General features: G+C 33.1%; 1 protein-coding gene, 1 long non-coding RNA gene and 1 pseudogene across 2 annotated transcripts in view; 2 read left to right on the plus strand and 1 right to left on the minus strand.

Moving 5' to 3' along the window:
- Positions 1-618, plus strand: part of LOC149385325 (uncharacterized) — a 1123-nt gene extending 505 nt beyond the window's left edge. The window contains exons 2-3 of the long non-coding RNA XR_016301448.1: positions 125-223; positions 369-618. This is a non-coding gene — a long non-coding RNA (uncharacterized LOC149385325). The remainder of the gene's footprint in view (positions 1-124; positions 224-368) is intronic.
- Positions 619-10253: 9635 nt separating this feature from the next.
- LOC149385326 (DELTA-urthionin-Uf1a-like) lies at positions 10254-59816 on the minus strand. Its single transcript, XM_089626759.1, has 4 exons — positions 59647-59816; positions 10836-10973; positions 10674-10751; positions 10254-10576 (listed from the first exon to the last, which is right to left on the minus strand). The coding sequence occupies exons 1-4, from the start codon at positions 59735-59737 to the stop codon at positions 10479-10481; spliced, it is 405 nt and encodes a 134-aa protein (XP_089482885.1). The 5' UTR covers positions 59738-59816; the 3' UTR covers positions 10254-10478.
- A 7010-nt stretch (positions 59817-66826) lies between these two features.
- LOC149385327 (uncharacterized) lies at positions 66827-69185 on the plus strand (annotated as a pseudogene).
- The last annotated feature ends 2904 nt before the right edge of the window (positions 69186-72089 follow it).

The raw sequence follows: 72089 nt of genomic DNA on the forward strand, positions 1-72089 counted from the left end.
ATGATATTATCTTATAGTCTTTATATGTAAGTTTTTTATATTTAATTTTAGTTAATTTAGCTATCTGCAGCTAATATTTTTGTTTCTCAGCCTTTTATTAACTTTTTTTTTTGTCTCAGTTCAGCCGCTATTATTCATCTTTGTCCGAGAGGGATTTTTACAAAAGGGATGTGGAAGAGAGGATGGCGCTCTTGATGCATATCCGATAATTTGATCTCTATAAGTATTCATTTTTTGTCTTTGTTGTATTTTCTGAAAATGCTTTTAATGTTTTGGTTTGACACTTTGTAATTTTCAACCCTACGAAGACCTGAATGGTATACCCAGAATCGACAAGTCATTTAATGAACTGCTTTTTTTCTTCGCAGGTCATTAACTGAGAGTTTAAGTCGAGTATTTTATTTTAGATTATTCCGCTTAAGTTGAGCTCGCTGCACAATGAAGGAGCGGTGGACCTTCAACATTCGAACTAGGGCATGTAATTTTAAGTACTAAAATATTTTTTGTCATTAGAAAAATTTCTTGTCCATATAGTTTGTAGAATTGCAAGACATTCATGATGTATAGTTACAGTTATCATGATTTTATACTAATGAGATCAAGTAACTTGTGTTTTGATTTTTTAAACCTTATTTAAATGCAAATAAAATTGTGTATTTTAAAATAAAAAAAAATATTAGTAATCAAAGTAGTGATAAATAACTAGATACGTAAACACTTCATAAAACTAAATTAGTCCTATGGTATGACTACAATAAAAATTGGTGGTCTATAATTATATATAAATTTTTTGAATAAAATAAAACTACTATCTAAAGCTATAGTCTTCAGAACAAAAACCGTAGTCGTAGTTTAAATACTACACCTGAAGGTTGTAGTTGATAACGTTTTTGTGGTAGTGCCACGACAAATATGCGTATGTGTTGTAGGTCAACAACCTAGAACTAAATAATTAGTATGAACCAACGGCGACGATGGCAAAGTGTTGGGTTGTGATTTCCACTCACAAATTAAAGACTTCTGCTAAGCATTATATTTATAATTCTCAGACCATTATCTTGTCACAATAATTTTGGTCAACCGAAATAAAACTTCTATGGAAACTAGGAAATGTAGTGGTATGGGTTTATATTTATTTGAAATCTTTTATTTATACATAAGTAGATCTCATAACTAAAACAAAATGAGTATTATACATATGTAGCACATAACAAAAAACTTTAATTTGTAAATTTACATCATGAACTTTTAAATTCATAATGGCTAGTTTTAGGGTTCTACAAAAATAAAACGTGAAAAAAGTAACAAAGGCTGATTTAGAGCTTTATCAAGGAAAATTGACAGAAATAATACTATTTGTTTGATAATTACTAAAAATCAACCAAAACTCAAATATTGATACATCTAATACCAAATTGGTCAAGAACTGGTTGATTCAGTGACACATTTTATCAGGATTTGGTTGATTCTGTGACATATTTGGTACTAAATGTGTCAGTATTTTAATTTTGATTGATTTTTGATAAGTCACAAACAATTTGTATTATTGCTGTCAATTTCCTTTTTATATAAAACAAAAAGTGTTTTGAAACGATTCTGCGAGCTGTTTGGAATTTATTTATAATATATTATGAAATGAATTTTGAAGGTCTATAAACAAGACATTATATTTTTAAAAAAATCAGAGTGAAAACAAGTCTTTTTTAAAACCTCCATCAGATCTATTTTTAATACATACCGATATATTAAAAGTCTACTAACAAAGCCTTTTTTTTCTATGATGAATCAATACGTGGCCTAATTCACTCAAAAATCTCCTAAAGGCTAGGAATATTCATAAATCCTCTATCATCAAATATTCAAATACTATACATATATATACATGACGATACTAAGTACCATCTACAAAATCTTTATATATTAACTGTTATTAAGTCATGACTGCCCAAATAGAAAGAATTAAGTTACCATAATGTGTATATGGACTTTTATGCAGAAACATACGATCACGGAAATTTTCATATATATATGTATGTATATATATATATATAGCTTCTAATAATTGAATTTTTTTTTTTGTGGGATTTCACAATAACTAAAAAAATCGGTGATTACTAGCACGAAACCAAAATTCTCCTTTACAAGGATTACCAAACAGCATTAAGTTTGACTGCGTAAAATGTCTAAGTGTGTGTAAATATATATATATATATATATATATATATATATATATATATATATGGTTTAGTCCTTGAATTAAAGAAGAAAAGTTTTTTTTATTAAGATGATGATATGTATGTGCATCTTTAATTCAAGGACTAAACCATATATATATATATATATATATATACATATATATATATACTTCATAAAAATTAAATCTTCAAACATTAATTTTTTATCATCACTCCATTAAAATTAAAAGATTATATTCACTTAACCACAAAAGTTTTAATTTTTCTCGTTTTGTTAAATTTTAAAATTTCACACTAGTGGCCTAATTGACCTTATAAATTATAAGGCTCGTTTATGTTTATATATATATATATATATATATATATATATATATATGTGTGTGTGTGTGTATTTATAATATATACTATATATTATAAAATAAAGTAAAAAAAAAAAGCTAGAAGAGGGACCGCCCTATTTGCCCTGCGCCTTGGGCCCTTTATTAGGTTATTAATTAATATGCATGTCTGTTCATGATAAATAAATAAATAAAATATTTTTTTTAAAGAAAAAAATAGGATAATTGGCCTTTCCTTGGACCAGGTCTCAAATAATTGGCCCACCTCAGTATGCAACTCTTCCCACACCTTAAAAGACCTATCGACACAGTTATTTATATAAATAAAAAACAGACTAATATACAGAAATCAAACATAATTTAATAACTGGACGTCTTACTGCAACAAAGATACAAATATCCCACACACACATTATCATCAGTTAGTCTGATCAAGTACTACGTACCCATGAACAAACATAAAAAGAGAACAAAAAAAGAATCTCCGAAACCAAGCGCTCGATAGATTGTAATTGTTTTACTTTTATGAAACTCAAGATAATGAATACTGTTAAATCATTTCATTTTATGTGGACCATTCTATTCCGTGGAAATGAAGCTAGCTGGCATATAACGATTTATACACTAGCTAAATACATGCATCCATACATATATATATATATATATATATACATATATATATATATATATATATATATTTATATTGTCACGACCGGCGAACGTCATCACTCGCTCCCGAGCCGCGACGGAAATAATCCGAATCATGAAACAACTCGCGAACGTCATCAACTCGCTCACGAGCCCAAAGGCCAACCCCGAGATAGTACGCAATATAAATGTAACAACGCGAAACTTTAATATATAATAAGTAAATATATTACATACTTTAAAATGCGGAAATATTAAACATACGATAATTAAACATGTAACATTTTAGTGGTTATACAAAAACCTCGGGAAATTTTTCGCGTTTAAAGTTTAGGACTTAAGAGTCTTATAACGACTCTTATTTATACACAAGCTCCCGACTTTAAGTATATATACAAGGGATAGTTTGAGGAGCGTAGTTAATCAGAGTTTTACACAATACTAATATATAGTAATTTGATCCCGAGTGAGTTCCCAGTAGCCCATAGGTCAAGAGATATACGCCCGGTTTCGATCTTCATTTCCGTTGCTCACATTGCCGTCTTACCCTTATCTACATTACCAATGGTCATAAAGCTATGAGTCGATTGACTCAGTAAGCGGGAGTCTAACCTATGAAAGTAAAACATCTAATGCAGAGCCATGTGACGTACAAACAATCACATAAGAATGCGGGATGCAAATGCCACTAATTCTATAGCATGCATAATGTGTGATCACATCCTAGCTAACACGTGTCACTCCGCAAGGTTATACATCTCTCAGTCATAACCTCCGGAATGACAAGAGACCAACTTCAGACTTCGAGTAGTAGTCTTTTGTTGGCCTAAGAGTTTTCGTTTTGTCTGGGATCCACTAGTGGTACCATTTTCTTTTTATTATAAGGTCAGCGCATACTGGGCTCTGACGGCAATGAGCTCGCGACTCGCCCTTGACCCATTCCGCCATACGGTGCTTGCATCAGCTACCGTCGAGTCTCCAGTCTCGCAATGAGCTCGCGAATCGCGACCTTCACCCATTGCGTAAAGAGTACTCAGCGCACGGACTTTTAAGTCCGCTTCTTACAAGTAATTGACTTGCACCGACAACGTTTTTAATCTTTGGGTACTCTAGCGTATAGAGTACACAACTAAGCATATACAGGAGAGTGTCTCGGGTTAAATCCCGAAAGAATTATGGTTTCCCTTTCATGCTCGTTAAGTGTTTTAGATTGAAGACTCAGGACGTGACTCCTGGTACTTCTACCCTCGGCTCGAATCCGAGAGTCCAATCTGCTCTCCTGTCACCTCAGATCTAGCCAAACTCTATGGTTAGCAGAGGGATCTAACTACAACAAAGTAGCAACATGGCTAGTTCAAGTTAGCGTTTGAACCTATGGGTAAAAACCCAACTAAAATTTTCCTAAAAGAGTGACAGAAGCCTTAATCTTCAGTGTTTGTGTCTTTTAAGGCTTTTCCTACTCTTTATTATTATTAACACGTAAATACACGTAAACACGATTATTCCCTTGGTAAGTAGTTGACTTATGTCTCCACGCTTACCTGGAATAGCTCGACAGAAATTTCGACGACTTCTGACGATGTCTTGATTTTCACGCTCTCCGTGATACTTGACACTTGTCGAAACGTCAAAAGAACTAGCATCCGAGGTTGGAAGTCCGTTACTTATTGGATTCGAGATTACTTGGAAAGATAGGGTTCGTTGTCGAGATTAGGTTTGACTCGGTTCGGTATTCGAGAATTTAATTTATTATTCTCCGATTTTTCGAAATTTAAACTTATTCAAGAATCGTATACTTTCGTATCGAGAATGATACGGAATAAAATTCAATAATAATTGTGAGTCTTAAATAAGTTAATTAATCCAAAATTAAAATAACCGAGAATTCCAAAATGAATAATTAAATTAAATTCTCAAACATTATTAAATAAATAACCATAAATTATTTATTTAAAAAAATGAAATACATGGCAATAACCAACTAAGAGTATTTAAACGCTATAAGCGATTAAAAAAACTCACGAGTTAATCGAGCTTTACTTCGATAACTCTTTTTCTTGAAATCTTCAAAACCCGGCTTCGTCGTCTTCGACTCGTCCGGTTCCCGCTCGTCCGTTCAAAACACTTCAAAACGTGAGATTAAGCTTCCTTGGCGAGTCACCACGCCTTCCCCGGCGTTTTCTCTTGCTCCGGCGTCGCCGTGGCTCTCGGCTACCTCGTCCTTCTTCTCAGGTGGCGCGCGCGGACGAGAAACTTGGCTGGAGAAGATGGCGCTTGACGAGAAGAGAGGTAGAAGATGGCGGTGATGGTGAAGCTTGAAGATGGCCGAGTTTTGCTGGTTGAATTTTTTTTTCTCTCAGGTGTGGGCTCGCGTGGAACAGGGGAAGGAAGAGAGAAAGAATAAGAAAAAAAGAAAAGAGAAGAGGGAGAGAGAGGGTGTTGGCCGAGAAAGAGAGAAAAAAGAAAGGGGAAAGTGAGTGGATAAGAGTTACACGTAGCAACGCTTCATTGAGCCACATGTCTCCTGAAACAACCCCTCTTAAATTATTTTCTTTCACTCTCGTCCCTCGCTTTGTTGCACTTCAGTCATTTCCAAATAAATCCTCTCAAACTCGTCCTTAATTAATAAAAAAAAATAATCTTGAAAAATAACCGAGAATTTCTCATTAATTCTCGTTATTTTAAATATATTTAAGGGATCTCGGAATTTATTTTCACTCTTGAGATTTTAAATCTCCGAGTATGTTCCGAATAATTTTATTCGGAAAATAATATCGAGTTTACTCGAATATCGTTATTCCGAAATTTCATCGACCTTAAATATATTTATGATTATTATTTTTTTTCCAAGATATTTAAAATTTAAGGACGTCTCATCTGCAACAAGAATTTGATTCAAAATAAAACTTGCTTATTTTATTCAAATTCACAAGTCGAGCGTTACAAAAGTTCGTATATTACATATATATATATATATATATATATATATTCTTTTCATTATTTAACATTAGAGTTAAAAATGATCTGTAAACGCTTAAATGACTGTTCAACATATATACATATTTTATGTATAAATCATATATATATATATATATATATATATATATATATATATATATATATATATATATATAAGGTAATCTAACAACGGATGCGGCCAACGTTTGGTAAATTTACTAATTTAATAATTTACAAAACTAAACTGTTAGAAAATATCGGAAATACTCTTATATAACATAAATAATAAAAATCAAATAACAGAAATGAACCCAAAAAAACTTGATATCGCAACTAATTGGACTACAAGAGCGGAAAGAAATATTATGGAATAAATCAAGTTAACGTGTATTAAAGCTGCATCAAAACGTCGGCTACATGTTTATGTATAGACGATTTTAATAAAGGTTAATGTAGTAATTTATTAAATGATTAATAAAGTCACGTCATCATTTGTGTTTACATTTGAAATGGAATCAAATTAACGTGGATTAAAGCTGCATCTAAACGTCGGCTACATGTTTATGTATAGCCGATTTTAATAAAGGTTAACGTAGTAATTTGTTAAATGATTAATAAAGTCACGTCATCATTTGTGTTTACATTTGAAATGTTGGTTAGATTGCAATACTAACGTTTCAAGTGGATTAATCTGTGTAATTTAGACTAAGGCGGGGCTAGTCTGCCAAGAAAAAAAGTTTAGGGGAAACTGATTTGTAATTTTATAAGCTAAAAAAAAATGCACCGTGCTGATGAACATAGGAGAAAAGTTTGTTGTCTTCATCTTTAGTCCAAATCCCTTTCCTCAATCCATCATTAGAAGTACATGATGTCTTTCCCATAGCTTTGTATGGAAAGAGCATATACTGAGAAACAGATCTGAAATAGAAACTCTCCAACTATGGTTATGCTGGTGTAGGATACATAAATGTGTGCGCAAGTGGAAACACTGGACCACTAAACTAACCTGTTAAAATTATTGGTGACAAAATTTGGCTTTACTGCATTGATTCCTATTATTTATCCTTTCCTTAATTTGCTTACCTTGAGAAATACCTACTGTTCATTTTTGTTCATAAAAATTTACTTTTCATTCTAACAACCCATCCATCGTTCAAAAATTGGAGATTACGTGAGTTAATCGCGTTTTTGGATTAGCACTAAGAATCGTCCGTTGTTCGATCTAAGGCCGCACCCTATGACCGCACATAAGTTGGGTTAGGTGAAGTTTTTCTCTTCTCATCGTGTTTGTTATGCCGTCGTTTTAACAATGTAAAAACGACACCCCGGGAGTAAAAAACGACGTCCCTCAAAGTAAAATCCCGAAACTTGACTCGCAAAACAAAAGGGTAAATTTTATATATACATATTTACATACATAAATACAAATATATATATATATACACACATTAGAAAAGACATATGTATGCATAACATATATATATATATATATATATATATGTATCTATAATATATATAAAAATACATACGTAGATAATATTCATGCATGCATAACACATGTATACTCAAAAAGGGGTATTCAAGAAATTAAATGCAAAAGTGGACATATACGGAATAAACAACTCAAACAAACACCACTAAAAGAACCTCCGAGAAGCTCTAACCATCGGCATGGCTCAACGTGGGCAACCATCGGCGTCCTAAAGCCTTTGGCATAGCAAGACTATCGGCGAATAGAAGAATCATTGAACTATCGGCGGCCATACTATCGGCGAAGTTCAAGACCAAACTATCGGCGTCCTAAAATCTTCGGCAAAGTAAGATTATCGGCGAAGACAAGAATATTTAAACTATCGGCGAAGACAAGAATCTTTAAATCATCGGTGATCTTCATGACTGAGACTATCGACATAAAACCATCGGCGTTAGACCATCGGCAAAGTTCAAGATCAAACTATCGGCGAGCCTACAAGACCTTCGGCATGAACTCGGACTATCGGCACGCGAGACCTTCGGCGAGATAAACCTCTACTTTGGTCTAAATTGTCTTCCATGCCCATTCACACTCCAAAATGAAAAGCTATAAATACCCATCTACCATTCATTCACAAGTAAGTTTTCTCAAACTTAGAAAACCTCTACTTCACTCCCGATCCACTATATTTTCCTCTCTCGACACTCGAGACGAGATAAGCCCCCCCACCTCGACTAATGTTGAGCGTCGGAGCGCGCGCCAGGAGAAACCCCCCCGCGTCCCTCTAGTTCACGTTTCTTGTCTTTTCAGGCGAAGAACACGAAGAACGCGAAGAGTCCGAAGATTGCGAAGAACACAAAGGACTCGAAGGAATCGACGAACACAAAGAACGTGAAAAACTCGGCGAATCTAAAAATCGCGAAGAACCCGAAGAACACTAGGAACTCGACGGACTCGAAGGACTCGTTGAACCCGAAGAACGCGAAGGCGAACTAATCACAAAGTGACGAGAAACCGGAAACCTCTTTCCGACGAGGCAAAGACTACGAGATGAGAAGATTTCACCACACCCAACCTACGTGCGGTCATAGGGTCCGGCCCTAGACCGAACCACGGACGGTTCTAAGTGTTGACCCAAAAACAGCGTTAACAGTGTTCGTTTTCTTCGGATCTTTGGGTCTCCGGATCTTTTGAGTTTCCCCCAGGTCCTTGGTTTTGACACTTTGTAATTTTCAGCCCTATGAAGACCTAAATGGTATACCCTTAATCGACAAGTAATTTAACGAATTGCCTTTTTCTTCGCAGGTCATTATATAACTGAGAGTTTAAGTCGAGTATTTTTTTTTCTTTTTCAGATTATTCCGCTTAAGTTGAGCTCGCTGCACAATGAAAGAGCGGTGGACCTTCAACGTTCAAACTAGGCATATAATTTTAAGTACTTACATATATTTTGTCGTTAGAAAAATATCTTTTCCACATAGTTTGTAGAATTGCAAGACATTCTTGATGTATAGTTACAGTTATCATGATTTTATACTAATGAGATCAAGTAACTTGTATTTTGATTTTTTAAATCTTATTTAAATGGAAATAAAATTGTGTATTTTAAAATTAACAAAATATATTATTAATCAAAGTAATGATAAATAACTAGATACGTAAACACTTCATAAAACTAAAGTAGTCGTATACTACAATAAAATTGGTATTCTATAATAATATATAAATTATTTGAATAAAATAAAACTACTGTCTGTAATCACTACATGTATAAATTGTAGTAAAATGTTTTCACTACAATTTTTTTGTTTATAAAAACTACGACAAAAAACTGAATTCTTATGTATAGTGAAAAAACTCCGATATGATACATGTCAGAACAAAAACCGTAGTCATAGTTTAAATACTACACCTGAAGGCTGTAGTTGATAAACATTTTTTGTTGTAGTGCCACGACAAATATGCGTATGCGTTGTAGGTATACAACCTGGGACTAAATGATTAGTATGAATCAATGGTGACGATGGCAAAATGTTGGGTTGTGATTTTCACTCACAGAATAAAAACTTTTGCTAAGCATTGTATTTATAATGCTCAAACCATTATTTTGTCACAATAAGAACCTTGTTTTTTTGTTCTCTAGGAGTCCTTCCGGTATAGAGAATCAAATGGAATGTGTCTAAAGGAATTTTTTTAGGTCTTGTTATTTTGTTTGAATTTATTAAATATTAGTGTTTCCCGTACCTCAGGTCTAATATTTTTTTTCAATAATTTTTTTATAAAATTAGTTTTTAATTCTTATTTATAATATTATCGAAAATAATTTTGGTCAACCGAAATAAAACTTCCATGGAAACTAGGAAATGTAGTGGTATGGGTTTATATATATTTTAACTCTTTTATTTATTGATAACATCTCACGAAACCTGGGTGTTACCATAGTTGTGCTCATGACGTCGTGTATTGTTTTAATCTAGTCCACACTCTTTATAATGGGATAAGAGAACCACGTCTTAACATATTGATCCCAGCAAACTGTTATTAAGTTTCGTAATCCCAACACCACCTCGTAACTGTATGCGAGAAAAAAAAATGGTAGGATGTGTGAAATATATAGTAAACAAAAAGTCGAGAAGAATATTTAAAAAGACGCATTACTCTTTATTCAGATATCAAGTTGAAGGACATACAATCTAGGATCGATAACCTTCTACGGCACAAACACAAGCAGCTAGCACGAGCGTGTAGCATATTACTTTTGTCATACATAGATGACATTTATTGAAAGCAAAGAAAAGGAAAAGTACATTTATTTAGATGCTTCACTTTTACATGGCATCTCCGTCTCCGTGGATATATGCTTGTTTAGGCAATTTCAGATGCAGAAATAGAGTTCTTGGTGCAGAGAGCAGAGCAGGCGTTGTTACATTTCTCAATAGCTCCATTGATAACCTCAGTTGCGTCTAGTCAGCGAAACAATTTTCATATAATTAGAATAACAAAAAAAAAAAGTGAATAGAATACGAACTTTTAAACTAGGAAAAAGGGTTGGGGCTTTACCAGAGTCTTGGAGAGTGGTCATGGCACCGCACACGGAGAATCCACAGCCCAACTTGCAGTATTCATTGACAGCGTCACCTTGAGCCAAAGCACATGAAAATGAAACCTCTTGCAGAAACTTAATTTAGTAATTAAAGAAGCGAAATGAGAAGTTTTTTTTACCAGTGTTTTCGAGAGTGCTCCTCTGCCAACCAGAGGGACATGTTGAAGTAGTAACGTGTCTGCATCCACTCAGTGATGCACATCGGCTTTGGGAGCCTCCTGCCAAACGACAAGTGTTATAGATATTTCTGGCAGTGGTGGATTGTGACGACCCGACTTTTCGGACCGTCATTCTTATCTTAATTCTCTTACTTAGAAAACAAATAGTGGATAATTTTTTTTTTTTTTACATCGTTTCATATATTTATAAAGTTTGGACTTTAAAATAAAAAAAAACTTTGAAAATAATCAACACTTGAAATCTTACAAAACATTTGATGAAAATAAGAGAAATACTTAATTCGAAATTCCAAACTAAAGTAGATGGTTGGAATATTCAACGGAAACTAAACCATAAAAATTCAACTTCAATTTTTCAAAACTAATTAAACTTGGAAAATAGCTTAAGCATAAAAATCTCAAACCGAGTGTTTATAAAATTTCGTAGCGGAAGTCTTTTAAATAAGCAAGCGGAACCGTAACCCAACCCCTTAACCATCGAACGCCGCTGATCCACCCTCCTCACTTATTCATTTGTTGCTTACCTACAATACGGACGAAAACACATAATATGAGCTAACGCTCAGCGAGAATAATTATAACTCACAAAAAGATGAGTAATGCAATGCATGACCGATTAATTAGTGTTTTAGTTCTAACAGTGTCATGGTCTTTCGTATCATAATTCTTATCATATTTTATTCGGGGTGCCCCTAGAGTAGTCGTACCAATTTCAGTGTACACTTTGGAAACGAACTACGGGGCTGCAACCTCCCATAGTTCGCACCATCTAATAAACATATCATATGAGAAAACTCCCTTTAGGAGCCCGTAGGTCGGCTCGAGAGAATTCTCTTAATACCTCCGTAGCTCGAGGCGGTACGACTCTCTTACTTATCTTATCACTTGATTATTTGCATTACATACAAAGATGACATATGACATAAACAAACATGAAACATGCTAATAAATAGAACATGTTATGCCAAAATTATACTAAACTCATACATAAACTCATCATAATCAAACATGACATAATAATCACAAATCACTCAATAACATATACACGCACATAAGAAAAATCACACAGTCATTCATATAACACATATTAACCAAATCAGATCACACACTCATCGTAATTAATTTTAAGCAAATCCGTATTGTAGTGAGATTATTCTCACCTTGTTTCGGAAACGTGCGACTTTAAACTATCGAACGATTGGAAAAAGTACTTTGCTCGGGACCTAAACGAAAGAATGAAATTTAGGTCCTAATAATCAATTCTGAACATCTCCAGGTTTCTGGAAAAACACAAAGACGATACTCAATAGTAAAAAGACGAAAATGCCCTTCGCCCGAAGATTTCGGCAAGAAAAATAATTTCCGATAAAAATTCTGGAAAAATTCCAGAGAATAGGAAATAAAATTTTAAACATTTTCTTCTTCTGTGAAAGTTCCAAAATCGGAATCCAACATGAAGAAATATAATTAAAACTTATATTGTCTAAAAATTGGGTTTCAGAGAAAACGGGACAGATCTGCGCACTTGTTAAAATAAATACTAACAAAAATACTTCCGTTAATTTAAACCTCATAAATATTTTTCTATGTAACAACAACATATATAGGTGTCTTGTATACAAAATTCCAGCCAAAATACGATTTGCAAGTATTTTAAAAAATATAAAACCTCGCTGTTTGAAACAGGAATAAAACTTCGCGCAAAACGTTTAATTTATTTTTATAAATTAAATCGTTAATCCAAAAATTACATGATTTTTAAGACATACTAAAAACATCTTGAATATTCTGATATAAAATTCCAAATCACCATTCCTCTGTTAGCTATTTTATTTTAAATCAAAACCTTGCTGTTTGAAACCGAAACTAAAATTATGTGCGCTGATCATAATTGAATTTTAGAAACAAAACGGTTTCTCCAAAAATTATGAAATTTGAAATATGTATTACAAACATCTTGAATATTTTGGTATAAAAAATTCAAATCAAAATTCGTTTTGTAGCTATTTTATTAAAATCAAAACACGCTGTTTGGATCATAAAAAAAAGGTTCTACGTACCGATGGTAAAAGATTTTTAGAATAAAAATGGTTATTCCAAAATTCCTGAAATTTAAAACACATACTGAAAACATCTTAAATATTCATGTATAAAATATTCAGATCGAAATTCTAAACGTAGCTTTTAAAAAAAGAACAAATGTAACCATTTACGTTACTTCTCAAAAACCTTTGCAAAACAAGAAGTATTGAGTATTGTTCGTAAGAAAAAATGTAACAATCAATGTTATCATGTAAAATATGTCACATAGGGAAGAAAATACCTCTGAATAATTTAATCGTATAGGATGCTCCTTGATCTTTGTAGGAACATCTCAGAGAAAATACTACTAGGTAAATTATGATTTTTTTTTTTTTGAAAAGGATGAAAAGAAAGAGAGAATGTTGAAGCGTGTGTGAGGAGAAAAAACAAGCCTTGAATACAATCCTAACGTGCATAGCAATACCAATTGGCACGAAGAACGATTTGATTTGACTATTGCATAATCATGCCATTATTAGCCATCATTACATACATATTTCTTCTTTCCTTTTGAAAACCTTACGCTGACATAGCAAAATACACCATTATGTAACCAAATCTATATATAAAAGGTAAGAGTGATGTATGTGCATATATGTATATAAACGTGAATATATATATATATATATATATATATATATTCCACTAATAAAAGGTAAACTTGATAAAAGATAAACGTGATATACATATATATATATATATATATATATATATACTTGTAAAGTAAGTAATCGGAAAGTATTTGTACTATAAATTTATACATTGCACTAATATGTTATTTTGATGATATATATATATATATATATATATATATATATATAAAGTAAATCGGCACGTATACATATGCATAAAATATTAACCGAACATAATAGCTTGAAAAAAATAAAATCACATATATATACGTACATATTTATAGCCTTTTAGATGATTCCTGATAAAATTAATTGGGTTTAAATTGTCCTAAAGAGAAATTATCTCCGGAACCTAAAATTGAAGTCAGCATAACAATTAGAAAAAAAAAAAGAAAACATACATATTACCAAGCCATATAACTGAAATAAGGGTTCCTCGCACAAGCAAATTCTAATTATCTTTTTTTTTTTAAGGCTAAGATTCGGAGTTTCACAATCTCCCCTACTTATTGGAATTTTCGTCCCGAAAATTAATATAAGGGTTCAGATAGAACATAAAGATTCTTACTTGACAACTCTAAGCTTCTAGGAATAGGTCGGGATATCGTGATCTCATATCATCCTCGCCTTCCCAAGTTGCTTCTTCGATTTTATGATTTCGCCAAAGTACCTTGACTAACGGAATCACCTTGTTCCTTAGGATCTTTTCTTCATGATCAAGAATCTGTACTGGCTTTTCTTCATACGTCAAGTCTTCGTGTACTTCGATAGGCTCTTGGATTAGCTCATGATTTGGATCGGGCAGGTACTTTTTGAGCATAGAGACGTGAAACACATGGTGCACTGATGCTAACTCGGGATTCAGAGCTAGACGGTAGGCTACCTTTCCGATTCTTTCTGTGATTTCGAAATGGCCAACTTACCTCGAGCTCAATTTTCCCTTCTTGCCGAATCTCATCACACCCTTGAGAGGTGCTACCTTTAAGAAAACGAAGTCTCCTACTTGAAATTCCAGTGGTCGTCTCCTCTTGTCTGCGTAGCTTTTCTGTCGGCTTTGAGCAGTTCCCATTCGATCTCGTATCTTCTTGATGGCTTCAGTGGTGTCTCAAATAAAATCTGTCTTCTCGAGGCTATTTTCTCCGGATTCGAACCAGTGAATCGGAGATCGACATTTTCTACCGTAAAGAGCTTCATATGGGGCAACGCCGATTGAAGCTTGGTAGCTATTGTTGTATGAGAATTCAATAAGTGGTAGCCTCCTATTCTAATTCCCACCAAAATCCATGACACATGCTCGTAGAATATCCTCTAAGGTCTGAATAGTCCTTTCGGATTGGCCATCCGTCTGGGGGTGAAAAGCAGTACTGAACTTCAGTTCCGATCCCATAGACTTTTGCACACACCTCCAGAAGTTAGAAGTGAAACAACCATCATAGTCTGAGATGATGGACAAAGGTACGCCATGCAGTCTCACTACGTTACCAACTGTGACGACCCGACTTTTCGGACCGTCATTCTTATCTTAATTCTCTTACTTAGAAAACAAATAGTGGATAATTTTTTTTTTTTTTTTACATCGTTTCATATATTTATAAAGTTTGGACTTTAAAATAAAAAAAAACTTTGAAAATAATCAACACTTGAAATCTTACAAAACATTTGATGAAAATAAGAGAAATACTTAATTCGAAATTCCAAACTAAAGTAGATGGTTGGAATATTCAACGGAAACTAAACCATAAAAATTCAACTTCAATTTTTCAAAACTAATTAAACTTGGAAAATAGCTTAAGCATAAAAATCTCAAACCGAGTGTTTATAAAATTTCGTAGCGGAAGTCTTTTAAATAAGCAAGCGGAACCGTAACCCAACCCCTTAACCATCGAACGCCGCTGATCCACCCTCCTCACTTATTCATTTGTTGCTTACCTACAATACGGACGAAAACACATAATATGAGCTAACGCTCAGCGAGAATAACTATAACTCACAAAAAGATGAGTAATGCAATGCATGACCGATTAATTAGTGTTTTAGTTCTAACAGTGTCATGGTCTTTCGTATCATAATTCTTATCATATTTTATTCGGGGTGCCCCTAGAGTAGTCGTACCAATTTCAGTGTACACTTTGGAAACGAACTACGGGGCTGCAACCTCCCATAGTTCGCACCATCTAATAAACATATCATATGAGAAAACTCCCTTTAGGAGCCCGTAGGTCGGCTCGAGAGAATTCTCTTAATACCTCCGTAGCTCGAGGCGGTACGACTCTCTTACTTATCTTATCACTTGATTATTTGCATTACATACAAAGATGACATATGACATAAACAAACATGAAACATGCTAATAAATAGAACATGTTATGCCAAAATTATACTAAACTCATACATAAACTCATCATAATCAAACATGACATAATAATCACAAATCACTCAATAACATATACACGCACATAAGAAAAATCACACAGTCATTCATATAACACATATTAACCAAATCAGATCACACACTCATCGTAATTAATTTTAAGCAAATCCGTATTGTAGTGAGATTATTCTCACCTTGTTTCGGAAACGTGCGACTTTAAACTATCGAACGATTGGAAAAAGTACTTTGCTCGGGACCTAAACGAAAGAATGAAATTTAGGTCCTAATAATCAATTCTGAACATCTCCAGGTTTCTGGAAAAACACAAAGACGATACTCAATAGTAAAAAGACGAAAATGCCCTTCGCCCGAAGATTTCGGCAAGAAAAATAATTTCCGAGAAAAATTCTGGAAAAATTCCAGAGAATAGGAAATAAAATTTTAAACATTTTCTTCTTCTGTGAAAGTTCCAAAATCGGAATCCAACATGAAGAAATATAATTAAAACTTATATTGTCTAAAAATTGGGTTTCAGAGAAAACGGGACAGATCTGCGCACTTGTTAAAATAAATACTAACAAAAATACTTCTGTTAATTTAAACCTCATAAATATTTTTCTATGTAACAACAACATATATAGGTGTCTTGTATACAAAATTCCAGCCAAAATACGATTTGCAAGTATTTTAAAAAATATAAAACTTCGCTGTTTGAAACAGGAATAAAACTTCGCGCAAAACGTTTAATTTATTTTTATAAATTAAATCGTTAATCCAAAAATTACATGATTTTTAAGACATACTAAAAACATCTTGAATATTCTGATATAAAATTCCAAATCACCATTCCTCTGTTAGCTATTTTATTTTAAATCAAAACCTTGCTGTTTGAAACCGAAACTAAAATTATGTGCGCTGATCATAATTGAATTTTAGAAACAAAACGGTTTCTCCAAAAATTATGAAATTTGAAATATGTATTACAAACATCTTGAATATTTTGGTATAAAAAATTCAAATCAAAATTCGTTTTGTAGCTATTTTATTAAAATCAAAACACGCTGTTTGGATCATAAAAAAAAGGTTCTACGTACCGATGGTAAAATATTTTTAGAATAAAAATGGTTATTCCAAAATTCCTGAAATTTAAAACACATACTGAAAACATCTTAAATATTCATGTATAAAATATTCAGATCGAAATTCTAAACGTAGCTTTTAAAAAAAGAACAAATGTAACCATTTACGTTACTTCTCAAAAACCTTTGCAAAACAAGAAGTATTGAGTATTGTTCGTAAGAAAAAATGTAACAATCAATGTTATCATGTAAAATATGTCACATAGGGAAGAAAATACCTCTGAATAATTTAATCGTATAGGATGCTCCTTGATCTTTGTAGGAACATCTCAGAGAAAATACTACTAGGTAAATTATGATTTTTTTTTTTTTTGAAAAGGATGAAAAGAAAGAGAGAATGTTGAAGCGTGTGTGAGGAGAAAAAACAAGCCTTGAATACAATCCTAACGTGCATAGCAATACCAATTGGCACGAAGAACGATTTGATTTGACTATTGCATAATCATGCCATTATTAGCCATCATTACATACATATTTCTTCTTTCCTTTTGAAAACCTTACGCTGACATAGCAAAATGCACCATTATGTAACCAAATCTATATATAAAAGGTAAGAGTGATGTATGTGCATATATGTATATAAACGTGAATATATATATATATATATATATATATATATATATATATATTCCACTAATAAAAGGTAAACTTGATAAAAGATAAACGTGATATACATATATATATATATATATATATATATATATATATATATACTTGTAAAGTAAGTAATCGGAAAGTATTTGTACTATAAATTTATACATTGCACTAATATGTTATTTTGATGATATATATATATATATATATATATATATATATATATATATAAAGTAAATCGGCACGTATACATATGCATAAAATATTAACCGAACATAATAGCTTGAAAAAAATAAAATCACATATATATACGTACATATTTATAGCCTTTTAGATGATTCCTGATAAAATTAATTGGGTTTAAATTGTCCTAAAGAGAAATTATCTCCGGAACCTAAAATTGAAGTCAGCATAACAATTAGAAAAAAAAAAAGAAAACATACATATTACCAAGCCATATAACTGAAATAAGGGTTCCTCGCACAAGCAAATTCTAATTATCTTTTTTTTTTTAAGGCTAAGATTCGGAGTTTCACAATCTCCCCTACTTATTGGAATTTTCGTCCCGAAAATTAATATAAGGGTTCAGATAGAACATAAAGATTCTTACTTGACAACTCTAAGCTTCTAGGAATAGGTCGGGATATCGTGATCTCATATCATCCTCGCCTTCCCAAGTTGCTTCTTCGATTTTATGATTTCGCCAAAGTACCTTGACTAACGGAATCACCTTGTTCCTTAGGATCTTTTCTTCATGATCAAGAATCTGTACTGGCTTTTCTTCATACGTCAAGTCTTCGTGTACTTCGATAGGCTCTTGGATTAGCTCATGATTTGGATCGGGCAGGTACTTTTTGAGCATAGAGACGTGAAACACATGGTGCACTGATGCTAACTCGGGATTCAGAGCTAGACGGTAGGCTACCTTTCCGATTCTTTCTGTGATTTCGAAATGGCCAACTTACCTCGAGCTCAATTTTCCCTTCTTGCCGAATCTCATCACACCCTTGAGAGGTGCTACCTTTAAGAAAACGAAGTCTCCTACTTGAAATTCCAGTGGTCGTCTCCTCTTGTCTGCGTAGCTTTTCTGTCGGCTTTGAGCAGTTCCCATTCGATCTCGTATCTTCTTGATGGCTTCAGTGGTGTCTCAAATAAAATCTGTCTTCTCGAGGCTATTTTCTCCGGATTCGAACCAGTGAATCGGAGATCGACATTTTCTACCGTAAAGAGCTTCATATGGGGCAACGCCGATTGAAGCTTGGTAGCTATTGTTGTATGAGAATTCAATAAGTGGTAGCCTCCTATTCTAATTCCCACCAAAATCCATGACACATGCTCGTAGAATATCCTCTAAGGTCTGAATAGTCCTTTCGGATTGGCCATCCGTCTGGGGGTGAAAAGCAGTACTGAACTTCAGTTCCGATCCCATAGACTTTTGCACACACCTCCAGAAGTTAGAAGTGAAACAACCATCATAGTCTGAGATGATGGACAAAGGTACGCCATGCAGTCTCACTACGTTACCAACTGTGACGACCCGACTTTTCGGACCGTCATTCTTATCTTAATTCTCTTACTTAGAAAACAAATAGTGGATAATTTTTTTTTTTTTTTTACATCGTTTCATATATTTATAAAGTTTGGACTTTAAAATAAAAAAAAACTTTGAAAATAATCAACACTTGAAATCTTACAAAACATTTGATGAAAATAAGAGAAATACTTAATTCGAAATTCCAAACTAAAGTAGATGGTTGGAATATTCAACGGAAACTAAACCATAAAAATTCAACTTCAATTTTTCAAAACTAATTAAACTTGGAAAATAGCTTAAGCATAAAAATCTCAAACCGAGTGTTTATAAAATTTCGTAGCGGAAGTCTTTTAAATAAGCAAGCGGAACCGTAACCCAACCCCTTAACCATCGAACGCCGCTGATCCACCCTCCTCACTTATTCATTTGTTGCTTACCTACAATACGGACGAAAACACATAATATGAGCTAACGCTCAGCGAGAATAACTATAACTCACAAAAAGATGAGTAATGCAATGCATGACCGATTAATTAGTGTTTTAGTTCTAACAGTGTCATGGTCTTTCGTATCATAATTCTTATCATATTTTATTCGGGGTGCCCCTAGAGTAGTCGTACCAATTTCAGTGTACACTTTGGAAACGAACTACGGGGCTGCAACCTCCCATAGTTCGCACCATCTAATAAACATATCATATGAGAAAACTCCCTTTAGGAGCCCGTAGGTCGGCTCGAGAGAATTCTCTTAATACCTCCGTAGCTCGAGGCGGTACGACTCTCTTACTTATCTTATCACTTGATTATTTGCATTACATACAAAGATGACATATGACATAAACAAACATGAAACATGCTAATAAATAGAACATGTTATGCCAAAATTATACTAAACTCATACATAAACTCATCATAATCAAACATGACATAATAATCACAAATCACTCAATAACATATACACGCACATAAGAAAAATCACACAGTCATTCATATAACACATATTAACCAAATCAGATCACACACTCATCGTAATTAATTTTAAGCAAATCCGTATTGTAGTGAGATTATTCTCACCTTGTTTCGGAAACGTGCGACTTTAAACTATCGAACGATTGGAAAAAGTACTTTGCTCGGGACCTAAACGAAAGAATGAAATTTAGGTCCTAATAATCAATTCTGAACATCTCCAGGTTTCTGGAAAAACACAAAGACGATACTCAATAGTAAAAAGACGAAAATGCCCTTCGCCCGAAGATTTCGGCAAGAAAAATAATTTCCGAGAAAAATTCTGGAAAAATTCCAGAGAATAGGAAATAAAATTTTAAACATTTTCTTCTTCTGTGAAAGTTCCAAAATCGGAATCCAACATGAAGAAATATAATTAAAACTTATATTGTCTAAAAATTGGGTTTCAGAGAAAACGGGACAGATCTGCGCACTTGTTAAAATAAATACTAACAAAAATACTTCCGTTAATTTAAACCTCATAAATATTTTTCTATGTAACAACAACATATATAGGTGTCTTGTATACAAAATTCCAGCCAAAATACGATTTGCAAGTATTTTAAAAAATATAAAACTTCGCTGTTTGAAACAGGAATAAAACTTCGCGCAAAACGTTTAATTTATTTTTATAAATTAAATCGTTAATCCAAAAATTACATGATTTTTAAGACATACTAAAAACATCTTGAATATTCTGATATAAAATTCCAAATCACCATTCCTCTGTTAGCTATTTTATTTTAAATCAAAACCTTGCTGTTTGAAACCGAAACTAAAATTATGTGCGCTGATCATAATTGAATTTTAGAAACAAAACGGTTTCTCCAAAAATTATGAAATTTGAAATATGTATTACAAACATCTTGAATATTTTGGTATAAAAAATTCAAATCAAAATTCGTTTTGTAGCTATTTTATTAAAATCAAAACACGCTGTTTGGATCATAAAAAAAAGGTTCTACGTACCGATGGTAAAATATTTTTAGAATAAAAATGGTTATTCCAAAATTCCTGAAATTTAAAACACATACTGAAAACATCTTAAATATTCATGTATAAAATATTCAGATCGAAATTCTAAACGTAGCTTTTAAAAAAAGAACAAATGTAACCATTTACGTTACTTCTCAAAAACCTTTGCAAAACAAGAAGTATTGAGTATTGTTCGTAAGAAAAAATGTAACAATCAATGTTATCATGTAAAATATGTCACATAGGGAAGAAAATACCTCTGAATAATTTAATCGTATAGGATGCTCCTTGATCTTTGTAGGAACATCTCAGAGAAAATACTACTAGGTAAATTATGATTTTTTTTTTTTTGAAAAGGATGAAAAGAAAGAGAGAATGTTGAAGCGTGTGTGAGGAGAAAAAACAAGCCTTGAATACAATCCTAACGTGCATAGCAATACCAATTGGCACGAAGAACGATTTGATTTGACTATTGCATAATCATGCCATTATTAGCCATCATTACATACATATTTCTTCTTTCCTTTTGAAAACCTTACGCTGACATAGCAAAATACACCATTATGTAACCAAATCTATATATAAAAGGTAAGAGTGATGTATGTGCATATATGTATATAAACGTGAATATATATATATATATATATATATATATATATATATATATATTCCACTAATAAAAGGTAAACTTGATAAAAGATAAACGTGATATACATATATATATATATATATATATATATATATATATACTTGTAAAGTAAGTAATCGGAAAGTATTTGTACTATAAATTTATACATTGCACTAATATGTTATTTTGATGATATATATATATATATATATATATATATATATATATATATATAAAGTAAATCGGCACGTATACATATGCATAAAATATTAACCGAACATAATAGCTTGAAAAAAATAAAATCACATATATATACGTACATATTTATAGCCTTTTAGATGATTCCTGATAAAATTAATTGGGTTTAAATTGTCCTAAAGAGAAATTATCTCCGGAACCTAAAATTGAAGTCAGCATAACAATTAGAAAAAAAAAAAGAAAACATACATATTACCAAGCCATATAACTGAAATAAGGGTTCCTCGCACAAGCAAATTCTAATTATCTTTTTTTTTTTAAGGCTAAGATTCGGAGTTTCACAATCTCCCCTACTTATTGGAATTTTCGTCCCGAAAATTAATATAAGGGTTCAGATAGAACATAAAGATTCTTACTTGACAACTCTAAGCTTCTAGGAATAGGTCGGGATATCGTGATCTCATATCATCCTCGCCTTCCCAAGTTGCTTCTTCGATTTTATGATTTCGCCAAAGTACCTTGACTAACGGAATCACCTTGTTCCTTAGGATCTTTTCTTCATGATCAAGAATCTGTACTGGCTTTTCTTCATACGTCAAGTCTTCGTGTACTTCGATAGGCTCTTGGATTAGCTCATGATTTGGATCGGGCAGGTACTTTTTGAGCATAGAGACGTGAAACACATGGTGCACTGATGCTAACTCGGGATTCAGAGCTAGACGGTAGGCTACCTTTCCGATTCTTTCTGTGATTTCGAAATGGCCAACTTACCTCGAGCTCAATTTTCCCTTCTTGCCGAATCTCATCACACCCTTGAGAGGTGCTACCTTTAAGAAAACGAAGTCTCCTACTTGAAATTCCAGTGGTCGTCTCCTCTTGTCTGCGTAGCTTTTCTGTCGGCTTTGAGCAGTTCCCATTCGATCTCGTATCTTCTTGATGGCTTCAGTGGTGTCTCAAATAAAATCTGTCTTCTCGAGGCTATTTTCTCCGGATTCGAACCAGTGAATCGGAGATCGACATTTTCTACCGTAAAGAGCTTCATATGGGGCAACGCCGATTGAAGCTTGGTAGCTATTGTTGTATGAGAATTCAATAAGTGGTAGCCTCCTATTCTAATTCCCACCAAAATCCATGACACATGCTCGTAGAATATCCTCTAAGGTCTGAATAGTCCTTTCGGATTGGCCATCCGTCTGGGGGTGAAAAGCAGTACTGAACTTCAGTTCCGATCCCATAGACTTTTGCACACACCTCCAGAAGTTAGAAGTGAAACAACCATCATAGTCTGAGATGATGGACAAAGGTACGCCATGCAGTCTCACTACGTTACCAACTGTGACGACCCGACTTTTCGGACCGTCATTCTTATCTTAATTCTCTTACTTAGAAAACAAATAGTGGATAATTTTTTTTTTTTTTTTACATCGTTTCATATATTTATAAAGTTTGGACTTTAAAATAAAAAAAAACTTTGAAAATAATCAACACTTGAAATCTTACAAAACATTTGATGAAAATAAGAGAAATACTTAATTCGAAATTCCAAACTAAAGTAGATGGTTGGAATATTCAACGGAAACTAAACCATAAAAATTCAACTTCAATTTTTCAAAACTAATTAAACTTGGAAAATAGCTTAAGCATAAAAATCTCAAACCGAGTGTTTATAAAATTTCGTAGCGGAAGTCTTTTAAATAAGCAAGCGGAACCGTAACCCAACCCCTTAACCATCGAACGCCGCTGATCCACCCTCCTCACTTATTCATTTGTTGCTTACCTACAATACGGACGAAAACACATAATATGAGCTAACGCTCAGCGAGAATAACTATAACTCACAAAAAGATGAGTAATGCAATGCATGACCGATTAATTAGTGTTTTAGTTCTAACAGTGTCATGGTCTTTCGTATCATAATTCTTATCATATTTTATTCGGGGTGCCCCTAGAGTAGTCGTACCAATTTCAGTGTACACTTTGGAAACGAACTACGGGGCTGCAACCTCCCATAGTTCGCACCATCTAATAAACATATCATATGAGAAAACTCCCTTTAGGAGCCCGTAGGTCGGCTCGAGAGAATTCTCTTAATACCTCCGTAGCTCGAGGCGGTACGACTCTCTTACTTATCTTATCACTTGATTATTTGCATTACATACAAAGATGACATATGACATAAACAAACATGAAACATGCTAATAAATAGAACATGTTATGCCAAAATTATACTAAACTCATACATAAACTCATCATAATCAAACATGACATAATAATCACAAATCACTCAATAACATATACACGCACATAAGAAAAATCACACAGTCATTCATATAACACATATTAACCAAATCAGATCACACACTCATCGTAATTAATTTTAAGCAAATCCGTATTGTAGTGAGATTATTCTCACCTTGTTTCGGAAACGTGCGACTTTAAACTATCGAACGATTGGAAAAAGTACTTTGCTCGGGACCTAAACGAAAGAATGAAATTTAGGTCCTAATAATCAATTCTGAACATCTCCAGGTTTCTGGAAAAACACAAAGACGATACTCAATAGTAAAAAGACGAAAATGCCCTTCGCCCGAAGATTTCGGCAAGAAAAATAATTTCCGAGAAAAATTCTGGAAAAATTCCAGAGAATAGGAAATAAAATTTTAAACATTTTCTTCTTCTGTGAAAGTTCCAAAATCGGAATCCAACATGAAGAAATATAATTAAAACTTATATTGTCTAAAAATTGGGTTTCAGAGAAAACGGGACAGATCTGCGCACTTGTTAAAATAAATACTAACAAAAATACTTCCGTTAATTTAAACCTCATAAATATTTTTCTATGTAACAACAACATATATAGGTGTCTTGTATACAAAATTCCAGCCAAAATACGATTTGCAAGTATTTTAAAAAATATAAAACTTCGCTGTTTGAAACAGGAATAAAACTTCGCGCAAAACGTTTAATTTATTTTTATAAATTAAATCGTTAATCCAAAAATTACATGATTTTTAAGACATACTAAAAACATCTTGAATATTCTGATATAAAATTCCAAATCACCATTCCTCTGTTAGCTATTTTATTTTAAATCAAAACCTTGCTGTTTGAAACCGAAACTAAAATTATGTGCGCTGATCATAATTGAATTTTAGAAACAAAACGGTTTCTCCAAAAATTATGAAATTTGAAATATGTATTACAAACATCTTGAATATTTTGGTATAAAAAATTCAAATCAAAATTCGTTTTGTAGCTATTTTATTAAAATCAAAACACGCTGTTTGGATCATAAAAAAAAGGTTCTACGTACCGATGGTAAAATATTTTTAGAATAAAAATGGTTATTCCAAAATTCCTGAAATTTAAAACACATACTGAAAACATCTTAAATATTCATGTATAAAATATTCAGATCGAAATTCTAAACGTAGCTTTTAAAAAAAGAACAAATGTAACCATTTACGTTACTTCTCAAAAACCTTTGCAAAACAAGAAGTATTGAGTATTGTTCGTAAGAAAAAATGTAACAATCAATGTTATCATGTAAAATATGTCACATAGGGAAGAAAATACCTCTGAATAATTTAATCGTATAGGATGCTCCTTGATCTTTGTAGGAACATCTCAGAGAAAATACTACTAGGTAAATTATGATTTTTTTTTTTTTGAAAAGGATGAAAAGAAAGAGAGAATGTTGAAGCGTGTGTGAGGAGAAAAAACAAGCCTTGAATACAATCCTAACGTGCATAGCAATACCAATTGGCACGAAGAACGATTTGATTTGACTATTGCATAATCATGCCATTATTAGCCATCATTACATACATATTTCTTCTTTCCTTTTGAAAACCTTACGCTGACATAGCAAAATACACAATTATGTAACCAAATCTATATATAAAAGGTAAGAGTGATGTATGTGCATATATGTATATAAACGTGAATATATATATATATATATATATATATATATATATATATTCCACTAATAAAAGGTAAACTTGATAAAAGATAAACGTGATATACATATATATATATATATATATATATATATATATATATACTTGTAAAGTAAGTAATCGGAAAGTATTTGTACTATAAATTTATACATTGCACTAATATGTTATTTTGATGATATATATATATATATATATATATATATATATATATATATATAAAAAGTAAATCGGCACGTATACATATGCATAAAATATTAACCGAACATAATAGCTTGAAAAAAATAAAATCACATATATATACGTACATATTTATAGCCTTTTAGATGATTCCTGATAAAATTAATTGGGTTTAAATTGTCCTAAAGAGAAATTATCTCCGGAACCTAAAATTGAAGTCAGCATAACAATTAGAAAAAAAAAAAGAAAACATACATATTACCAAGCCATATAACTGAAATAAGGGTTCCTCGCACAAGCAAATTCTAATTATCTTTTTTTTTTTAAGGCTAAGATTCGGAGTTTCACAATCTCCCCTACTTATTGGAATTTTCATCCCGAAAATTAATATAAGGGTTCAGATAGAACATAAAGATTCTTACTTGACAACTCTAAGCTTCTAGGAATAGGTCGGGATATCGTGATCTCATATCATCCTCGCCTTCCCAAGTTGCTTCTTCGATTTTATGATTTCGCCAAAGTACCTTGACTAACGGAATCACCTTGTTCCTTAGGATCTTTTCTTCATGATCAAGAATCTGTACTGGCTTTTCTTCATACGTCAAGTCTTCGTGTACTTCGATAGGCTCTTGGATTAGCTCATGATTTGGATCGGGCAGGTACTTTTTGAGCATAGAGACGTGAAACACATGGTGCACTGATGCTAACTCGGGATTCAGAGCTAGACGGTAGGCTACCTTTCCGATTCTTTCTGTGATTTCGAAATGGCCAACTTACCTCGAGCTCAATTTTCCCTTCTTGCCGAATCTCATCACACCCTTGAGAGGTGCTACCTTTAAGAAAACGAAGTCTCCTACTTGAAATTCCAGTGGTCGTCTCCTCTTGTCTGCGTAGCTTTTCTGTCGGCTTTGAGCAGTTCCCATTCGATCTCGTATCTTCTTGATGGCTTCAGTGGTGTCTCAAATAAAATCTGTCTTCTCGAGGCTATTTTCTCCGGATTCGAACCAGTGAATCGGAGATCGACATTTTCTACCGTAAAGAGCTTCATATGGGGCAACGCCGATTGAAGCTTGGTAGCTATTGTTGTATGAGAATTCAATAAGTGGTAGCCTCCTATTCTAATTCCCACCAAAATCCATGACACATGCTCGTAGAATATCCTCTAAGGTCTGAATAGTCCTTTCGGATTGGCCATCCATCTGGGGGTGAAAAGCAGTACTGAACTTCAGTTCCGATCCCATAGACTTTTGCACACACCTCCAGAAGTTAGAAGTGAAACAACCATCATAGTCTGAGATGATGGACAAAGGTACGCCATGCAGTCTCACTACGTTACCAACTGTGACGACCCGACTTTTCGGACCGTCATTCTTATCTTAATTCTCTTACTTAGAAAACAAATAGCGGATAATTTTTTTTTTTTTTTTACATCGTTTCATATATTTATAAAGTTTGGACTTTAAAATAAAAAAAAACTTTGAAAATAATCAACACTTGAAATCTTACAAAACATTTGATGAAAATAAGAGAAATACTTAATTCGAAATTCCAAACTAAAGTAGATGGTTGGAATATTCAACGGAAACTAAACCATAAAAATTCAACTTCAATTTTTCAAAACTAATTAAACTTGGAAAATAGCTTAAGCATAAAAATCTCAAACCGAGTGTTTATAAAATTTCGTAGCGGAAGTCTTTTAAATAAGCAAGCGGAACCGTAACCCAACCCCTTAACCATCGAACGCCGCTGATCCACCCTCCTCACTTATTCATTTGTTGCTTACCTACAATACGGACGAAAACACATAATATGAGCTAACGCTCAGCGAGAATAACTATAACTCACAAAAAGATGAGTAATGCAATGCATGACCGATTAATTAGTGTTTTAGTTCTAACAGTGTCATGGTCTTTCGTATCATAATTCTTATCATATTTTATTCGGGGTGCCCCTAGAGTAGTCGTACCAATTTCAGTGTACACTTTGGAAACGAACTACGGGGCTGCAACCTCCCATAGTTCGCACCATCTAATAAACATATCATATGAGAAAACTCCCTTTAGGAGCCCGTAGGTCGGCTCGAGAGAATTCTCTTAATACCTCCGTAGCTCGAGGCGGTACGACTCTCTTACTTATCTTATCACTTGATTATTTGCATTACATACAAAGATGACATATGACATAAACAAACATGAAACATGCTAATAAATAGAACATGTTATGCCAAAATTATACTAAACTCATACATAAACTCATCATAATCAAACATGACATAATAATCACAAATCACTCAATAACATATACACGCACATAAGAAAAATCACACAGTCATTCATATAACACATATTAACCAAATCAGATCACACACTCATCGTAATTAATTTTAAGCAAATCCGTATTGTAGTGAGATTATTCTCACCTTGTTTCGGAAACGTGCGACTTTAAACTATCGAACGATTGGAAAAAGTACTTTGCTCGGGACCTAAACGAAAGAATGAAATTTAGGTCCTAATAATCAATTCTGAACATCTCCAGGTTTCTGGAAAAACACAAAGACGATACTCAATAGTAAAAAGACGAAAATGCCCTTCGCCCGAAGATTTCGGCAAGAAAAATAATTTCCGAGAAAAATTCTGGAAAAATTCCAGAGAATAGGAAATAAAATTTTAAACATTTTCTTCTTCTGTGAAAGTTCCAAAATCGGAATCCAACATGAAGAAATATAATTAAAACTTATATTGTCTAAAAATTGGGTTTCAGAGAAAACGGGACAGATCTGCGCACTTGTTAAAATAAATACTAACAAAAATACTTCCGTTAATTTAAACCTCATAAATATTTTTCTATGTAACAACAACATATATAGGTGTCTTGTATACAAAATTCCAGCCAAAATACGATTTGCAAGTATTTTAAAAAATATAAAACTTCGCTGTTTGAAACAGGAATAAAACTTCGCGCAAAACGTTTAATTTATTTTTATAAATTAAATCGTTAATCCAAAAATTACATGATTTTTAAGACATACTAAAAACATCTTGAATATTCTGATATAAAATTCCAAATCACCATTCCTCTGTTAGCTATTTTATTTTAAATCAAAACCTTGCTGTTTGAAACCGAAACTAAAATTATGTGCGCTGATCATAATTGAATTTTAGAAACAAAACGGTTTCTCCAAAAATTATGAAATTTGAAATATGTATTACAAACATCTTGAATATTTTGGTATAAAAAATTCAAATCAAAATTCGTTTTGTAGCTATTTTATTAAAATCAAAACACGCTGTTTGGATCATAAAAAAAAGGTTCTACGTACCGATGGTAAAAGATTTTTAGAATAAAAATGGTTATTCCAAAATTCCTGAAATTTAAAACACATACTGAAAACATCTTAAATATTCATGTATAAAATATTCAGATCGAAATTCTAAACGTAGCTTTTAAAAAAAGAACAAATGTAACCATTTACGTTACTTCTCAAAAACCTTTGCAAAACAAGAAGTATTGAGTATTGTTCGTAAGAAAAAATGTAACAATCAATGTTATCATGTAAAATATGTCACATAGGGAAGAAAATACCTCTGAATAATTTAATCGTATAGGATGCTCCTTGATCTTTGTAGGAACATCTCAGAGAAAATACTACTAGGTAAATTATGATTTTTTTTTTTTTTGAAAAGGATGAAAAGAAAGAGAGAATGTTGAAGCGTGTGTGAGGAGAAAAAACAAGCCTTGAATACAATCCTAACGTGCATAGCAATACCAATTGGCACGAAGAACGATTTGATTTGACTATTGCATAATCATGCCATTATTAGCCATCATTACATACATATTTCTTCTTTCCTTTTGAAAACCTTACGCTGACATAGCAAAATACACCATTATGTAACCAAATCTATATATAAAAGGTAAGAGTGATGTATGTGCATATATGTATATAAACGTGAATATATATATATATATATATATATATATATATATTCCACTAATAAAAGGTAAACTTGATAAAAGATAAACGTGATATACATATATATATATATATATATATATATATATATATATATACTTGTAAAGTAAGTAATCGGAAAGTATTTGTACTATAAATTTATACATTGCACTAATATGTTATTTTGATGATATATATATATATATATATATATATATATATATATATATATATATATATAAAGTAAATCGGCACGTATACATATGCATAAAATATTAACCGAACATAATAGCTTGAAAAAAATAAAATCACATATATATACGTACATATTTATAGCCTTTTAGATGATTCCTGATAAAATTAATTGGGTTTAAATTGTCCTAAAGAGAAATTATCTCCGGAACCTAAAATTGAAGTCAGCATAACAATTAGAAAAAAAAAAAGAAAACATACATATTACCAAGCCATATAACTGAAATAAGGGTTCCTCGCACAAGCAAATTCTAATTATCTTTTTTTTTTTAAGGCTAAGATTCGGAGTTTCACAATCTCCCCTACTTATTGGAATTTTCGTCCCGAAAATTAATATAAGGGTTCAGATAGAACATAAAGATTCTTACTTGACAACTCTAAGCTTCTAGGAATAGGTCGGGATATCGTGATCTCATATCATCCTCGCCTTCCCAAGTTGCTTCTTCGATTTTATGATTTCGCCAAAGTACCTTGACTAACGGAATCACCTTGTTCCTTAGGGTCTTTTCTTCATGATCAAGAATCTGTACTGGCTTTTCTTCATACGTCAAGTCTTCGTGTACTTCGATAGGCTCTTGGATTAGCTCATGATTTGGATCGGGCAGGTACTTTTTGAGCATAGAGACGTGAAACACATGGTGCACTGATGCTAACTCGGGATTCAGAGCTAGACGGTAGGCTACCTTTCCGATTCTTTCTGTGATTTCGAAATGGCCAACTTACCTCGAGCTCAATTTTCCCTTCTTGCCGAATCTCATCACACCCTTGAGAGGTGCTACCTTTAAGAAAACGAAGTCTCCTACTTGAAATTCCAGTGGTCGTCTCCTCTTGTCTGCGTAGCTTTTCTGTCGGCTTTGAGCAGTTCCCATTCGATCTCGTATCTTCTTGATGGCTTCAGTGGTGTCTCAAATAAAATCTGTCTTCTCGAGGCTATTTTCTCCGGATTCGAACCAGTGAATCGGAGATCGACATTTTCTACCGTAAAGAGCTTCATATGGGGCAACGCCGATTGAAGCTTGGTAGCTATTGTTGTATGAGAATTCAATAAGTGGTAGCCTCCTATTCTAATTCCCACCAAAATCCATGACACATGCTCGTAGAATATCCTCTAAGGTCTGAATAGTCCTTTCGGATTGGCCATCCGTCTGGGGGTGAAAAGCAGTACTGAACTTCAGTTCCGATCCCATAGACTTTTGCACACACCTCCAGAAGTTAGAAGTGAAACAACCATCATAGTCTGAGATGATGGACAAAGGTACGCCATGCAGTCTCACTACGTTACCAACTGTGACGACCCGACTTTTCGGACCGTCATTCTTATCTTAATTCTCTTACTTAGAAAACAAATAGCGGATAATTTTTTTTTTTTTTTTACATCGTTTCATATATTTATAAAGTTTGGACTTTAAAATAAAAAAAAACTTTGAAAATAATCAACACTTGAAATCTTACAAAACATTTGATGAAAATAAGAGAAATACTTAATTCGAAATTCCAAACTAAAGTAGATGGTTGGAATATTCAACGGAAACTAAACCATAAAAATTCAACTTCAATTTTTCAAAACTAATTAAACTTGGAAAATAGCTTAAGCATAAAAATCTCAAACCGAGTGTTTATAAAATTTCGTAGCGGAAGTCTTTTAAATAAGCAAGCGGAACCGTAACCCAACCCCTTAACCATCGAACGCCGCTGATCCACCCTCCTCACTTATTCATTTGTTGCTTACCTACAATACGGACGAAAACACATAATATGAGCTAACGCTCAGCGAGAATAACTATAACTCACAAAAAGATGAGTAATGCAATGCATGACCGATTAATTAGTGTTTTAGTTCTAACAGTGTCATGGTCTTTCGTATCATAATTCTTATCATATTTTATTCGGGGTGCCCCTAGAGTAGTCGTACCAATTTCAGTGTACACTTTGGAAACGAACTACGGGGCTGCAACCTCCCATAGTTCGCACCATCTAATAAACATATCATATGAGAAAACTCCCTTTAGGAGCCCGTAGGTCGGCTCGAGAGAATTCTCTTAATACCTCCGTAGCTCGAGGCGGTACGACTCTCTTACTTATCTTATCACTTGATTATTTGCATTACATACAAAGATGACATATGACATAAACAAACATGAAACATGCTAATAAATAGAACATGTTATGCCAAAATTATACTAAACTCATACATAAACTCATCATAATCAAACATGACATAATAATCACAAATCACTCAATAACATATACACGCACATAAGAAAAATCACACAGTCATTCATATAACACATATTAACCAAATCAGATCACACACTCATCGTAATTAATTTTAAGCAAATCCGTATTGTAGTGAGATTATTCTCACCTTGTTTCGGAAACGTGCGACTTTAAACTATCGAACGATTGGAAAAAGTACTTTGCTCGGGACCTAAACGAAAGAATGAAATTTAGGTCCTAATAATCAATTCTGAACATCTCCAGGTTTCTGGAAAAACACAAAGACGATACTCAATAGTAAAAAGACGAAAATGCCCTTCGCCCGAAGATTTCGGCAAGAAAAATAATTTCCGAGAAAAATTCTGGAAAAATTCCAGAGAATAGGAAATAAAATTTTAAACATTTTCTTCTTCTGTGAAAGTTCCAAAATCGGAATCCAACATGAAGAAATATAATTAAAACTTATATTGTCTAAAAATTGGGTTTCAGAGAAAACGGGACAGATCTGCGCACTTGTTAAAATAAATACTAACAAAAATACTTCCGTTAATTTAAACCTCATAAATATTTTTCTATGTAACAACAACATATATAGGTGTCTTGTATACAAAATTCCAGCCAAAATACGATTTGCAAGTATTTTAAAAAATATAAAACTTCGCTGTTTGAAACAGGAATAAAACTTCGCGCAAAACGTTTAATTTATTTTTATAAATTAAATCGTTAATCCAAAAATTACATGATTTTTAAGACATACTAAAAACATCTTGAATATTCTGATATAAAATTCCAAATCACCATTCCTCTGTTAGCTATTTTATTTTAAATCAAAACCTTGCTGTTTGAAACCGAAACTAAAATTATGTGCGCTGATCATAATTGAATTTTAGAAACAAAACGGTTTCTCCAAAAATTATGAAATTTGAAATATGTATTACAAACATCTTGAATATTTTGGTATAAAAAATTCAAATCAAAATTCGTTTTGTAGCTATTTTATTAAAATCAAAACACGCTGTTTGGATCATAAAAAAAAGGTTCTACGTACCGATGGTAAAAGATTTTTAGAATAAAAATGGTTATTCCAAAATTCCTGAAATTTAAAACACATACTGAAAACATCTTAAATATTCATGTATAAAATATTCAGATCGAAATTCTAAACGTAGCTTTTAAAAAAAGAACAAATGTAACCATTTACGTTACTTCTCAAAAACCTTTGCAAAACAAGAAGTATTGAGTATTGTTCGTAAGAAAAAATGTAACAATCAATGTTATCATGTAAAATATGTCACATAGGGAAGAAAATACCTCTGAATAATTTAATCGTATAGGATGCTCCTTGATCTTTGTAGGAACATCTCAGAGAAAATACTACTAGGTAAATTATGATTTTTTTTTTTTTTGAAAAGGATGAAAAGAAAGAGAGAATGTTGAAGCGTGTGTGAGGAGAAAAAACAAGCCTTGAATACAATCCTAACGTGCATAGCAATACCAATTGGCACGAAGAACGATTTGATTTGACTATTGCATAATCATGCCATTATTAGCCATCATTACATACATATTTCTTCTTTCCTTTTGAAAACCTTACGCTGACATAGCAAAATACACCATTATGTAACCAAATCTATATATAAAAGGTAAGAGTGATGTATGTGCATATATGTATATAAACGTGAATATATATATATATATATATATATATATATATTCCACTAATAAAAGGTAAACTTGATAAAAGATAAACGTGATATACATATATATATATATATATATATATATATATATACTTGTAAAGTAAGTAATCGGAAAGTATTTGTACTATAAATTTATACATTGCACTAATATGTTATTTTGATGATATATATATATATATATATATATATATATATATATATATATATATATATATAAAGTAAATCGGCACGTATACATATGCATAAAATATTAACCGAACATAATAGCTTGAAAAAAATAAAATCACATATATATACGTACATATTTATAGCCTTTTAGATGATTCCTGATAAAATTAATTGGGTTTAAATTGTCCTAAAGAGAAATTATCTCCGGAACCTAAAATTGAAGTCAGCATAACAATTAGAAAAAAAAAAAGAAAACATACATATTACCAAGCCATATAACTGAAATAAGGGTTCCTCGCACAAGCAAATTCTAATTATCTTTTTTTTTTTAAGGCTAAGATTCGGAGTTTCACAATCTCCCCTACTTATTGGAATTTTCGTCCCGAAAATTAATATAAGGGTTCAGATAGAACATAAAGATTCTTACTTGACAACTCTAAGCTTCTAGGAATAGGTCGGGATATCGTGATCTCATATCATCCTCGCCTTCCCAAGTTGCTTCTTCGATTTTATGATTTCGCCAAAGTACCTTGACTAACGGAATCACCTTGTTCCTTAGGGTCTTTTCTTCATGATCAAGAATCTGTACTGGCTTTTCTTCATACGTCAAGTCTTCGTGTACTTCGATAGGCTCTTGGATTAGCTCATGATTTGGATCGGGCAGGTACTTTTTGAGCATAGAGACGTGAAACACATGGTGCACTGATGCTAACTCGGGATTCAGAGCTAGACGGTAGGCTACCTTTCCGATTCTTTCTGTGATTTCGAAATGGCCAACTTACCTCGAGCTCAATTTTCCCTTCTTGCCGAATCTCATCACACCCTTGAGAGGTGCTACCTTTAAGAAAACGAAGTCTCCTACTTGAAATTCCAGTGGTCGTCTCCTCTTGTCTGCGTAGCTTTTCTGTCGGCTTTGAGCAGTTCCCATTCGATCTCGTATCTTCTTGATGGCTTCAGTGGTGTCTCAAATAAAATCTGTCTTCTCGAGGCTATTTTCTCCGGATTCGAACCAGTGAATCGGAGATCGACATTTTCTACCGTAAAGAGCTTCATATGGGGCAACGCCGATTGAAGCTTGGTAGCTATTGTTGTATGAGAATTCAATAAGTGGTAGCCTCCTATTCTAATTCCCACCAAAATCCATGACACATGCTCGTAGAATATCCTCTAAGGTCTGAATAGTCCTTTCGGATTGGCCATCCGTCTGGGGGTGAAAAGCAGTACTGAACTTCAGTTCCGATCCCATAGACTTTTGCACACACCTCCAGAAGTTAGAAGTGAAACAACCATCATAGTCTGAGATGATGGACAAAGGTACGCCATGCAGTCTCACTACGTTACCAACTGTGACGACCCGACTTTTCGGACCGTCATTCTTATCTTAATTCTCTTACTTAGAAAACAAATAGTGGATAATTTTTTTTTTTTTTTACATCGTTTCATATATTTATAAAGTTTGGACTTTAAAATAAAAAAAAACTTTGAAAATAATCAACACTTGAAATCTTACAAAACATTTGATGAAAATAAGAGAAATACTTAATTCGAAATTCCAAACTAAAGTAGATGGTTGGAATATTCAACGGAAACTAAACCATAAAAATTCAACTTCAATTTTTCAAAACTAATTAAACTTGGAAAATAGCTTAAGCATAAAAATCTCAAACCGAGTGTTTATAAAATTTCGTAGCGGAAGTCTTTTAAATAAGCAAGCGGAACCGTAACCCAACCCCTTAACCATCGAACGCCGCTGATCCACCCTCCTCACTTATTCATTTGTTGCTTACCTACAATACGGACGAAAACACATAATATGAGCTAACGCTCAGCGAGAATAACTATAACTCACAAAAAGATGAGTAATGCAATGCATGACCGATTAATTAGTGTTTTAGTTCTAACAGTGTCATGGTCTTTCGTATCATAATTCTTATCATATTTTATTCGGGGTGCCCCTAGAGTAGTCGTACCAATTTCAGTGTACACTTTGGAAACGAACTACGGGGCTGCAACCTCCCATAGTTCGCACCATCTAATAAACATATCATATGAGAAAACTCCCTTTAGGAGCCCGTAGGTCGGCTCGAGAGAATTCTCTTAATACCTCCGTAGCTCGAGGCGGTACGACTCTCTTACTTATCTTATCACTTGATTATTTGCATTACATACAAAGATGACATATGACATAAACAAACATGAAACATGCTAATAAATAGAACATGTTATGCCAAAATTATACTAAACTCATACATAAACTCATCATAATCAAACATGACATAATAATCACAAATCACTCAATAACATATACACGCACATAAGAAAAATCACACAGTCATTCATATAACACATATTAACCAAATCAGATCACACACTCATCGTAATTAATTTTAAGCAAATCCGTATTGTAGTGAGATTATTCTCACCTTGTTTCGGAAACGTGCGACTTTAAACTATCGAACGATTGGAAAAAGTACTTTGCTCGGGACCTAAACGAAAGAATGAAATTTAGGTCCTAATAATCAATTCTGAACATCTCCAGGTTTCTGGAAAAACACAAAGACGATACTCAATAGTAAAAAGACGAAAATGCCCTTCGCCCGAAGATTTCGGCAAGAAAAATAATTTCCGAGAAAAATTCTGGAAAAATTCCAGAGAATAGGAAATAAAATTTTAAACATTTTCTTCTTCTGTGAAAGTTCCAAAATCGGAATCCAACATGAAGAAATATAATTAAAACTTATATTGTCTAAAAATTGGGTTTCAGAGAAAACGGGACAGATCTGCGCACTTGTTAAAATAAATACTAACAAAAATACTTCCGTTAATTTAAACCTCATAAATATTTTTCTATGTAACAACAACATATATAGGTGTCTTGTATACAAAATTCCAGCCAAAATACGATTTGCAAGTATTTTAAAAAATATAAAACTTCGCTGTTTGAAACAGGAATAAAACTTCGCGCAAAACGTTTAATTTATTTTTATAAATTAAATCGTTAATCCAAAAATTACATGATTTTTAAGACATACTAAAAACATCTTGAATATTCTGATATAAAATTCCAAATCACCATTCCTCTGTTAGCTATTTTATTTTAAATCAAAACCTTGCTGTTTGAAACCGAAACTAAAATTATGTGCGCTGATCATAATTGAATTTTAGAAACAAAACGGTTTCTCCAAAAATTATGAAATTTGAAATATGTATTACAAACATCTTGAATATTTTGGTATAAAAAATTCAAATCAAAATTCGTTTTGTAGCTATTTTATTAAAATCAAAACACGCTGTTTGGATCATAAAAAAAAGGTTCTACGTACCGATGGTAAAAGATTTTTAGAATAAAAATGGTTATTCCAAAATTCCTGAAATTTAAAACACATACTGAAAACATCTTAAATATTCATGTATAAAATATTCAGATCGAAATTCTAAACGTAGCTTTTAAAAAAAGAACAAATGTAACCATTTACGTTACTTCTCAAAAACCTTTGCAAAACAAGAAGTATTGAGTATTGTTCGTAAGAAAAAATGTAACAATCAATGTTATCATGTAAAATATGTCACATAGGGAAGAAAATACCTCTGAATAATTTAATCGTATAGGATGCTCCTTGATCTTTGTAGGAACATCTCAGAGAAAATACTACTAGGTAAATTATGATTTTTTTTTTTTTTGAAAAGGATGAAAAGAAAGAGAGAATGTTGAAGCGTGTGTGAGGAGAAAAAACAAGCCTTGAATACAATCCTAACGTGCATAGCAATACCAATTGGCACGAAGAACGATTTGATTTGACTATTGCATAATCATGCCATTATTAGCCATCATTACATACATATTTCTTCTTTCCTTTTGAAAACCTTACGCTGACATAGCAAAATACACCATTATGTAACCAAATCTATATATAAAAGGTAAGAGTGATGTATGTGCATATATGTATATAAACGTGAATATATATATATATATATATATATATATTCCACTAATAAAAGGTAAACTTGATAAAAGATAAACGTGATATACATATATATATATATATATATATATATATATATATATATATATACTTGTAAAGTAAGTAATCGGAAAGTATTTGTACTATAAATTTATACATTGCACTAATATGTTATTTTGATGATATATATATATATATATATATATATATATATATAAAGTAAATCGGCACGTATACATATGCATAAAATATTAACCGAACATAATAGCTTGAAAAAAATAAAATCACATATATATACGTACATATTTATAGCCTTTTAGATGATTCCTGATAAAATTAATTGGGTTTAAATTGTCCTAAAGAGAAATTATCTCCGGAACCTAAAATTGAAGTCAGCATAACAATTAGAAAAAAAAAAAGAAAACATACATATTACCAAGCCATATAACTGAAATAAGGGTTCCTCGCACAAGCAAATTCTAATTATCTTTTTTTTTTTAAGGCTAAGATTCGGAGTTTCACAATCTCCCCTACTTATTGGAATTTTCGTCCCGAAAATTAATATAAGGGTTCAGATAGAACATAAAGATTCTTACTTGACAACTCTAAGCTTCTAGGAATAGGTCGGGATATCGTGATCTCATATCATCCTCGCCTTCCCAAGTTGCTTCTTCGATTTTATGATTTCGCCAAAGTACCTTGACTAACGGAATCACCTTGTTCCTTAGGGTCTTTTCTTCATGATCAAGAATCTGTACTGGCTTTTCTTCATACGTCAAGTCTTCGTGTACTTCGATAGGCTCTTGGATTAGCTCATGATTTGGATCGGGCAGGTACTTTTTGAGCATAGAGACGTGAAACACATGGTGCACTGATGCTAACTCGGGATTCAGAGCTAGACGGTAGGCTACCTTTCCGATTCTTTCTGTGATTTCGAAATGGCCAACTTACCTCGAGCTCAATTTTCCCTTCTTGCCGAATCTCATCACACCCTTGAGAGGTGCTACCTTTAAGAAAACGAAGTCTCCTACTTGAAATTCCAGTGGTCGTCTCCTCTTGTCTGCGTAGCTTTTCTGTCGGCTTTGAGCAGTTCCCATTCGATCTCGTATCTTCTTGATGGCTTCAGTGGTGTCTCAAATAAAATCTGTCTTCTCGAGGCTATTTTCTCCGGATTCGAACCAGTGAATCGGAGATCGACATTTTCTACCGTAAAGAGCTTCATATGGGGCAACGCCGATTGAAGCTTGGTAGCTATTGTTGTATGAGAATTCAATAAGTGGTAGCCTCCTATTCTAATTCCCACCAAAATCCATGACACATGCTCGTAGAATATCCTCTAAGGTCTGAATAGTCCTTTCGGATTGGCCATCCGTCTGGGGGTGAAAAGCAGTACTGAACTTCAGTTCCGATCCCATAGACTTTTGCACACACCTCCAGAAGTTAGAAGTGAAACAACCATCATAGTCTGAGATGATGGACAAAGGTACGCCATGCAGTCTCACTACGTTACCAACTGTGACGACCCGACTTTTCGGACCGTCATTCTTATCTTAATTCTCTTACTTAGAAAACAAATAGTGGATAATTTTTTTTTTTTTTTACATCGTTTCATATATTTATAAAGTTTGGACTTTAAAATAAAAAAAAACTTTGAAAATAATCAACACTTGAAATCTTACAAAACATTTGATGAAAATAAGAGAAATACTTAATTCGAAATTCCAAACTAAAGTAGATGGTTGGAATATTCAACGGAAACTAAACCATAAAAATTCAACTTCAATTTTTCAAAACTAATTAAACTTGGAAAATAGCTTAAGCATAAAAATCTCAAACCGAGTGTTTATAAAATTTCGTAGCGGAAGTCTTTTAAATAAGCAAGCGGAACCGTAACCCAACCCCTTAACCATCGAACGCCGCTGATCCACCCTCCTCACTTATTCATTTGTTGCTTACCTACAATACGGACGAAAACACATAATATGAGCTAACGCTCAGCGAGAATAACTATAACTCACAAAAAGATGAGTAATGCAATGCATGACCGATTAATTAGTGTTTTAGTTCTAACAGTGTCATGGTCTTTCGTATCATAATTCTTATCATATTTTATTCGGGGTGCCCCTAGAGTAGTCGTACCAATTTCAGTGTACACTTTGGAAACGAACTACGGGGCTGCAACCTCCCATAGTTCGCACCATCTAATAAACATATCATATGAGAAAACTCCCTTTAGGAGCCCGTAGGTCGGCTCGAGAGAATTCTCTTAATACCTCCGTAGCTCGAGGCGGTACGACTCTCTTACTTATCTTATCACTTGATTATTTGCATTACATACAAAGATGACATATGACATAAACAAACATGAAACATGCTAATAAATAGAACATGTTATGCCAAAATTATACTAAACTCATACATAAACTCATCATAATCAAACATGACATAATAATCACAAATCACTCAATAACATATACACGCACATAAGAAAAATCACACAGTCATTCATATAACACATATTAACCAAATCAGATCACACACTCATCGTAATTAATTTTAAGCAAATCCGTATTGTAGTGAGATTATTCTCACCTTGTTTCGGAAACGTGCGACTTTAAACTATCGAACGATTGGAAAAAGTACTTTGCTCGGGACCTAAACGAAAGAATGAAATTTAGGTCCTAATAATCAATTCTGAACATCTCCAGGTTTCTGGAAAAACACAAAGACGATACTCAATAGTAAAAAGACGAAAATGCCCTTCGCCCGAAGATTTCGGCAAGAAAAATAATTTCCGAGAAAAATTCTGGAAAAATTCCAGAGAATAGGAAATAAAATTTTAAACATTTTCTTCTTCTGTGAAAGTTCCAAAATCGGAATCCAACATGAAGAAATATAATTAAAACTTATATTGTCTAAAAATTGGGTTTCAGAGAAAACGGGACAGATCTGCGCACTTGTTAAAATAAATACTAACAAAAATACTTCCGTTAATTTAAACCTCATAAATATTTTTCTATGTAACAACAACATATATAGGTGTCTTGTATACAAAATTCCAGCCAAAATACGATTTGCAAGTATTTTAAAAAATATAAAACTTCGCTGTTTGAAACAGGAATAAAACTTCGCGCAAAACGTTTAATTTATTTTTATAAATTAAATCGTTAATCCAAAAATTACATGATTTTTAAGACATACTAAAAACATCTTGAATATTCTGATATAAAATTCCAAATCACCATTCCTCTGTTAGCTATTTTATTTTAAATCAAAACCTTGCTGTTTGAAACCGAAACTAAAATTATGTGCGCTGATCATAATTGAATTTTAGAAACAAAACGGTTTCTCCAAAAATTATGAAATTTGAAATATGTATTACAAACATCTTGAATATTTTGGTATAAAAAATTCAAATCAAAATTCGTTTTGTAGCTATTTTATTAAAATCAAAACACGCTGTTTGGATCATAAAAAAAAGGTTCTACGTACCGATGGTAAAATTTTTTAGAATAAAAATGGTTATTCCAAAATTCCTGAAATTTAAAACACATACTGAAAACATCTTAAATATTCATGTATAAAATATTCAGATCGAAATTCTAAACGTAGCTTTTAAAAAAAGAACAAATGTAACCATTTACGTTACTTCTCAAAAACCTTTGCAAAACAAGAAGTATTGAGTATTGTTCGTAAGAAAAAATGTAACAATCAATGTTATCATGTAAAATATGTCACATAGGGAAGAAAATACCTCTGAATAATTTAATCGTATAGGATGCTCCTTGATCTTTGTAGGAACATCTCAGAGAAAATACTACTAGGTAAATTATGATTTTTTTTTTTTTTGAAAAGGATGAAAAGAAAGAGAGAATGTTGAAGCGTGTGTGAGGAGAAAAAACAAGCCTTGAATACAATCCTAACGTGCATAGCAATACCAATTGGCACGAAGAACGATTTGATTTGACTATTGCATAATCATGCCATTATTAGCCATCATTACATACATATTTCTTCTTTCCTTTTGAAAACCTTACGCTGACATAGCAAAATACACCATTATGTAACCAAATCTATATATAAAAGGTAAGAGTGATGTATGTGCATATATGTATATAAACGTGAATATATATATATATATATATATATATATATTCCACTAATAAAAGGTAAACTTGATAAAAGATAAACGTGATATACATATATATATATATATATATATATATATATATATATATACTTGTAAAGTAAGTAATCGGAAAGTATTTGTACTATAAATTTATACATTGCACTAATATGTTATTTTGATGATATATATATATATATATATATATATATATATATATATATATATATATATAAAGTAAATCGGCACGTATACATATGCATAAAATATTAACCGAACATAATAGCTTGAAAAAAATAAAATCACATATATATACGTACATATTTATAGCCTTTTAGATGATTCCTGATAAAATTAATTGGGTTTAAATTGTCCTAAAGAGAAATTATCTCCGGAACCTAAAATTGAAGTCAGCATAACAATTAGAAAAAAAAAAAAGAAAACATACATATTACCAAGCCATATAACTGAAATAAGGGTTCCTCGCACAAGCAAATTCTAATTATCTTTTTTTTTTTTAAGGCTAAGATTCGGAGTTTCACAATCTCCCCTACTTATTGGAATTTTCGTCCCGAAAATTAATATAAGGGTTCAGATAGAACATAAAGATTCTTACTTGACAACTCTAAGCTTCTAGGAATAGGTCGGGATATCGTGATCTCATATCATCCTCGCCTTCCCAAGTTGCTTCTTCGATTTTATGATTTCGCCAAAGTACCTTGACTAACGGAATCACCTTGTTCCTTAGGATCTTTTCTTCATGATCAAGAATCTGTACTGGCTTTTCTTCATACGTCAAGTCTTCGTGTACTTCGATAGGCTCTTGGATTAGCTCATGATTTGGATCGGGCAGGTACTTTTTGAGCATAGAGACGTGAAACACATGGTGCACTGATGCTAACTCGGGATTCAGAGCTAGACGGTAGGCTACCTTTCCGATTCTTTCTGTGATTTCGAAATGGCCAACTTACCTCGAGCTCAATTTTCCCTTCTTGCCGAATCTCATCACACCCTTGAGAGGTGCTACCTTTAAGAAAACGAAGTCTCCTACTTGAAATTCCAGTGGTCGTCTCCTCTTGTCTGCGTAGCTTTTCTGTCGGCTTTGAGCAGTTCCCATTCGATCTCGTATCTTCTTGATGGCTTCAGTGGTGTCTCAAATAAAATCTGTCTTCTCGAGGCTATTTTCTCCGGATTCGAACCAGTGAATCGGAGATCGACATTTTCTACCGTAAAGAGCTTCATATGGGGCAACGCCGATTGAAGCTTGGTAGCTATTGTTGTATGAGAATTCAATAAGTGGTAGCCTCCTATTCTAATTCCCACCAAAATCCATGACACATGCTCGTAGAATATCCTCTAAGGTCTGAATAGTCCTTTCGGATTGGCCATCCGTCTGGGGGTGAAAAGCAGTACTGAACTTCAGTTCCGATCCCATAGACTTTTGCACACACCTCCAGAAGTTAGAAGTGAAACAACCATCATAGTCTGAGATGATGGACAAAGGTACGCCATGCAGTCTCACTACGTTACCAACTGTGACGACCCGACTTTTCGGACCGTCATTCTTATCTTAATTCTCTTACTTAGAAAACAAATAGTGGATAATTTTTTTTTTTTTTTACATCGTTTCATATATTTATAAAGTTTGGACTTTAAAATAAAAAAAAACTTTGAAAATAATCAACACTTGAAATCTTACAAAACATTTGATGAAAATAAGAGAAATACTTAATTCGAAATTCCAAACTAAAGTAGATGGTTGGAATATTCAACGGAAACTAAACCATAAAAATTCAACTTCAATTTTTCAAAACTAATTAAACTTGGAAAATAGCTTAAGCATAAAAATCTCAAACCGAGTGTTTATAAAATTTCGTAGCGGAAGTCTTTTAAATAAGCAAGCGGAACCGTAACCCAACCCCTTAACCATCGAACGCCGCTGATCCACCCTCCTCACTTATTCATTTGTTGCTTACCTACAATACGGACGAAAACACATAATATGAGCTAACGCTCAGCGAGAATAACTATAACTCACAAAAAGATGAGTAATGCAATGCATGACCGATTAATTAGTGTTTTAGTTCTAACAGTGTCATGGTCTTTCGTATCATAATTCTTATCATATTTTATTCGGGGTGCCCCTAGAGTAGTCGTACCAATTTCAGTGTACACTTTGGAAACGAACTACGGGGCTGCAACCTCCCATAGTTCGCACCATCTAATAAACATATCATATGAGAAAACTCCCTTTAGGAGCCCGTAGGTCGGCTCGAGAGAATTCTCTTAATACCTCCGTAGCTCGAGGCGGTACGACTCTCTTACTTATCTTATCACTTGATTATTTGCATTACATACAAAGATGACATATGACATAAACAAACATGAAACATGCTAATAAATAGAACATGTTATGCCAAAATTATACTAAACTCATACATAAACTCATCATAATCAAACATGACATAATAATCACAAATCACTCAATAACATATACACGCACATAAGAAAAATCACACAGTCATTCATATAACACATATTAACCAAATCAGATCACACACTCATCGTAATTAATTTTAAGCAAATCCGTATTGTAGTGAGATTATTCTCACCTTGTTTCGGAAACGTGCGACTTTAAACTATCGAACGATTGGAAAAAGTACTTTGCTCGGGACCTAAACGAAAGAATGAAATTTAGGTCCTAATAATCAATTCTGAACATCTCCAGGTTTCTGGAAAAACACAAAGACGATACTCAATAGTAAAAAGACGAAAATGCCCTTCGCCCGAAGATTTCGGCAAGAAAAATAATTTCCGAGAAAAATTCTGGAAAAATTCCAGAGAATAGGAAATAAAATTTTAAACATTTTCTTCTTCTGTGAAAGTTCCAAAATCGGAATCCAACATGAAGAAATATAATTAAAACTTATATTGTCTAAAAATTGGGTTTCAGAGAAAACGGGACAGATCTGCGCACTTGTTAAAATAAATACTAACAAAAATACTTCCGTTAATTTAAACCTCATAAATATTTTTCTATGTAACAACAACATATATAGGTGTCTTGTATACAAAATTCCAGCCAAAATACGATTTGCAAGTATTTTAAAAAATATAAAACTTCGCTGTTTGAAACAGGAATAAAACTTCGCGCAAAACGTTTAATTTATTTTTATAAATTAAATCGTTAATCCAAAAATTACATGATTTTTAAGACATACTAAAAACATCTTGAATATTCTGATATAAAATTCCAAATCACCATTCCTCTGTTAGCTATTTTATTTTAAATCAAAACCTTGCTGTTTGAAACCGAAACTAAAATTATGTGCGCTGATCATAATTGAATTTTAGAAACAAAACGGTTTCTCCAAAAATTATGAAATTTGAAATATGTATTACAAACATCTTGAATATTTTGGTATAAAAAATTCAAATCAAAATTCGTTTTGTAGCTATTTTATTAAAATCAAAACACGCTGTTTGGATCATAAAAAAAAGGTTCTACGTACCGATGGTAAAATATTTTTAGAATAAAAATGGTTATTCCAAAATTCCTGAAATTTAAAACACATACTGAAAACATCTTAAATATTCATGTATAAAATATTCAGATCGAAATTCTAAACGTAGCTTTTAAAAAAAGAACAAATGTAACCATTTACGTTACTTCTCAAAAACCTTTGCAAAACAAGAAGTATTGAGTATTGTTCGTAAGAAAAAATGTAACAATCAATGTTATCATGTAAAATATGTCACATAGGGAAGAAAATACCTCTGAATAATTTAATCGTATAGGATGCTCCTTGATCTTTGTAGGAACATCTCAGAGAAAATACTACTAGGTAAATTATGATTTTTTTTTTTTTTGAAAAGGATGAAAAGAAAGAGAGAATGTTGAAGCGTGTGTGAGGAGAAAAAACAAGCCTTGAATACAATCCTAACGTGCATAGCAATACCAATTGGCACGAAGAACGATTTGATTTGACTATTGCATAATCATGCCATTATTAGCCATCATTACATACATATTTCTTCTTTCCTTTTGAAAACCTTACGCTGACATAGCAAAATACACAATTATGTAACCAAATCTATATATAAAAGGTAAGAGTGATGTATGTGCATATATGTATATAAACGTGAATATATATATATATATATATATATATATATATATTCCACTAATAAAAGGTAAACTTGATAAAAGATAAACGTGATATACATATATATATATATATATATATATATATATATATATATATATATATACTTGTAAAGTAAGTAATCGGAAAGTATTTGTACTATAAATTTATACATTGCACTAATATGTTATTTTGATGATATATATATATATATATATATATATATATATAAAAAGTAAATCGGCACGTATACATATGCATAAAATATTAACCGAACATAATAGCTTGAAAAAAATAAAATCACATATATATACGTACATATTTATAGCCTTTTAGATGATTCCTGATAAAATTAATTGGGTTTAAATTGTCCTAAAGAGAAATTATCTCCGGAACCTAAAATTGAAGTCAGCATAACAATTAGAAAAAAAAAAAGAAAACATACATATTACCAAGCCATATAACTGAAATAAGGGTTCCTCGCACAAGCAAATTCTAATTATCTTTTTTTTTTTAAGGCTAAGATTCGGAGTTTCACAATCTCCCCTACTTATTGGAATTTTCATCCCGAAAATTAATATAAGGGTTCAGATAGAACATAAAGATTCTTACTTGACAACTCTAAGCTTCTAGGAATAGGTCGGGATATCGTGATCTCATATCATCCTCGCCTTCCCAAGTTGCTTCTTCGATTTTATGATTTCGCCAAAGTACCTTGACTAACGGAATCACCTTGTTCCTTAGGATCTTTTCTTCATGATCAAGAATCTGTACTGGCTTTTCTTCATACGTCAAGTCTTCGTGTACTTCGATAGGCTCTTGGATTAGCTCATGATTTGGATCGGGCAGGTACTTTTTGAGCATAGAGACGTGAAACACATGGTGCACTGATGCTAACTCGGGATTCAGAGCTAGACGGTAGGCTACCTTTCCGATTCTTTCTGTGATTTCGAAATGGCCAACTTACCTCGAGCTCAATTTTCCCTTCTTGCCGAATCTCATCACACCCTTGAGAGGTGCTACCTTTAAGAAAACGAAGTCTCCTACTTGAAATTCCAGTGGTCGTCTCCTCTTGTCTGCGTAGCTTTTCTGTCGGCTTTGAGCAGTTCCCATTCGATCTCGTATCTTCTTGATGGCTTCAGTGGTGTCTCAAATAAAATCTGTCTTCTCGAGGCTATTTTCTCCGGATTCGAACCAGTGAATCGGAGATCGACATTTTCTACCGTAAAGAGCTTCATATGGGGCAACGCCGATTGAAGCTTGGTAGCTATTGTTGTATGAGAATTCAATAAGTGGTAGCCTCCTATTCTAATTCCCACCAAAATCCATGACACATGCTCGTAGAATATCCTCTAAGGTCTGAATAGTCCTTTCGGATTGGCCATCCGTCTGGGGGTGAAAAGCAGTACTGAACTTCAGTTCCGATCCCATAGACTTTTGCACACACCTCCAGAAGTTAGAAGTGAAACAACCATCATAGTCTGAGATGATGGACAAAGGTACGCCATGCAGTCTCACTACGTTACCAACTGTGACGACCCGACTTTTCGGACCGTCATTCTTATCTTAATTCTCTTACTTAGAAAACAAATAGTGGATAATTTTTTTTTTTTTTACATCGTTTCATATATTTATAAAGTTTGGACTTTAAAATAAAAAAAAACTTTGAAAATAATCAACACTTGAAATCTTACAAAACATTTGATGAAAATAAGAGAAATACTTAATTCGAAATTCCAAACTAAAGTAGATGGTTGGAATATTCAACGGAAACTAAACCATAAAAATTCAACTTCAATTTTTCAAAACTAATTAAACTTGGAAAATAGCTTAAGCATAAAAATCTCAAACCGAGTGTTTATAAAATTTCGTAGCGGAAGTCTTTTAAATAAGCAAGCGGAACCGTAACCCAACCCCTTAACCATCGAACGCCGCTGATCCACCCTCCTCACTTATTCATTTGTTGCTTACCTACAATACGGACGAAAACACATAATATGAGCTAACGCTCAGCGAGAATAACTATAACTCACAAAAAGATGAGTAATGCAATGCATGACCGATTAATTAGTGTTTTAGTTCTAACAGTGTCATGGTCTTTCGTATCATAATTCTTATCATATTTTATTCGGGGTGCCCCTAGAGTAGTCGTACCAATTTCAGTGTACACTTTGGAAACGAACTACGGGGCTGCAACCTCCCATAGTTCGCACCATCTAATAAACATATCATATGAGAAAACTCCCTTTAGGAGCCCGTAGGTCGGCTCGAGAGAATTCTCTTAATACCTCCGTAGCTCGAGGCGGTACGACTCTCTTACTTATCTTATCACTTGATTATTTGCATTACATACAAAGATGACATATGACATAAACAAACATGAAACATGCTAATAAATAGAACATGTTATGCCAAAATTATACTAAACTCATACATAAACTCATCATAATCAAACATGACATAATAATCACAAATCACTCAATAACATATACACGCACATAAGAAAAATCACACAGTCATTCATATAACACATATTAACCAAATCAGATCACACACTCATCGTAATTAATTTTAAGCAAATCCGTATTGTAGTGAGATTATTCTCACCTTGTTTCGGAAACGTGCGACTTTAAACTATCGAACGATTGGAAAAAGTACTTTGCTCGGGACCTAAACGAAAGAATGAAATTTAGGTCCTAATAATCAATTCTGAACATCTCCAGGTTTCTGGAAAAACACAAAGACGATACTCAATAGTAAAAAGACGAAAATGCCCTTCGCCCGAAGATTTCGGCAAGAAAAATAATTTCCGAGAAAAATTCTGGAAAAATTCCAGAGAATAGGAAATAAAATTTTAAACATTTTCTTCTTCTGTGAAAGTTCCAAAATCGGAATCCAACATGAAGAAATATAATTAAAACTTATATTGTCTAAAAATTGGGTTTCAGAGAAAACGGGACAGATCTGCGCACTTGTTAAAATAAATACTAACAAAAATACTTCCGTTAATTTAAACCTCATAAATATTTTTCTATGTAACAACAACATATATAGGTGTCTTGTATACAAAATTCCAGCCAAAATACGATTTGCAAGTATTTTAAAAAATATAAAACTTCGCTGTTTGAAACAGGAATAAAACTTCGCGCAAAACGTTTAATTTATTTTTATAAATTAAATCGTTAATCCAAAAATTACATGATTTTTAAGACATACTAAAAACATCTTGAATATTCTGATATAAAATTCCAAATCACCATTCCTCTGTTAGCTATTTTATTTTAAATCAAAACCTTGCTGTTTGAAACCGAAACTAAAATTATGTGCGCTGATCATAATTGAATTTTAGAAACAAAACGGTTTCTCCAAAAATTATGAAATTTGAAATATGTATTACAAACATCTTGAATATTTTGGTATAAAAAATTCAAATCAAAATTCGTTTTGTAGCTATTTTATTAAAATCAAAACACGCTGTTTGGATCATAAAAAAAAGGTTCTACGTACCGATGGTAAAATATTTTTAGAATAAAAATGGTTATTCCAAAATTCCTGAAATTTAAAACACATACTGAAAACATCTTAAATATTCATGTATAAAATATTCAGATCGAAATTCTAAACGTAGCTTTTAAAAAAAGAACAAATGTAACCATTTACGTTACTTCTCAAAAACCTTTGCAAAACAAGAAGTATTGAGTATTGTTCGTAAGAAAAAATGTAACAATCAATGTTATCATGTAAAATATGTCACATAGGGAAGAAAATACCTCTGAATAATTTAATCGTATAGGATGCTCCTTGATCTTTGTAGGAACATCTCAGAGAAAATACTACTAGGTAAATTATGATTTTTTTTTTTTTTGAAAAGGATGAAAAGAAAGAGAGAATGTTGAAGCGTGTGTGAGGAGAAAAAACAAGCCTTGAATACAATCCTAACGTGCATAGCAATACCAATTGGCACGAAGAACGATTTGATTTGACTATTGCATAATCATGCCATTATTAGCCATCATTACATACATATTTCTTCTTTCCTTTTGAAAACCTTACGCTGACATAGCAAAATACACCATTATGTAACCAAATCTATATATAAAAGGTAAGAGTGATGTATGTGCATATATGTATATAAACGTGAATATATATATATATATATATATATATATATATATTCCACTAATAAAAGGTAAACTTGATAAAAGATAAACGTGATATACATATATATATATATATATATATATATATATATATATATATATATACTTGTAAAGTAAGTAATCGGAAAGTATTTGTACTATAAATTTATACATTGCACTAATATGTTATTTTGATGATATATATATATATATATATATATATATATATATATATAAAAAGTAAATCGGCACGTATACATATGCATAAAATATTAACCGAACATAATAGCTTGAAAAAAATAAAATCACATATATATACGTACATATTTATAGCCTTTTAGATGATTCCTGATAAAATTAATTGGGTTTAAATTGTCCTAAAGAGAAATTATCTCCGGAACCTAAAATTGAAGTCAGCATAACAATTAGAAAAAAAAAAAGAAAACATACATATTACCAAGCCATATAACTGAAATAAGGGTTCCTCGCACAAGCAAATTCTAATTATCTTTTTTTTTTTAAGGCTAAGATTCGGAGTTTCACAATCTCCCCTACTTATTGGAATTTTCATCCCGAAAATTAATATAAGGGTTCAGATAGAACATAAAGATTCTTACTTGACAACTCTAAGCTTCTAGGAATAGGTCGGGATATCGTGATCTCATATCATCCTCGCCTTCCCAAGTTGCTTCTTCGATTTTATGATTTCGCCAAAGTACCTTGACTAACGGAATCACCTTGTTCCTTAGGATCTTTTCTTCATGATCAAGAATCTGTACTGGCTTTTCTTCATACGTCAAGTCTTCGTGTACTTCGATAGGCTCTTGGATTAGCTCATGATTTGGATCGGGCAGGTACTTTTTGAGCATAGAGACGTGAAACACATGGTGCACTGATGCTAACTCGGGATTCAGAGCTAGACGGTAGGCTACCTTTCCGATTCTTTCTGTGATTTCGAAATGGCCAACTTACCTCGAGCTCAATTTTCCCTTCTTGCCGAATCTCATCACACCCTTGAGAGGTGCTACCTTTAAGAAAACGAAGTCTCCTACTTGAAATTCCAGTGGTCGTCTCCTCTTGTCTGCGTAGCTTTTCTGTCGGCTTTGAGCAGTTCCCATTCGATCTCGTATCTTCTTGATGGCTTCAGTGGTGTCTCAAATAAAATCTGTCTTCTCGAGGCTATTTTCTCCGGATTCGAACCAGTGAATCGGAGATCGACATTTTCTACCGTAAAGAGCTTCATATGGGGCAACGCCGATTGAAGCTTGGTAGCTATTGTTGTATGAGAATTCAATAAGTGGTAGCCTCCTATTCTAATTCCCACCAAAATCCATGACACATGCTCGTAGAATATCCTCTAAGGTCTGAATAGTCCTTTCGGATTGGCCATCCGTCTGGGGGTGAAAAGCAGTACTGAACTTCAGTTCCGATCCCATAGACTTTTGCACACACCTCCAGAAGTTAGAAGTGAAACAACCATCATAGTCTGAGATGATGGACAAAGGTACGCCATGCAGTCTCACTACGTTACCAACTGTGACGACCCGACTTTTCGGACCGTCATTCTTATCTTAATTCTCTTACTTAGAAAACAAATAGTGGATAATTTTTTTTTTTTTTACATCGTTTCATATATTTATAAAGTTTGGACTTTAAAATAAAAAAAAACTTTGAAAATAATCAACACTTGAAATCTTACAAAACATTTGATGAAAATAAGAGAAATACTTAATTCGAAATTCCAAACTAAAGTAGATGGTTGGAATATTCAACGGAAACTAAACCATAAAAATTCAACTTCAATTTTTCAAAACTAATTAAACTTGGAAAATAGCTTAAGCATAAAAATCTCAAACCGAGTGTTTATAAAATTTCGTAGCGGAAGTCTTTTAAATAAGCAAGCGGAACCGTAACCCAACCCCTTAACCATCGAACGCCGCTGATCCACCCTCCTCACTTATTCATTTGTTGCTTACCTACAATACGGACGAAAACACATAATATGAGCTAACGCTCAGCGAGAATAACTATAACTCACAAAAAGATGAGTAATGCAATGCATGACCGATTAATTAGTGTTTTAGTTCTAACAGTGTCATGGTCTTTCGTATCATAATTCTTATCATATTTTATTCGGGGTGCCCCTAGAGTAGTCGTACCAATTTCAGTGTACACTTTGGAAACGAACTACGGGGCTGCAACCTCCCATAGTTCGCACCATCTAATAAACATATCATATGAGAAAACTCCCTTTAGGAGCCCGTAGGTCGGCTCGAGAGAATTCTCTTAATACCTCCGTAGCTCGAGGCGGTACGACTCTCTTACTTATCTTATCACTTGATTATTTGCATTACATACAAAGATGACATATGACATAAACAAACATGAAACATGCTAATAAATAGAACATGTTATGCCAAAATTATACTAAACTCATACATAAACTCATCATAATCAAACATGACATAATAATCACAAATCACTCAATAACATATACACGCACATAAGAAAAATCACACAGTCATTCATATAACACATATTAACCAAATCAGATCACACACTCATCGTAATTAATTTTAAGCAAATCCGTATTGTAGTGAGATTATTCTCACCTTGTTTCGGAAACGTGCGACTTTAAACTATCGAACGATTGGAAAAAGTACTTTGCTCGGGACCTAAACGAAAGAATGAAATTTAGGTCCTAATAATCAATTCTGAACATCTCCAGGTTTCTGGAAAAACACAAAGACGATACTCAATAGTAAAAAGACGAAAATGCCCTTCGCCCGAAGATTTCGGCAAGAAAAATAATTTCCGAGAAAAATTCTGGAAAAATTCCAGAGAATAGGAAATAAAATTTTAAACATTTTCTTCTTCTGTGAAAGTTCCAAAATCGGAATCCAACATGAAGAAATATAATTAAAACTTATATTGTCTAAAAATTGGGTTTCAGAGAAAACGGGACAGATCTGCGCACTTGTTAAAATAAATACTAACAAAAATACTTCCGTTAATTTAAACCTCATAAATATTTTTCTATGTAACAACAACATATATAGGTGTCTTGTATACAAAATTCCAGCCAAAATACGATTTGCAAGTATTTTAAAAAATATAAAACTTCGCTGTTTGAAACAGGAATAAAACTTCGCGCAAAACGTTTAATTTATTTTTATAAATTAAATCGTTAATCCAAAAATTACATGATTTTTAAGACATACTAAAAACATCTTGAATATTCTGATATAAAATTCCAAATCACCATTCCTCTGTTAGCTATTTTATTTTAAATCAAAACCTTGCTGTTTGAAACCGAAACTAAAATTATGTGCGCTGATCATAATTGAATTTTAGAAACAAAACGGTTTCTCCAAAAATTATGAAATTTGAAATATGTATTACAAACATCTTGAATATTTTGGTATAAAAAATTCAAATCAAAATTCGTTTTGTAGCTATTTTATTAAAATCAAAACACGCTGTTTGGATCATAAAAAAAAGGTTCTACGTACCGATGGTAAAATATTTTTAGAATAAAAATGGTTATTCCAAAATTCCTGAAATTTAAAACACATACTGAAAACATCTTAAATATTCATGTATAAAATATTCAGATCGAAATTCTAAACGTAGCTTTTAAAAAAAGAACAAATGTAACCATTTACGTTACTTCTCAAAAACCTTTGCAAAACAAGAAGTATTGAGTATTGTTCGTAAGAAAAAATGTAACAATCAATGTTATCATGTAAAATATGTCACATAGGGAAGAAAATACCTCTGAATAATTTAATCGTATAGGATGCTCCTTGATCTTTGTAGGAACATCTCAGAGAAAATACTACTAGGTAAATTATGATTTTTTTTTTTTTTGAAAAGGATGAAAAGAAAGAGAGAATGTTGAAGCGTGTGTGAGGAGAAAAAACAAGCCTTGAATACAATCCTAACGTGCATAGCAATACCAATTGGCACGAAGAACGATTTGATTTGACTATTGCATAATCATGCCATTATTAGCCATCATTACATACATATTTCTTCTTTCCTTTTGAAAACCTTACGCTGACATAGCAAAATACACAATTATGTAACCAAATCTATATATAAAAGGTAAGAGTGATGTATGTGCATATATGTATATAAACGTGAATATATATATATATATATATATATATATATATATATATATATTCCACTAATAAAAGGTAAACTTGATAAAAGATAAACGTGATATACATATATATATATATATATATATATATATATATATATACTTGTAAAGTAAGTAATCGGAAAGTATTTGTACTATAAATTTATACATTGCACTAATATGTTATTTTGATGATATATATATATATATATATATATATATAAAGTAAATCGGCACGTATACATATGCATAAAATATTAACCGAACATAATAGCTTGAAAAAAATAAAATCACATATATATACGTACATATTTATAGCCTTTTAGATGATTCCTGATAAAATTAATTGGGTTTAAATTGTCCTAAAGAGAAATTATCTCCGGAACCTAAAATTGAAGTCAGCATAACAATTAGAAAAAAAAAAAGAAAACATACATATTACCAAGCCATATAACTGAAATAAGGGTTCCTCGCACAAGCAAATTCTAATTATCTTTTTTTTTTAAGGCTAAGATTCGGAGTTTCACAATCTCCCCTACTTATTGGAATTTTCATCCCGAAAATTAATATAAGGGTTCAGATAGAACATAAAGATTCTTACTTGACAACTCTAAGCTTCTAGGAATAGGTCGGGATATCGTGATCTCATATCATCCTCGCCTTCCCAAGTTGCTTCTTCGATTTTATGATTTCGCCAAAGTACCTTGACTAACGGAATCACCTTGTTCCTTAGGATCTTTTCTTCATGATCAAGAATCTGTACTGGCTTTTCTTCATACGTCAAGTCTTCGTGTACTTCGATAGGCTCTTGGATTAGCTCATGATTTGGATCGGGCAGGTACTTTTTGAGCATAGAGACGTGAAACACATGGTGCACTGATGCTAACTCGGGATTCAGAGCTAGACGGTAGGCTACCTTTCCGATTCTTTCTGTGATTTCGAAATGGCCAACTTACCTCGAGCTCAATTTTCCCTTCTTGCCGAATCTCATCACACCCTTGAGAGGTGCTACCTTTAAGAAAACGAAGTCTCCTACTTGAAATTCCAGTGGTCGTCTCCTCTTGTCTGCGTAGCTTTTCTGTCGGCTTTGAGCAGTTCCCATTCGATCTCGTATCTTCTTGATGGCTTCAGTGGTGTCTCAAATAAAATCTGTCTTCTCGAGGCTATTTTCTCCGGATTCGAACCAGTGAATCGGAGATCGACATTTTCTACCGTAAAGAGCTTCATATGGGGCAACGCCGATTGAAGCTTGGTAGCTATTGTTGTATGAGAATTCAATAAGTGGTAGCCTCCTATTCTAATTCCCACCAAAATCCATGACACATGCTCGTAGAATATCCTCTAAGGTCTGAATAGTCCTTTCGGATTGGCCATCCGTCTGGGGGTGAAAAGCAGTACTGAACTTCAGTTCCGATCCCATAGACTTTTGCACACACCTCCAGAAGTTAGAAGTGAAACAACCATCATAGTCTGAGATGATGGACAAAGGTACGCCATGCAGTCTCACTACGTTACCAACTGTGACGACCCGACTTTTCGGACCGTCATTCTTATCTTAATTCTCTTACTTAGAAAACAAATAGTGGATAATTTTTTTTTTTTTTTACATCGTTTCATATATTTATAAAGTTTGGACTTTAAAATAAAAAAAAACTTTGAAAATAATCAACACTTGAAATCTTACAAAACATTTGATGAAAATAAGAGAAATACTTAATTCGAAATTCCAAACTAAAGTAGATGGTTGGAATATTCAACGGAAACTAAACCATAAAAATTCAACTTCAATTTTTCAAAACTAATTAAACTTGGAAAATAGCTTAAGCATAAAAATCTCAAACCGAGTGTTTATAAAATTTCGTAGCGGAAGTCTTTTAAATAAGCAAGCGGAACCGTAACCCAACCCCTTAACCATCGAACGCCGCTGATCCACCCTCCTCACTTATTCATTTGTTGCTTACCTACAATACGGACGAAAACACATAATATGAGCTAACGCTCAGCGAGAATAACTATAACTCACAAAAAGATGAGTAATGCAATGCATGACCGATTAATTAGTGTTTTAGTTCTAACAGTGTCATGGTCTTTCGTATCATAATTCTTATCATATTTTATTCGGGGTGCCCCTAGAGTAGTCGTACCAATTTCAGTGTACACTTTGGAAACGAACTACGGGGCTGCAACCTCCCATAGTTCGCACCATCTAATAAACATATCATATGAGAAAACTCCCTTTAGGAGCCCGTAGGTCGGCTCGAGAGAATTCTCTTAATACCTCCGTAGCTCGAGGCGGTACGACTCTCTTACTTATCTTATCACTTGATTATTTGCATTACATACAAAGATGACATATGACATAAACAAACATGAAACATGCTAATAAATAGAACATGTTATGCCAAAATTATACTAAACTCATACATAAACTCATCATAATCAAACATGACATAATAATCACAAATCACTCAATAACATATACACGCACATAAGAAAAATCACACAGTCATTCATATAACACATATTAACCAAATCAGATCACACACTCATCGTAATTAATTTTAAGCAAATCCGTATTGTAGTGAGATTATTCTCACCTTGTTTCGGAAACGTGCGACTTTAAACTATCGAACGATTGGAAAAAGTACTTTGCTCGGGACCTAAACGAAAGAATGAAATTTAGGTCCTAATAATCAATTCTGAACATCTCCAGGTTTCTGGAAAAACACAAAGACGATACTCAATAGTAAAAAGACGAAAATGCCCTTCGCCCGAAGATTTCGGCAAGAAAAATAATTTCCGAGAAAAATTCTGGAAAAATTCCAGAGAATAGGAAATAAAATTTTAAACATTTTCTTCTTCTGTGAAAGTTCCAAAATCGGAATCTAACATGAAGAAATATAATTAAAACTTATATTGTCTAAAAATTGGGTTTCAGAGAAAACGGGACAGATCTGCGCACTTGTTAAAATAAATACTAACAAAAATACTTCCGTTAATTTAAACCTCATAAATATTTTTCTATGTAACAACAACATATATAGGTGTCTTGTATACAAAATTCCAGCCAAAATACGATTTGCAAGTATTTTAAAAAATATAAAACCTCGCTGTTTGAAACAGGAATAAAACTTCGCGCAAAACGTTTAATTTATTTTTATAAATTAAATCGTTAATCCAAAAATTACATGATTTTTAAGACATACTAAAAACATCTTGAATATTCTGATATAAAATTCCAAATCACCATTCCTCTGTTAGCTATTTTATTTTAAATCAAAACCTTGCTGTTTGAAACCGAAACTAAAATTATGTGCGCTGATCATAATTGAATTTTAGAAACAAAACGGTTTCTCCAAAAATTATGAAATTTGAAATATGTATTACAAACATCTTGAATATTTTGGTATAAAAAATTCAAATCAAAATTCGTTTTGTAGCTATTTTATTAAAATCAAAACACGCTGTTTGGATCATAAAAAAAGGTTCTACGTACCGATGGTAAAAGATTTTTAGAATAAAAATGGTTATTCCAAAATTCCTGAAATTTAAAACACATACTGAAAACATCTTAAATATTCATGTATAAAATATTCAGATCGAAATTCTAAACGTAGCTTTTAAAAAAAGAACAAATGTAACCATTTACGTTACTTCTCAAAAACCTTTGCAAAACAAGAAGTATTGAGTATTGTTCGTAAGAAAAAATGTAACAATCAATGTTATCATGTAAAATATGTCACATAGGGAAGAAAATACCTCTGAATAATTTAATCGTATAGGATGCTCCTTGATCTTTGTAGGAACATCTCAGAGAAAATACTACTAGGTAAATTATGATTTTTTTTTTTTTTGAAAAGGATGAAAAGAAAGAGAGAATGTTGAAGCGTGTGTGAGGAGAAAAAACAAGCCTTGAATACAATCCTAACGTGCATAGCAATACCAATTGGCACGAAGAACGATTTGATTTGACTATTGCATAATCATGCCATTATTAGCCATCATTACATACATATTTCTTCTTTCCTTTTGAAAACCTTACGCTGACATAGCAAAATACACCATTATGTAACCAAATCTATATATAAAAGGTAAGAGTGATGTATGTGCATATATGTATATAAACGTGAATATATATATATATATATATATATATATATTCCACTAATAAAAGGTAAAGATAAACGTGATATACATATATATATATATATATATATATATATATATATATACTTGTAAAGTAAGTAATCGGAAAGTATTTGTACTATAAATTTATACATTGCACTAATATGTTATTTTGATGATATATATATATATATATATATATATATATATATATATAAAGTAAATCGGCACGTATACATATGCATAAAATATTAACCGAACATAATAGCTTGAAAAAAATAAAATCACATATATATACGTACATATTTATAGCCTTTTAGATGATTCCTGATAAAATTAATTGGGTTTAAATTGTCCTAAAGAGAAATTATCTCCGGAACCTAAAATTGAAGTCAGCATAACAATTAGAAAAAAAAAGAAAACATACATATTACCAAGCCATATAACTGAAATAAGGGTTCCTCGCACAAACAAATTCTAATTATCTTTTTTTTTTTTAAGGCTAAGATTCGGAGTTTCACATGGATGGGCAGCAGCTCCTTGCCTCAACTTGAATCTGTCCCAGAACAAGGCTCAGCAAGAGTAGGGTCACAGCAACACTCTTTCCTTCCATTGTCTCTTGACTACGTAGTGCACTATTGAATTTTTCTTACAAAATACCACTTTGTTTTTATGAAATGTTGATGAAACTAGACCTACCGATAACCAACTTATATAGTAGAGTTTCTACCATCCAAGCTCTACTTTCCACCACAAACTTCACATACCTTATGAAATGGATTAAAATTCATGTACCACATATTAAAACCACGTGCAATACTTCCAAACAAAAGTAGATAGCACGTGAAGTCCATTTATATTATAAGTTTCTGCATTTTGTATATGTTAAACTGCTGCATATTACTATGTCATTTGTTTTTTTTTTCTGGGTAATTTACGAATTGCAAACACATATTATCTACGTATTGACATGTTAATCTATATATATATATATATATATATATATATATATATATAGAGAGAGAGAGAGAGAGAGCGAGAGAGAGAGAGAGAGAAATTTATGTTAGTAGAACTGAATATATATTTCTTTTCTATATATAAAGTAAAAATTGGACCCTAGAGCTAATTAACTAGCCAATACATATTTAAATTTTTAAAAATAATCAGGGTTTTATTAATTTTGAAAAATAGCTATTAACATAAACTAACGAGTATCAAATATCCAAAATAGCTTTCAATAAACATTTCAGAATAAAAAAATTGAGTTATTAAACGAGTTGACCTATACAAGTTTAATGACTCTTCATTTCGTAATTCTCTCTCTCGCTCTCTCTGAACAATTAGTCTGTCTTTTTCTCCGACTTTTATTCTTCACAGTGACACTCGAAGGTTGCGTTTATGTAACAAACTTAACCGCATTAACTCAAATAAACACAAACATATGGAAATTGAGAGTAATTTACATATATGTACTGACATTAATAGAAATAAACTTTCAAATAGAGTTAAAAAATGAAATTAAATAGAATAAATCATTATAAACATAAATGGACTAAGATCCATAAATAATTTACAAATGAATCATCAAACACGATCATAAATATTTAAAAAGAGTAGTCGATCGGCTAAGAGGCTGAATTTTTATAGTCTAAAAAAATTATAAAACAAAGACAATTAACAATAATAAAATCTGATTTTGAAGTAAAAATATCACTCTTTGTTGCGCTTGATCATTTTTTCATGTTGTTTTATACCAAATTTGTGAAAACCCAAACATAGCTATATGAAATTTAGAATTTTGTGATGTGTTTTTTTTAAATTAAATTGTTTATTATGTGTTACGCTTTATGCTTCTTTTTGGTGATTTGAATACTTTAAGATTAAGTTATGAGAGTTATCTCACTCGAAAAGATATTTCTAAACCAAACTCATGTCCTATGAACATGAAGATGTTTTATGGTGTATAATATATATTTATATATATATATTGTAATACGTTAACGTTATCGGTAAAGGTTAATAATGCATAACATTATATATATATATATATATATATATATTAGTTATAGCACAACATACGGTATCAAAATTAAAGTAATTAATATTTTATATATTAAGTATGTCAAAAAGGTAGAGTAAATTATCCGATTCATATTTATTATACCTATAATATCAGTAGAATAATTGGTTTTAATATCTTTATATATATGACACGGTAAGATTATTATGGAATAAATACAGATAAAAAGTTCCTCCTGTGTTCTTGGAATTTTGTGTGTGAATACATTTAGTATATGGTTGTACTACGTGTTAATTATAATTATAGGTATAGCTGTTATATAGAAATTTAAGTTACCTTTAAAGTGGGCATGTAAGGCTGTTTTGAATAAAAGGAAAGTGTATATATGACATTGAGTATGGAGTGAATTAATTTATGATGGGTAAGGAAATTTTTAAAACCGTCTATGAATGGCTACGTTCAATTCAATAGGAGGTATTCAGAATTCTTCTTTAAAGATTATTTGTTGTGCAAAAATTTTCCTTTTTCCAGCGTAAATAAAAAAAATGATAGAGAATCTTTCCTCATTCTCAAACTTTCATTAGTCTCATTTTTTTCTCTCTATCTTTTACCACACTCATATTCCAAACAAAATTTTCACAACTATCAAAGATCTCTAATTACTAATTTTTGGGGTTCTAAGGAGCGAAGCGCATGAAAAGATTCTTTCGACCTTTTGAAAGGTATTGCTTTCGTTAGTATTTCATGTTCAAGATATATGTTCATGATCATAATTTTATTTATAAATGCTTTTATTAAAAACAAAAGATTTAAATATTTTATTCTGGTTTATCTATTTTTATGATCAACATATTATATGATTTTTATTTAAAAAAATGTACGTATATATATATATACATATATATTACTTTGAGCTGAAATTTTAATAAGATATTATTTTATGTATATGAATTTTAATATATAGTAAAACGCTCTTTTTAACATTGTTCTTATGAAAAAAAAAACTGTTCCGAATATTAGTTTATGTTTTCGGAAATTTTTGCAGAATTTATCTCAACAGTTTTATTTTCTAAAGACTTTATAGTTAGGGGTATTTTTAGTAATTTCACTTTATGGGTTATGTTTTTTTCATAAACCTTTATCTGTACAGACTAGTTTTTTTAGTGAGTATTAAGTGATGTCCTAATTATTAATCCTTTCAGTTAGGTTTTGAACCGACTAGAGCGTTTAAGCCGTTCACGATCAGATATATCGTAATTTCCAAGTCTAGGTGAGAACAATCTCACTACAGTACATATTAGTTTTAAATAAAATTATGATGAGTTTTGTGATTCATGACGTGGTTTGTTAGATAGTATTATATGGTTTTGTTTATAGTTAAAAGCCAAGTGATACATGATACGATATGCTTAAGTACGAGGATATGATATATGAGTTGTTATATATTATGCGATGATTACATGTCTGCGTTTATGCATTTTACCTTATGATATGTTAAGATATGATAAATGATGATGCTGGAGTATTAATGACATTTTTTTAAAAAAATTTATATGGCATTATGTATGTTGATGTTTGCGCATTTCTTTATGCTAAGTAAATTTATGTATGATGTATGAGATGCTAGTTAACGTTCTCTAGTTGAGCTATGTTATGTTTCATATGCATTGGTAAGCTATGTCATGTTGTTTTGTTTAGTTTATAATCATTTCATGTATGATGTTATGTATGATGGTTATGTATATTACATGTCATGTTTGCATGTCACCTAAATAATAAAGTTAAAAGATAAGTAAGAGAGTCGTACCGCCTCGAGTTACGGAGGTATTAAAGAGAATTTTCCGAGCCGACTTACGGGCCCAAATGGAGAAATTTCTCATATGTTATAAGTTTATAAGACGGAGCAAAGTATGGGACCTTGCAACCCCGTATTTTTATCTCCAAAGTGTACACTGAAACTGGTACGACTACTCTAGGGGAGCCCCGAATAAAATATGATAAGATTTATGTTAAGAAAGACCATTTCACCTTTAGAATGAAAATACTAATAATCTACTCATCTTGTTTTGTGAGTTTTATATTGTTCTCGTTGAGCGATAGCTCATTTCCACGAAAATTTTACCTATGTGCTGTAGGTAAACAACTGCTAAGTGATGAGTATGGACCAGCGGCATCGATAGTAAGAGGGTCGGGTTATGGTTGCAACTACGTAAGAGAGACTTCCGCTAAGCATAAAATAAATTAGATTTAATATAATTTCTAAAATAAATGTTTAATATAGATTAAGTTGTATGCTATAGTTTTCTATTAAGTTGATATTAAAAATACAAGTTTTCAAGTAAAGGTCAAATATTTTCAAGTCAAAGATTTACCATGATCAAACCTTAAAGTTTAGTTTTTATTTTTATTTGTTATACTTTTGACCAAATTATTTTGACAAGGACTAGTATTATTTTATTGTTTTATGGTTTTTAAGAATGTATGTATTAAAAAAAAAAGAAACTCTGCAAATTTCCAGATTACGGTTTCGTAAGGGTATTATATGATAGAAAAAAAATCCTCATTTTTTTATTCATAATTTTGATAAGTAAAAGAAGTAAGTAAAGTAAGACGGTCCGAAAAGTCGGGTCGTCACAAAATTTATCATCAATATCATAGAAATGAATAAAAATTTGCATACATATACCGACATTAACATAAATAAACACAACTATAAAGTATTCATCAGCACCTAAAATGAATTTCAAAACAAGAATAATAATAATAATAATAATAATAATAATAATAATAATAATAATAATAAGAAAAAGTTAAGAGAATCCCAAATATAAAGCAAATCGTCCTTGTTGCCATGAGTATTCTTCCACACATGCCATAAGAGCATCTGTGGCTTTTTCACGAACCTCAACGTGTCCGTATCGGCTTCTTCGTGTCTAGTTGAGCAAATGATTCTTTGACGTCGGGGAGCAGAGCATCTGCAGGCTCCTTGTTGACCTTAACGTGTCCAGATCAGCCTCGTCGTGCCTAATCCAGTGCCAAGAGGTCTTTGGCAACATCGATCCATCAAAGCATCCACAGTCTCCTTGTGAACCTTAACGTGTTCAGATCGGCCTTGCCGTACCAGGTTCCGCACTGAGAATTCTTCGATGACTGCTAGCGAGGGTTTTGTGCAGAAACCAAACATGGATCTCTTCTCTTCCAGAGGCAAGACCTCCGTCAAGGTGTTGGAGAGAGAACTTCGCAGTGGCAGAGCGGGAAGCTTTTTGAATTGCAGGCATCCACTAAAGCAAATACTGGAACATCTTCAACTTTTATGGTTGGGAATAGTCGCGACAAGTCAAGGCTAAATAGCCGTGACATTTGAGGCAAGTCATGGCTATTTCCAGTTTCAAATTTTTTATTTAGGCCGCCTAGTTCTCGCGCTTGGTATCTGGGAATTCCTCAATAGCCACGACTTTGCCGCAGCTGGACATTGTATAAAATTTTACAGCAGCGACAACAGCCACGACCAGTCGTGGCTCAATATAGATTAACTTCAGTATAAACTCGTTTCTTTCCTTTCTCACCATTAAATCTCTCTCTCTCTCTCTCTCTATCTCTCTCTCTCTCTTTCTCTCTCTTAAATCTCCACGACCATTATTCTGCCAACCACCACCACCGCGCTCCACCATAGTGACAACGATCACCACAATTGCGCACCACGATTGTGACCATGCACAACCACTCCTCCAACTGACCACGACCACTGCGACCACGCACCACCACTCCGCCAATCGACCACGATCCCTATCAATGCAAAAAGCTAGATATTTCACCCCTAAATCTGTACGACCAATGCTAAACACCACGTCCATGAAAAGGCCCAAAATTTGATGAATAGAAATTTGACCTCCGCGTCGTTCAACCTCTCTCTCTCTCTGATTTCTCTGTCTAACCATATTGGGTGTGTCTGTGTTCATGAATGTGTGTGTGTAAACACACTATGTATTCTCTGTATTCGTGAATGGGCGTGCATGTTTTCGTGAATGCGTGTGTATGTGTTTCTCTGTGTGTCTATGTCTGAGCGTATGTATGTTTGTTGTGCGTCTGATCCCCGCTCAGCAAGCTAGCCACAACTCAGACATGCTTGAGACCAAATAAAATTTCAGCAAGCCACAACTCAACGACATGCGATTTACGTTCTCACTCTCTCTCTCTCTCTCTCTCTCTCTCTCTCTCTAGATGATAAAATGAGTTCCGAGTTTAAGGCTGGCATGGCTAAGTTCATTAATCTTGCTCGTACCCAATACCCAATTTAATAGTCAAATGAACACTACTACAAAATACCTATATTAGAAGTCGCTATATTTGCGTCGGGTACATTTTTGAGCGACGCATACCATTATTTTTTGGAGCTCGTTTGACGTGGAAAAGATTAAAATTAAGCCATTTTAATTTTATTGGGCCACGTGGCCTGGAGTCGCTCAAAAAGCAAGCGACGTGGGGCGTCGCTCGTTTTTTGAGCGACGCCAGGCCACGTGGCAGGGGCGTCGCTCGCTTTTTGAGCGACGCCAGCGACACGTGGCGTGGCGTCGCTCAAAAAACGAGCGACGCCCCCCTTTTTTTAAAAAAAAATGCATACGTATTTCGCACAACAGTTATTTCAGACTTCATCTTCTTCATTCGACATTTTCTCTCCAAAACCCCCAAATACCTCCATTGAAACCCACCTCCACCACCATTACACATCTCCACCGACCACCTCCACCACCATTACATATTTCTAGCACTCTACTCTGGCTGGCGTCGTGGTTTTGGTGAACGTTTTCGGTCGTGACGCACGGGTAAGAGGTTAGTTTTTGGGTTTTTTTAGGTTTTTTTTTGTTTTTCTTTTTTTTTATTATTTCATGATATTATGAGTAAAGATTCTTAGGTTATTTTTTATTGATTTCGGTGTGAAGGATGTGCATTTGTTGTTATTTACGGCCGTCTCCGCGCCCGTAGTCGCCGCCGGTCCCTCCGCCCCTCTTTCGTCCGGTCGCCGTCGTCGGCTTAGGTAGATTTTTTTTTTTAATAAATATTTTATTAAATTTGTTGTTACATATTTTCAGCCTCTCATTAGCTTGTGGACGCCTTTAATCCGGTTTTCACTCGCCGTCGCCGCCGCCGCCCGTGTTAGCATCCAAGTAAGTTTTTTATTTTATTTTATAAAATGTCAATTTTTTTTTTGTACATATTATATTGGGCGTCGCTTCAAAATTGTGTGTCACTAGATAATATAAAATGATTATTTTTTGTGTTTTTGATATATGTATCGATATGTTATGTTTACTAGTAGTTTATAGACTTTAGACGTCGCTTTTTCTTTGTTGGACATGAATTGTGTGTGAATTGTGTGCGAATTTTGTTGTTTTGTAATGATTAAATAAGTTATGTTTAGCTAGTAGGTTAGACTTTAGATGTCGCTTTTTTTTTTGCACGTGAATTGCGTGTGATTTTGTTGTGTTGAGATGATCATATATGTTATGTAGTTTAGATGTCTTTTTTTTTTATAAATTGGGTTTAATTTTTGTGTATAGCTTTATTATGGATAAGTTATGGATGTCGGCTCATAGAGATTCAAATCACTATGTGGATGGTGTGAGAAAGTTCTTGGACCATTGTCTTAGTGTATGTGAAAACATAGAGAGAATTCCATGTCCGTGTGTCAAATGTGGGAATTTAAGGGTAACATTACTACCCTAAAAGAACATTTGATATGTAAGGGTATCGATCAAAGCTATAAGATATGGATACACCATGGAGAAAATTATGTGGCAGAACATAATGTTGTCGTTCAAGATAATTCCGATGAAGAAGACGTTGATGCCCCTTACATCGCTGAGATGGTTAATGATTTGCAAGATGAACTTCAAGACAATCCCGACGAGCTTTATTCTCTTTTAAGTGACGCCGAAACTCCTCTATATCCTGGTTGTGTCAAGTTCACCAAACTTTCAACCTTAATAAGGTTATTCAACTTAAAAGCCAAATACGGATCGAGCGATGTTATGTTCTCAGAACTTCTTGGCTTGCTAAGAGATATATTGCCAGAAAATAATCAGATACCCTCGTCTGTATATGTTGCAAAAAAAACTCTAGCGGCTATTGGTTTGGGATATAAGAAAATTCATGCATGTCCAAATGATTGCATCCTTTACCGTAATGAGTATGAAACTCTTGAGCAGTGTCCCATGTGTGAAGCTTCTAGGTGGAAGCAGAAAAAGGATACAGAAAAGCAATCTAAAATCCCTGTAAAACTATTGTGGCACCTACCAATCATTCCGCGTTTTCGTCGATTATTACGAAATCCTAAGCACGCTCAAAGTTTGACTTGGCATGCTAACCAAAGGATCGATGATGGAAAGCTTCGACACCCCGCAGATTCGCCTGCCTGGAAACATGTTGACTCAAAGTGGCCGACGTTCGGCAAAGAGTCTAGAAATCTTCGTCTCGCTCTCTCATCTGATGGTATTAATCCACATAGTCTACAAAGCAGTAGATACAGTTGTTGGCCCGTGGTTCTTGTGACGTATAATCTCCCGCCTTGGTTGTGCATGAAACGCACATTCATGATGTTATCTCTACTCATCTCTGGTCCCAAACAACCAGGTAATGACATTGATGTGTATTTGGCTCCATTGATAGACGAACTGAAGTTGTTGTGGGAAAATGGTGTCCAAGCTTTTGATGGACATCTTAAAGAGGAATTCACACTTCGGGCTGTTCTGTTATGGACCATAAATGATTTCCCAGCTTATGGAAATTTATCTGGTTATTCTGTCAAAGGCTTTAAGGGATGTCCGATTTGTGCAGACGATATCGAAGATGAATACCTGAAATATGGGCAAAAAGTTGTGTATATGAATCATAGACGCTTTTTACCATTAAATCATCGTTTTCGCAGATGTCAAGCGGCGTTTAATGGCAAAAAAGAGTTTCGTACAGTTAAAAAGCCATTGTCAGGAGTTGAAACTTTTAATATGTTGTCGAAGATGAAACTTAGGCCTCTGGGAAAAAAATGTGAAAAAGTACGTCTGTAAAGAGGAAAAGAGGGGAGAAAGTAGTCTACGACGAAGGAAGTTGGAAGAAGAAATCGATATTCTTCGAGTTAGAGTATTGGAAGCATCTACTTGTGCGTCATAATCTTGATGTCATGCATAAGAATGTGTGCGATAGTGTCATTTCTACACTGCTTAACATTCCGGGTAAAACAAAAGATGGTATATCGTCGCGGCGAGACTTGGTTCATATGGGAATTAGAACTGAATTAGCTCCGAAGGAGAATGGAAATCGTACATATCTACCACCATGTTCTTTTACTCTAACGAGAGAGGAGAAAAAGAAGTTCAGTCAAACATTGTTTGATATTAAGGTGCCCGAGGGATATGCAGCTAACATCCAAAGTTATGTTTCTTTGGAGGAGTTGAAAGTCTTTGGACTCAAGTCTCGTGATTATCATGTTTTGATGCAACATCTTTTGCCCGTGGCCATTGAGTCGATGCTCCCAGACGGATTGAGAGATGCCGTTATACGACTCTGTGCGTTTTTTAACATTCTTTGTTCCAAGGTTGTTGATACATCGATACTTGACAAGCTTCAATCTGACATTGTGACCACGTTGTGTAAATTGGAGCAATATTTTCCGCCATCATTCTTCGACGTAATGATTCATCTTACAGTGCATTTGGTGAGAGAACTGCAATTGTGCGGACCTGTGTATCTTCGATAGATGTATCCTTTTGAGAGATTCATGCAAGTGTTAAAAAGATATGTAAGAAATCGAAATCGGCCTGAAGGATGTATCATTGAAGGGTACTTGGCTGAAGAATCTGTGGAATGTTGTTCTGAATACTTGCACGATTTGGAAGCTGTTGGACTTCGCACTGATGTTGTTCAAGATAGTGTTACAAGTAAAGGCTTAAACAATGGGGTCGTTTGTTCGGTTTCCTATACACAGCTTTTGCAAGCACATCATATGATCTTAGAGAACTCCGATTTAGTTCAGCCATTTATCGAGTAAGTTATCAAACTTTATATTTTCCTATATTTTTAGTCTTCTATATATATTAACTTCTTATCTTAAAAAATGCAGAGAACACATGAATTTATTCCAATATACGTCGACAAATAAAACTCCGAAATGGATACAAAACGAGCACGTGCGCAGATTTTCAAAATGGTTAGAAGATAGAGTTTTGACAAAGAACGATGCTATTTGTACACTTCATTGTTTATCAAAAATACCGAGTACAGAAGTTATCAAACTCAGGATATCATCATTACCAAGGATATCATTAATGATTTTGCGTGACTCTCTTACGTCTATGTTCAGATGATGATATCCTTGTTGACAACGAGGAGTTATTGTATCTACGTGAGAATGGAGATGGCATTTATGTAGATTAAAAATATGATGAAGTAAGTTAATTTGTTTAAGAGAATCGTGAACCGTATGATGTTATTATAGAATTATTATCGATTAATAATTATTTGATTGTTTGTGCAGGTTTAAAATGTCCGACAATGAAGCTTCCGGTTCCGATGATGCTACGCCTAGTGAGAGAGCAAAAAGAGGTCCAACAAAACTCCCGGCAATAGTACATGCGAGGAGTCAAGGAACTAACTCAAAGTTGACGTGGATGAGTATGGAGCGCCTATCGGTGATAAGGCAAGAAGCTTTGCAAGCTTTTTGGGTGTTCAAGCTAGAAGAGTGTCCATTCTTTACAATGATTGGCGCGAAGTTCCTCTCCACCTTAAGAACATAATGTGGAACGATATTCATGTAAGTTTTTCTTTTAGTATAAAACTATTTGTATGATGTTTACATAATTGTTTAGTATCTAACACTCGTTTTTCAGACAACCTTTGAAATCGACGATATTTACCGACATGAGGCAATGAAAAAAATTGGAAAAATGTGGCGTAATTTCAAGAATAGGTTGACACGCGAGATCTACGATAACGTTAAAGAAGACATTAATCTGGAAAGTTTTGCAGAGTCTCGCGAAGATGAGTACGGTATTCCAAAAGATGATTGGATCAGATATGTTTAGAAGCGGCTAAGTTCAGAATTTGCGGTAAGTTATTATGTAACCATTTTTCTTAAATACAATCTAGTTCTAAAAATTTACGTTTTGACTTAGGAACTTCGAAAAGGGCAACAAGTGAGAAAGAAGACAGACACTACTCCACATCGACTAGGGCAAACATCATACGCGGAGTTACGAGAGAAAATGGTATCTTATTTTTCATTAATAGTATATGTATCGTCCCATTTTTTATATATTTACTATAATTCATGTTCTTAACATAGAGGAAGAAGAATCCAGAGGGAGCTATACCGGATCGTGCCTCGGTTTGGATAGAGTCACACAGAAATGCCAAAGGAGAGCTTGTAGATGATGCACTAGGCGTTCAAAAAGAAATTGTGAGTAAACTGTGAACTTTGTTCGAATGATTTATTGAAATGATAATATGTGTTAATAATATGCGTTTTGTAGGCTCGGCTAAATGCACTAAAAGAAGGGGGAGGTTTACAAGAAGTTGGAAGGGCTGATATTTTGGCAATGGCTATTAACAAGCCCGAGTACAGCGGACGTGTGCGAGGTGTCGAGGGAACCACAACACCGACTAGCTATTGGGGAAAATCCTCACAAAGTAGAAAGGAAGCAGAACTTCAAAGTCAAAAACATCACATGGCGATTCTAGAGCAAAATAAGCTTCTCGCCGAGCAAGTTCGACAATACGCAGAAGAAAGAAAGATTTTTGAAGAGAGACTACGAAATTTAGAGCAAGAGAGGCAAGAAGGTTGGAGCAGGGGACCGTCTTTTCAGTTCCCCCCAGATTTCAGTACTCCTTTTCAACAATGGCAACAAGCTCCTTCCTATCATGGAGATTTCAGTTCTCAGTTTCATATGCCTCAACCACACTATACTCCCCAACCTACTCCGTTTCAGGTGCCGCAACAACATGATACTCCACATCCTCATCAGGTAATAAAATCAAGTAGTTTTGGTACATCATATTATTATATATCAAATAATAATATAAATTTTACTATTGTTAAAATAGGAGACGTTTGTGGAAGAACCCGAAGCCTCAGTCGGGCACGGACAAAAGGAAAGCAAAGGATCGAAAAAGAAGGACCAAAGACCACCTCACACACCTCATGTTTCTCCTAATCCTCCGTCTTTTAGTTCTCCATTGTTTGCATCACAAACACCACAAACTTCACAACCACGTCAGGTAATAAAATCAAGTAGTTTTGGTATATCCTTCCTATCATGGATCAAATAATAATATAAATTTTATATTGTTTAAACTAGGAGACGTGTACGGAAGAACCCGGTCCCTCAGTGATGCGAAAACAAAAGGCAACCAAAGGATCGAAAAAGAAGGTTCCACATCCAGAATCCGAAGAACAAGGATCACCTCGCACACCTTTTGTTTCTCCTAATCCTCCGGATTTCACAGATGAGGAGTTAATAGACTTTATGGTCGCCGAAGGTGTCTCGCCATAACCGCCGCCACGCAAATCTAAGATTAAGAGACCCAAAAAACCCGTTAATCCACATGGAGCCGAGCCGTACGTGCCATCTCCAATTGCTGAAAATGCGACACGTACTCCATCTACTAAGGTTAGTACATTTGTCGTGACTTGTTCGTAATAGCGCTCAAATATAATATAATTATTGTTTATTGTCTTATAGGAAACTACTTGTTTGCTTGCAATTGGGAACATCGACAATATTGTCGCATCGGGAATTTTAATGATCGATGAGAACCCGAATCCCATGATGCACACGAGGCGTCTAGATGCAGAAAATGTCAGAGTTGCAGTGATGTTTGTAGAAGACAAGCACATGAACGATCCACTTCCCATTCCTGTAGATGACGAGATGGTGATTCTATCCGACGCGATAAA

Source organism: Urtica dioica, chromosome 9 (assembly GCF_054948205.1).
Source record: "Urtica dioica subsp. dioica isolate 48M chromosome 9, U.dioica_male_clone48M_v1_H2, whole genome shotgun sequence".
NCBI classification, from domain to species: domain Eukaryota; kingdom Viridiplantae; phylum Streptophyta; class Magnoliopsida; order Rosales; family Urticaceae; genus Urtica; species Urtica dioica.

Excerpts from the sequence above, each read along its gene's own strand:
- LOC149385326 (XM_089626759.1), bottom strand. The coding sequence starts at position 59,737 with ATGGAAGGAAAGAGTGTTGCTGTGACCCTACTCTTGCTGAGCCTTGTT. Across the intron at positions 10,974-59,646 it reads AAGGAGCTGCTGCCCATCCA|CCACTGCCAGAAATATCTAT; the intron begins TGTGAAACTCCG and ends CGTCACAATCCA. Across the intron at positions 10,577-10,673 it reads GACCACTCTCCAAGACTCTG|ACGCAACTGAGGTTATCAAT; the intron begins GTAAAGCCCCAA and ends TTCGCTGACTAG.